This window comes from Euphorbia lathyris, chromosome 4 (assembly GCF_963576675.1).
Source record: "Euphorbia lathyris chromosome 4, ddEupLath1.1, whole genome shotgun sequence".
In the NCBI taxonomy this organism is placed as follows: domain Eukaryota; kingdom Viridiplantae; phylum Streptophyta; class Magnoliopsida; order Malpighiales; family Euphorbiaceae; genus Euphorbia; species Euphorbia lathyris.
In genome coordinates this window covers 65,403,664-65,475,752 of record NC_088913.1, presented here as the reverse complement: position 1 = coordinate 65,475,752, position 72,089 = coordinate 65,403,664, and the positions used below count along the sequence as shown (strand labels likewise).

General features: G+C 33.7%; 2 protein-coding genes and 1 non-coding gene across 10 annotated transcripts; all 3 read left to right on the top strand.

Moving 5' to 3' along the window:
- The first annotated feature begins 27,802 nt into the window (after nucleotides 1–27,802).
- LOC136225956 (metal tolerance protein 11) lies at nucleotides 27,803–33,028 on the top strand. 5 transcript variants are annotated; one of them, XM_066014168.1, is made up of 7 exons: nucleotides 27,803–28,174; nucleotides 29,098–29,127; nucleotides 29,262–29,368; nucleotides 29,452–29,697; nucleotides 31,425–31,505; nucleotides 31,649–31,882; nucleotides 32,524–33,028. In XM_066014168.1, exons 1-7 carry the CDS (start codon nucleotides 28,012–28,014, stop codon nucleotides 32,869–32,871), a joined length of 1,209 nt encoding a protein of 402 aa, XP_065870240.1. In that variant the 5' UTR covers nucleotides 27,803–28,011; the 3' UTR covers nucleotides 32,872–33,028. The 5 variants fall into 5 exon arrangements, with proteins under 5 accessions (XP_065870240.1, XP_065870241.1, XP_065870244.1 ...); XM_066014169.1 differs by lacking the exon at nucleotides 29,098–29,127 and having other exon boundaries at nucleotides 27,806–28,174; XM_066014172.1 differs by lacking the exons at nucleotides 27,803–28,174; nucleotides 29,098–29,127 and adding an exon at nucleotides 28,554–28,775.
- An 8,821-nt stretch (nucleotides 33,029–41,849) lies between these two features.
- On the top strand, nucleotides 41,850–50,885 carry LOC136228054 (sulfate transporter 4.1, chloroplastic-like). Of its 4 annotated transcripts, none has more exons than XM_066016883.1 (17): nucleotides 41,907–42,309; nucleotides 43,274–43,322; nucleotides 43,592–43,793; nucleotides 44,077–44,245; nucleotides 45,113–45,178; nucleotides 45,261–45,368; nucleotides 46,062–46,169; nucleotides 46,271–46,336; nucleotides 46,649–46,709; nucleotides 46,853–46,980; nucleotides 47,250–47,291; nucleotides 48,061–48,177; nucleotides 48,502–48,553; nucleotides 48,754–48,892; nucleotides 49,022–49,110; nucleotides 50,104–50,180; nucleotides 50,261–50,885. In XM_066016883.1, the coding sequence occupies exons 1-17, from the start codon at nucleotides 41,983–41,985 to the stop codon at nucleotides 50,576–50,578; spliced, it is 2,118 nt and encodes a 705-aa protein (XP_065872955.1). In that variant the 5' UTR covers nucleotides 41,907–41,982; the 3' UTR covers nucleotides 50,579–50,885. The 4 variants fall into 4 exon arrangements, with proteins under 4 accessions (XP_065872954.1, XP_065872952.1, XP_065872955.1 ...); XM_066016881.1 differs by having other exon boundaries at nucleotides 42,219–42,309; nucleotides 43,588–43,793; XM_066016882.1 differs by lacking the exon at nucleotides 49,022–49,110 and having other exon boundaries at nucleotides 41,850–42,309; nucleotides 50,261–50,398.
- Nucleotides 50,886–51,736: 851 nt separating this feature from the next.
- Nucleotides 51,737–51,889, top strand: LOC136228235 (U12 minor spliceosomal RNA). The gene has a single exon (XR_010688564.1). It is a non-coding gene; the product is annotated as a U12 minor spliceosomal RNA (small nuclear RNA).
- The last annotated feature ends 20,200 nt before the right edge of the window (nucleotides 51,890–72,089 follow it).

Here is a 72,089-nt window from a genome sequence, read left to right as displayed (position 1 = left end):
TGAAGAGATGAAGAGGTTGGGGTATAATTGACATTTAGTTAATTTTAAACAGATGGAATTTAACAGTGTAAATTAAGATTTGTTAGTATGGGTAAAATTGAACCAATAGATTAACTATGAGTCCTTAATTGTACCATTTTAGACTTTAGGGGTATTATTGCTCTTGGCTGTCTACCTTAAGGGCATTTTTGAACCTTATCTCTACATAAAAAGACAAGCATGTTTTAATTGTTTACCTTAAAAGTAATTAAGTAATGATACAGTGGTTCAAAAAAAAGTAATGATATAGTGGTGAAGATTCTGACTTTAGTGGTAGTGCCTCTTGGAGTGTGGTGAAGTTTTTTCTTTATCATTTAATATAAATATAATTGTTTAAAAGTTTTAAAAAATTAAAATGATTATATATATGATAAAATATTTAACTTATATAATACAATAAGTTTATTTGGTGCGACGGTTATTGTTAGTTGTTTGTTATTAATTGGATAATATGAGCAAGTTTTAAATTAATCAATAAATAAATTATCAAAATAAGAAATGCAATACATGATAATCGATATAAATAACTACACACATACATAAAAAAAAATTATTGTCATGTTTTTTTACTCAATTAATTTTACTGAAGTAATTCATGTTAATTACAATTAAAATTAATGTATTAAGAAGGGTATTAGTATTTTAATACAATATGAAGAGTTCTAAGAAGCAGCATGAAGAGGGGAGAAAAACAGAAGAATGCCCAATAGAGAATAAAATGAGTTAAACAATGTTGAGTAAAAGGGAAATTTGGAGTTCTTTCATCTATGCTGCTGTTCAACGGATATGAGTCTTGTCATTTGACAAGTTTGGTTTTGTCTTGTCCTTTGACAAGTTTCTTCATTTCTTTCCAATTCTTGTATCAAAAGTTCTTTTTCGATCTATGACATCATCAAATAATCACTATGGAGAATACATTCTAACTAAGATGATAGCTTTTCAAGGAAATCTTAGTCCTCAGCTAGCCGAGGCCATGACTATCAAAGAAGCTTTAAGTTGGATTAAGATGCATCGCCCCAGTGAGAAAATTCAAATTCAGTCGGATTGTCTCGTCACAGTCAAGGCAATTCAAATGGGTTTAGAAAGTCATTCATATTTAGTTGACATTATTTCTTATTATATTCATTTATTACGAGATTTAGAGTTGTACCCTATCTCCTTTATTAAGCGTTCAGCGAATTCGGATGTCCATACTCTAGCAAAAGCGGTCAATTATGTGTCTGTTCGGGGTGAGTGGGCATGTCTACCACTATTTCTTAGTAATATTCTTTCATCTGATTTAAGTTAATAAAAGTTGGTATTATTAAAAAAATACATAAAAATTAGGGTAAATTCCAAAAAAAAAACCCTGTGGTTTCATCGATTTTCGAAAAAACCCTTGTGGTTTGTTTTTACAAAAAAAAAAGGACCGTGTTATACGTCGTTACCCGAAAAGCGGAAAATGGCTTAACAGTGTTAAATTTGATGACGTGGCAAGGGTAAAATGGTCCGAATTAAAATAAAAAAATAAAAAAAACAAAAAATAAAAAGAAAATTAAAATAAAAAAATAAAACTCCTCAAATGGGCCACCATCTTCTTCTTCCTCTGCTTTCTTCTTTCTTCTTATTCTGAGAATTAATCTCCCTTTCATCTTCACATGCCATAGCTTCCCATTAATCGGACTTCTCAAAACTGCCTTTTCTGCGTGCTTCCCCTTCAAATGTTGCAGGTAAAACGACACTAGAACTGACTGAAAAACAAAGAAAAACGACAATACTTGATTCATCACCAGAATGAGATTAAGGAGAAGAAATATTGTCCATAATGAAATTTCTAAGCGATTTAGTGTTGAATTCGTAGCTAGCAATTTTTCTTTGAAGTCGCCACATTTCTCCGTCGGAATTGAAGATTCCGATGCCGAGAAAGTCCTGAAGAATTGGAACGGAGCGATCTCCTTTCGGATAATTCTCGAAATTGTTCTTGAGAATATGTTCAACGATTTCAGGGCTAGCTGTGATGATTCCGTGGACGTTGCCTGGACGGTTGAAGAAGGCGGTGTTGGATGGACAATCTTGGAGCACTTCTGTAGTCCAGTCGAGAAAGCGGTGCCGGTTTTTCAAGAATTCAGGCAAAGCTCCTACGATAGTCCATGAGTTTGAAGCCTTTTTTGGAAGATTTTGTTTGGAAATTGGAGTAGAGGAAGTAGAGATAGAGGCAAAGAGAAAGAGGGAAAAGGAAAAGTAAAGCTAAGGATTCCATTGTTAATTAGAGAAGCAGAGATATGAGAGATATGAGTTACAGGTTTTGCCTGAAATTGGGGAATGTGGCGAAGAAGAAGAAGGAGGAGGTTGGGGATTTTTTTTAGGGTAAATTCCAAAAAAATTTTGATTTTCCAATTTTACCCCTCTGCCACCTCATCAAATTAACGGTGTTAAGCCATTTTCCGCTTTTCGGGTAACGGCATATAACACGGTCCTTTTTTTGGTAAAAACAAACCACAAGAGTTTTTTCGAAAATCGATGAAACCACGAGGGTTTTTTTTAGAATTTACCCTAAAAATTAAAAACAATAATTTTGAAGGATTTCTAATCAATTAATCATACAGGTTCAAATACATGTTATCGGGCTACATCTTGAAGCGCAGATTAACGTTAAGTAGGCAACAGAAGGACTCTAACCACAAACTTGTATTCCTGGTCACGTTGTTTCCACATCAAAGTTATTCGGGAGAAAGAACGATTAATCCACAGTCTAAAAACAAAGTTTCCTTGTAGAGAGAAAGAGATTGGGCTCTCGAATACTAGAGATAGGGAGAACAAATTGTTCTTTTAATTATTATGTGTTTGTGTCTAATCTAGACTCCTTTATATAAGCTAATGTTTCCTTATTCGATAAGGACAAGACAATATTAATCCTATCTCAACTAGTATTCTAACTTCATTGTTAGACTAGTATTCTCATTAATAACATAATTAGATAAAATATGAATTCATAATTCACATGAATTCGAATTAGTATTGACGGATAATTCCTACAAATTTATCGAACGGAATAAAACATTTTTCTTTTGGCAACAATATTATAGAATATGAATAAAGTTAAAAAGAAACCATTTTTTTAATGAGAATGATAACTATGTCAAAATTAAAAATTACAAATAACCGTTAACAAAAACTAAAAAAATAAGTTTTTCGTGAAAATCTTTAAAACGCTATTATTTCTATAAAAAACTCAAAAATCATTATTTTATAAATATAATCAAATATTATATTTTTACGGTTTAAATTGCTTTAAAAATATAAAACAAATGTTATTGAACTGAACTAAACTAAATGCTATTGAATTGAAATTACTAATACTAAAATTAAAATTAAGTAACAACCCAACTCCATTTTAGAATGATGGGGAAGCATATTGTAACTGAAAATAGTATATATTAAAATAATTAATCAGTATATTAGTTATCAGACAAGATTTTTGTTAAAATTGAATCTCAATCAATGAGTATGATTGGTCTGATATGAAATGCCATTATAGATACACTAGTTTCGTGTAAGTTAACTTAATTACCTGCCAATATTAATCTTGTGCGTAATGTCACACTTTAATTAATTATAATACGGAACCATCATAATGCCACTACTTTGTGACTTGTAAGGAATTGACATGAAAATATATAAGATTAGTAGATTAGATTAATTCATATACTTTTTTTTTTGAAGAAAATTAATTCATATACTTAATAAAAAAAATATAACAATTATGAGTATAACAAGTTAAATCTAATTAAAGTAAATTAGAAAATTTTATCTCTCCTCATCACCGCTGACTTTCAGTCTTGTTCTCGTTCTTAGTTCGTGGATCATCGTTTCTACTCTTGGTGTGCCTTAATATAGCTGATTCGTGATCGCAATTCGTTCTTCCGATGTAACAAACATAAATGGATTGTGAATTTCAAGAGATAAGTTGTCAACTCGTTTATTTATTCCGATTATTTTTTGATTAATCTCGACATTGTTATCAGTGTTAGGTTTGGTTTAAAGTTTAACAATTAGTTATTTTGATTTAGTAGTTATGAAAAAATATTTAATATATTTGAATTAGTTGAGTTACTAAAATTAATATGTAGTAAATAAGTCAATGGTTACTACAGTTAATAACTAGTAAATAGGTTAGTGGTTACTAAATATTATGTTTGTCGGTTTCTTTATTGACCTATACATAGGCTTGTTGTTTATGGTTTAATTAACATCCAACAACAAAATCAATAATGAAATAAAAATCAAGTGGAAATGTAGATCTTTTAATTTTATTAGTTCCACTATTTATTTTATTTTTTTATTCCTATTTAAAAAAAAATCCAATAATTTGAGCTTTAAGGTTGAATGTTCTGTCTCTTTTATATGTTTGAATGAGTAAAAAAATTTGGATGCATGATATTTGTTAGAAATTTGTTTTATATTTTTCTCTGCGTCGAAATAATTTTTAGGGTCTGATTTCGGTATAAAACAACATTGAAATTGTGTTTAGAGATTATTAATCTGATCCAGCCTTTTATATTATTGTATAGTGTTTGTACGGATAAATTATACCAATAGTATTTGAACTTTACCTATTTTACATTTTGTTACCTAGATTACATTTTGTCCCTAAAATATACCCGAAGTAACGATGACCGGACAATTTAGTAAATTTTACCGGTCAATGCAAGTTTTTCTGAGTAAATTACATCAATGGTACCTAAACTTTTCCTAATTCACACTTTGGTACCTGGATTTTTTTGTCCTAAAAATATAACTCAAGTGAAGGAGACTGGATAATTTAGTACATCTGATCGGTTAGTGACCAATCAACGAGAGTTTGACCATTTTGAATTAAAAATTAGGACCTACAATACACTCAATTAACATAAAATTATAATATTACCCTTTAATATATATAGAGAGCTAAAGAGTAGTAGTGTATATGTTAATTGAGTGTGTGATGAGTCTAAATTTCTAATTTGAAATGGTTAAACTCACGTTGACTGATCAAATATACTAAATTATCGATTCATCTTTACTTGAAATGTATTTTTTGGACAAAATGAAATTTAGGTACCAAAGTGTGAATTAGGGTAAATTTAGGTACCATTAGTGTAATTTACTCATCAAACCCGCATTGACCGGTTATTGACCGGTAAAATGTACTAAATTGTCCGGTCATCGTTAGTTCAGGTATATTTTTAGGACAAAATGTAATCTAAGTACCAAAGTGTGAATTAGGGTAAAGTTCAGGTACTATTGGTGTAATTTACTCGTGTTTGTACTATTCTCACCAGACGGTTTGTGATGCATAAACCATCGCCTCTATTCGTCGTGTGGACAAACAAACAACACAAACGAGGCCGAAGCCCAAAAACCTTAGGCCAGAGCAAATTTCGAGTCGATTCGAAGTCAAGAAGGTGGTATATGGCTCCCATGTGTTGCACTACATGTCTACAGCTGACACGTTAGCAAGTGCTACCTATCAACATGTAACACATGTTGCACGTGCGCCAAATGCATGCGACGCTTTATAGACATCCCTCAACTCTCGTTTTCTTCCAGACTCCTAATTTTTATTTTTTTTTATGTATTTTATTTAATTTTCATGTAAACATAATGTTGCGTCCATGCTCTACGGGGGTGCGAGGCGTGCTCGATGGCACTCTCTGCCTTTTTTTTTCAGACCGGGATGCTCGTCCGTGGTGTAACTTGAGTCACCACTAGTTATTATATAAGCACGACTAGATGCCTTCTCTTTCTATTTTATATTTGGCTCTGTGTTTTAAGGTGCCCGGATAAGGATATTGTACAAGTTGGCTTTTTCAACATCTCTGGTCGACCGTTGGAAAACATGTTACTGAATCAGTGTTGCAGGCTCTATCCTCTAAAGTGATACCTTTTAATTGGAACAACATGCTACTTACAATAATTCCTAAAGTTGTCACTCCGAAACTGATTTGCTTAAAGTCTCACCTTAGTCGATAAGACCACAATAAGAAATTGGGATGGCCGTAAAAGGTTCTGCATTATGCCCAAAAACATTGGCAGCAGAAGTTGTGACTGTAACACGTATAAAGCAAGTATTAAAAATGGTTGTACATAAACTATTAAAAGCAAGAGGTTGTAAAAAACTCATTGGAAGTTTCATCAGCCGTCCTAAAAGATCTATTGGGGCCGAAGGTAGAGGGCAAAGATGTTAGGCCATGGGGCAAGGAATCAGACGAAGCACAAACTGCCTCAGCCTCCTACTCAACATATTTCTTCATGGATAATTGGCGAGCTAGGAATTTTTCCACACATTACTTATGTTAGAACCCATGCACGCATGAGTAAAAAAAAATCAAAACAACTAAAAAATGAAGTGTTCACTTCTAACCTGCCAAATACGAGCATATAAGGGCATCCTCTCTAGATGAACTCTACCATCCTCGTTTACTATAAAAAAAACGGCATATTCTCCGCTACGTGGCTCAGCAGTTGTCCCCGGGTAAAAGTAAGATATACATTGGTCAGACAATCGTACATGTCTTGCTCATCATCGGTAAGGGGAGCCAAGTCACGAAAGCCATCCTTTCTCATAATGGCTGAATTCCAAGAGCATCGAAAAGGAAATCCAAGGGGATAGAGAGAGGTCTTAGAGATTTCACCCCTCTCATTCCTAGGAAGGCATATCCAAAACCAGGGAGGCTTGAAGTTTTTGTTGCTAGAGAGTTTATCATTTACGAAAGGAGGAAACTTAGTAGGAAGCTTGGAAATCCAAAAGGAGTCATCAGTATCCCTCAAGGAGGGAGTCAAGATATGTTGAAATAAAGGGCCCATTAGCACAAATTCCATATCCTCACAAACTTTAACCAAACCCAAAAGGTCTAGCCATTCGTTCGGAGATAGATGAGCTGAATATATTTCAAGCTCCCTCAAGAAATTCAAGATGCTATTAGAGAAGGGGAGATGAACCCCGTTTTCAAGAAAAATCTCATAAAACCCCAAATAGCCCTCAGGCACCTTCATTATCACTTGATCAGGGATTGGAACCCTGACTTCTAGATGGACGAATTCATGGTACTTGTACACCAGCGTAGCCAGTGTAAAATCATCAAAGGTCGAAGGTTGTTCGCAATTCTTCAAATGGGGAATTCTGGGTTTTTTAACCTCTTCAGCCCCCTCATTTCTCTTCCATCGATACTTGCTCTTCTTACTAGCCCGATGCTTTTTTCCCTTACCACTAAATGAACTTGCTCGAACCATTATGCAAAGCGGAGGAGATAGAAAGTGAAAAGAAAAAAAACTTACTTAAACACGGAAAGCATCAGCCTTCTGAGTTAGAAAGGGTGATGTAGAAGCAAAAAGACCAAAACCTAAACTCCAAAAATGGAAGGAAGCTAAAAGCAATAAAAAGAAAGAATGAGGAATAAAGTGAGAGAGGGCAAGAAATACTAATAAAATGTTCGAAGAGGGGGGACATCTGATATCATGCAAAATGACATCACGTGCATGACGTCAATTTCACCCTCCTTAAAGCCAAAAGGCACATGCAAGAGTTGTCAACCTCATATTACAAAGGAACCCTCTAGAATCCTATGAGGCCAAGGATTCCTCCCAAGATTCGTTTTCCTTAAGGGATACATAATCCTAAGCTCATAAGGATTCCTAAGAAGTGACAACCTTAACCTAGAAAGCCCTATCAATAAACAGATATTAACACATGATATAGTACGTTAACAACAACCCTACAACTAGTTCATACCCTTCAATCCGGCCCAAATTATAAACTGACTTATGCATCGGAGCGGGTTCATTAGACTCCGGTCCTGTTTGACCTACTTTACTGTTTTACAGGTTTGCGACATGTAAGTAATATCAGGTAACCAATTATCAATTATAAAAAATTCGTATGTTGATGCGTGTGATGCTTTTTCAGAAATGAGAGTGTTGCAAATGACTTTATCAAATATTTGATGACAGCGTTTGAAATTCTTGAGTTTGTCATGTTAGACAAACGTAATTCTGTCTTAAGAATGTTAGACAAACTATTACGTCTGTCTTAAAAATATTAGATGTGATTAACAAAAAAAAACAAATCGAACACAGAAAAACATATGAATAATAAAACCAGAAATTAAAAGAAAAGAGATAGACAAATCTGAGGCCTGTATTAGCAGTTTCCTTAAGACAGATGTCGTCGCTATTGACGATCGTCTCCCAGGATACAACAGATTACGCAAGCGAACTCAAACCGTGTGTAGCCTAGTTATCAGTGGAGTATGAAAACAAGAACAATATGAACAGACAGAGAGCAGGAAGAATCCCAGAGAATATTTTCTCCAACAGTTTCATCAACTTGTGAATTTTGACAATCCATTCTATATAAATAGAACTCGAAAGGATATGTCATTTCACGAACAAACACGACTGTACATGAACAGACACGACTGTTTACGTACAAACACGACTGTTCACGAAGGACACGATTGTTCATGTAAGGAGGTGTTTGTTGGTATTAAAATTAACAAATAATTTTATTCAAATTTTTCCAACAAACCCCCACATGAATAAAATTAAAAAACGAGACGATTAGGATGTGGTGATAACTTTCTACAGAAGATATCTGCATAGGATAGGTAGCTAATGTGCCTTGAACCTTCCCTTGTGAAAGTATATTTACTTTACTGGCTGACTAGTAGACGCGATGTCTTTGAACTATTCTGCTGTTTGTGTAAACGATGATATATCCCACACAGATACCAACATAACATGGTATGGTTCTCATGGTTATGTTCGTTATGGTCATGAACATCGCCTGGTTCTGCGAGAGTTTAAGAGAACTAGGCCCCACACTAGTTTCCATCGAAGCGACCTCACTTCACTCTAACATAGGTGATTTATTTGCTCAAAATACAAACGCACAATGTATCATTAAAAGCATATAGCTTAACCTTTTCCCGTTGCTGTCACTGTTTATATCTAGGAATTGACGAGGGTTTAACCCCCACAGTGAACGCGCAAGGTTTATGCAATTAGGTTGTCCCTTTGAACCTATATCTTGGGATATCCAATCAACTAGGTAGGGTTTTCCTTCACATAACGCCTCTTCTCTATGGGCTTTAGTCTCATTCCTTTCGATGATTTTTCAATTTGATCTCGGTTTAACCTCTAGGTTAGCGGATCCGTTGTGTTATCATTTGATTCTACAAAATCAACAAGGATGACACTCGTTGAGATCAATTGACTAACGGTGTTATCACACGGAAGCTTTTCTACCTGAAACTAATCATACAGAAGCTTTTTATACCGCATATTCACTGACTGATATGATATTTTTCTTCGATTCCATAATTGTGGCGTACTTATTTTAACGCAATTTGATTTCTACATTTTTAGTGACTTTCATAAATTAAATCTAGACGACTAATGTTCATCTACCAGCGTCTAACTCGGCTAGATAACATCACTACTCAGATTTGTCAATTTATGACATTTCACATTTCTAATGTAAATCCACCGTTACGCGCGAGAATATCAAATATGGAATTTTCGCATATCATCATCATCTTTAAAGAAAACATATTTTTCTTTTATCATCAAGTCTTTAAAATTCATAACAATGAATTTTCTTTGAATTTTAGTGTGGCTTACATGTTGCCACTGGTATAAGTATGCCTAAAGCTTTTGAAGTGACCGTGTTCTTAGAACGGAATCCATCTTCAATTAACGTATGTACCATCATATGCAACAACGACAATTAAGAAAATAAACCAACAATTTATTTCCTGAAATTCCAAACAAATAATGTTAGTATTGGAAAATTATAATCTATTTAAACAAATAGATACATAACAAAAAATTAACAATAAAATATAAACTATATATTTTTTTTTTATGTTGTCCATAATATAATTTCCACTCAAACGTTCGGAATTATATTATATCTGTCGAGACAATTTATCATCAAGGTATTCTTGTTCGTCAAGATAATCCATTGTCAAGGTATTCCTACGAAAGTTACAGATCAAAAAGAAAATTAGAACACCTAATCCATAAATATTCTTTCTTTGCATCTGATCATATAGAAACATATGAAATAGTACTGTTGGATATATATATATATTCCAACTTATAAATGAAAAGGAGCATTATTTAGCCATTTGGATGCACAACACAATGTCTTCTCCTTCTGATCAAATTTAGCAGAACATAAAAATAATGAACAGAAGTATCTTTGCGATAGGATCATCAAGAACAAAAATAATGAATACCATATATTTCATTTCATAAACCATTGGTCAGGCCAAAGCCGTTGATATGCAACATTATACATTTTAACAAAGGATACAATGGTTTTCATTCTCCTTATTTTGTTAATAACTTCAATTAAGCAACAAAACAAATATTAATACTGGGGTCGCTAATAATACTTAGCTTTTGAACATACAATCTACGCGGAAAGAACAAAGATTCGTTTCAATGAATACTACTGTATATGTTTTCTGAAAAAACAACAAACAATTATTACAGGCACAATAATAACATAACATTAGGATTGCCTTACTCTTCTTTCTGTGTATTTTTCGGAAATCACAAAACAAAAATTTATCTGTCTTAAGATTGTTAGACAAACGTAATTCTGTTTTAAGAATGTTAGACAAACTATTACGTCTGTCTTAAAAATATTAGATGTGATTAACAAAAAAAACAAATCGAACACAGAAAAACATATGAATAATAAAACCAGAAATTAAAAGGAAAGAGATAGACAAATCTGAGGCCTGTATTGTTGGAAATTAGGCTAAGGTATAGCAGCGGAAATATAAAAATTTTAACATATTTCCATTAACCCTAGGATCCGTTAATCGTTATTTCATATAAAGAGGGATAAGAAGAATTACCTTTTGATGATCAATTTACCGTTGTTAATGAAGTGCCCACAACTCTTCTCCGAGTTTCCAAGCACGAAATAAAACACGGGAAGATTAATTTAGAATCAACCGTTGAATAGCAACCAAAGTAGATTGCCTCTAATTAATCAACACAAGATCAAGGATAAAAGAAATAGATGAAATCAATTGATCGGAAGGAAGCCGTAGAAAATCTCGTCCTCGAACTGGGGGTGTCAAAATTCTCTCTCCCGGTTGCATTGAGTATTTCGAAAATCACAGTAGGGATTATACTAGTGGATTTCGAAAATCCCATAGGGAATTTATTTATAACCTCTTGTATCTAATCCCTAGTTAGATAGAATTAGGTTACTGAATAGGAATTCAATTCGGAATAGAATTCCTAATTATTATCTCATTATATATCTAATATATTAAAGATAATAATAATAACCTTATTAGATAATAATAGGAGTATTATAATCTAATTAAAACTCCTAACTTATTTATCTCTTAATTAATTTAATTCATAATCCTAATCTAATTAGAATTAATAAAATCAAATTAATTATTCATGTATTTTAACTACATGAATTTCGACCCCCTATGATCCATGGGCCTTATTGGGCTCAATTGGGCTTCCATCAATTAATTAACATCTATCTCTCTTTTAGGTTCAAAGTCTTATGTGTGACCCATTAGATTCTTATTGCTTCTAGCCGTATGCAACGTTATTAAATAATTTTCAAAGAATTATATTTAATCTTTGCATAACGGAATGATGTACAGAGTATGTGATTAGCAAGTCCGTAATCATTCCCCCAGAGCCATAAGAAGACAGGTTGATTCTGTCGTTAACCTTTCCGTATTAGTTACAGTATAATTCGATCATTTATCAACTACATCCTTGAACTGAATCTTATGACTATGGATGATGTTAAGTCACATATAGCGAGACGTTCGTTTTACTTGTACAGGCCGAGTCAACTCAAATAGATAGGTTAAGTGAAATCTGTATTTCAAGTCTTAAGCTATCACCTTGCAAGGATTTAGAGTCGAGTCTTCCACAAGCGATCCTTGGATGTATCTCCCATTTATCGGGAGTGATAAATGCTCAATCCAATATATAACAATCCCGCAATCACTTCCTGTGATACCCAACATCTACTGTTCACACCCCAGAGTCATCTCTGTTAAGGATCGTGTTACACCAGAGTCAAAGCGTCACATTCCGTAATCCAGAATACCAATTAATATTCCTTTGAGTCTGAGGATTAGTTATACTTATTAATACCAATGAGATGAACAGGTGACAATGATGAATCTACCCATCCTGTTATCTCAAATCGGATCCCCAATCCTAATGAACTACTTTTCATCGGATCCATGTAACTGTCCAGATATCTGTATATATGAAGCTTGTGAGATCAGCTTTCTGTCGGACAGAAGACATTGTTACATGCAAGTCTCAACAGTGATATATCAATCCTAAACATATCACTTGACTTGGGGTGGTTTTAAGTTTATTAGTTTATTATAAAGTTTTGTCTCACTTCATGCTTGTATGAACACTTTATAATCACTTTAAAACAAACTTACGGATTTCCTTTTATTAGACTTTATTTAGTGCTTAAAAGGGATTGCCTTTATATAGTTATAAAACATATATCTCATTAAAACAAATGATATAAAGAACAATTCATTTATATTAAGTTTGTATCCTAGAACAATTGACTATAGGACACTAAACCCCAACATGTATTAGCAGTTTCCTTAAGACAAATGTCGTCGCTATTGACGATCGTCTCCCAGGATACAACAGATTACGCAAGCGAACTCAAACCGTGTGTAGCCTAGTTATCACCGGAGTATGAAAACAAGAACAATGTGAACAGACAGAGAGCAGGAAGAATCCCAGGGAATATTTTCTCCAACAGTTTCAGCAACTTGTGAATTTTGACAATCCATTCTATATAAATAGAACTCGAAAGGATATGTCATTTCACGAACAAACACGACTGTACACGAACAGACACGACTGTTTACGTACAAACACGACTGTTCATGAAGGACACGACTGTTCATGTAAGGAGGTGTTTGTTGGTATTAAAATTAACAAATAATTTTATTCAAATTTTTCCAACAAAAAATCTATACTAGATTGTTATCCAAATATTTCAATTGCTTTTCAAATCCTCCTAACTATGCTAATGACCGTTGTATCTGCTGAAAGAATTTTTTCAAAATTAAAATTATTGAAAACAATTTGAGATCATCACCATCATATGAAAGATCAAATGATTTAGCCATTTTATGTATTGAGAGAAATACGTTAGATCATATTGATGTAGATACTATCATTAGTGATTTTATATCTAGAAATGCTCGTAGATAAGGTTTTATACGAGCAATCATGTACTTAAAGCAAAATAAAATGTTTTTTTTATATGAAACTATATGTTTTTTTTTAGATCCATTGTTAAGTACAATAAAAAAAAGTGTCATTTTTAAGCAATTTTTTATTTATATAATCTATTTATTTTATTTTTTACCTGTACTTATTTATTAGAGTCTTTATTTACTACTTCGCTCATAAACTTTCAAAATTTCAGAATCAGGGATAGTAACACATCAAAATAACAAAATTTTAACGTGTTGGACGTTAATTTTTTCCCCTAAGCAAGCTAAAACCAGCCCCCAAGTGTGGAGTTTTGGCTCCACCACTTGTTATGCATGCTATTTGCCTCGTTACGTTTTAGTATTTTTGTTTAGTTTCTTTTCTTGAAAAGTAATAGAAAAACAGAGAGAGTAATTTGAGGTAAATGAAAATGATATATTGTGGTGGAAAGGAATTAAAATTAAATAGTAAATGCTCCTTATATTTCATAATATTTATGAGATTTATTTTTGTTCCATAATACATGACGTTTTAATTTATATATATTAAATAATTTTTTTATCAAATATACCATAATTTAAAGGGAAAATTATAAAACTGGGTCAAATGGGAGGTCCATTTACATATTTAACCTATTTACTCATCCTACTACATATCTAGATTGATTTTATGTGACTTTCCCATAATACCCCTAACCTTCCCACTTCACACCACTCGCGAACGATCGCTCCCCCTATTTCCTTGGTTATGCGAAAAGTTGCTCCTGCATTAATGATTTGAATACTTTTGATCTTCCTTTCTTCCTTTAAATTGAACGAAATCTGCACCATTTCGTCAAAATCACAATGAATTTCTCTTTTTCCTCTCTTCATCTCTTGATTCTGCAGCTTCCTAACCCTAGAAAACGAATCCATGGTTTTTCATCTTCCTGTTCGTTGCTTGGTTTCTTTCTTCTTATTACCATCAAAGAAATGGTTTTTCTACGATGTTTGCTTCGTTCTTCCCATGTTATCATATTGTTATTGTCGTTTTTGGGGGTGAAAGGGGTGAAAAATGTAAATATCTGTTGTTGTTTTTTTTGCATTTTTTCATGAATTCACATCGTTAATCGATGGTTTCGCGAAGCTTTGCGAAGAGAAAGAGCCTGGAAAGTGATGATCTACTTCGTTAATCGATGATTTCGTGAAGATCTACGAAGAGAAAGAGTATGAAACGTATGGATCTACCTCACGAATCGATTAGTTCGCAAAGTCTGCGAATAGATCCTCACGTTTCAGACCTCGCAGACTTCGCGAAAGCATCGATATGCGACGTAGATAGTCACGTTTCAGACCTCGCAGACTTCGCGAAACAATCGATTAGCGAAGTAAAATCACCTCTTTCCCTGCACATTTACATTCGCATGCTTCACTAATCTTCATTTTGCGAAGCCAAAATCGTCTTTTTCCCTGCCTAACACGATTAATTTTTTTTTAAGGTGGTTGAATACGTAACATCCCTTTCTGGAAGGCGACGTACTGGGCTGCAGGGGAGATGATTTTCCTTCCTATATAGGGATTAAGTTCCCTCAAGATTGACACATTCACTCCTAAAATGGTTGGTTAGGAGAGATTGTGTCAATCTTGGGTAGGGATGGCAACGGGTACTATACTCGCGGGTATTCGGCACTACCCGACCCTAATGGGACTACCCGTACCCTGTATAAAAGGGTATGAGACGGGTATAGGATCAAAATCATTACCCGTTAGGGTAATGGGACGGGTATGGGAATACCCTCCAGGGTACCCGGTACCCGTTACCCGTCATAAATCTTTTATATATAAAAAAATATTATTTTTTCTTGTATGTAAAATGTGAGATTTGAACCCCAACCTTTTGTTGTTTAACCATTGAGTGATAGAACTAAGTTACTTTTTTCTTAGGTTTAATTTATTCAATCTTTAGATCTATGATTTATTAAATTTGTACTTTGTTAAATTTGTAATATTTTTTGGTTTATTTATTGATTCTTAACGGGTAAGGGTACCCGCGGGTACCCATGAATTAAATGGGACGGGTATGGGATGCAAAAAGTATACATGTTAGGGTAATGGGACGGGTACGGGTAATTAAAAAATAAAAGGGTAAGGGTTTGGGATTGGCACTTCCCGCGGGTACCCTACCCGTTGCCATCCCTACTTGGGGTGCACCATGGGACACGTCCATTCCATGGTGCCAATCTTCAAAGTGAACCTAACTAATCCGATACCAATTTTAAATCGGATGAGTAATCTTGGTGTGCACCGTGGGACACATCCATCCCAAAAGGTCTGGAAGTCCAGACCTTTTGGGATGAGAAATGGAAGTCCAGACCTTTTGGGATGAATGTGTCTCATGGTGCACACCAAGATTACTCATCCGCTTCAAAATTGGTACCAGATTAGTTAGGTTCACTTTGAAGTGATTTGTTAGGAGTTTATTGTGGCAATCTTGTTGTAAATTTTGACAATGTTATGATTTGAATGGTGTTATTGTGGCAATCTTGTTGTAAATTTTTATAATATTATGATTTTAATGTTAGAATCCGTTGTCGTTTGCCATTTTTTTTATATACCACTTCACGAATTAGCTTCAAAACATATCCAGCATTCGCATATGCGAACTAAATTCATCAAGCAAAACAAACTTCAGCTTCGCAGGCTTCACATATGCGAACTAAATTCATTAAGTAAATCCAAACATTAGCTTCGCATGCTTCGCATATGGTCGAATCTGTGAAGTCATACGGGAGGGAGACAGACGCACTTAAATATTAAGGGTATTATAGAAAAGTCACACAAAATCAGTCTAGATATGTAGTAGAATGAGTAAATGGATTAAATATGTAAATGAGTCTCCAATTTGACCAGTTTTGTAATTTTTCCTAATTTAAATTGTCTTTTTTATTTATTTATTTTAGAAATATATAAAAGCTAATTACAATAGATGCAACGGCCATGTGGAAACATTGTGCCATGCTTTGATGGATTGCCCGAATAGTAGAAAGGTTTGGGAAGGGGTCCTTCCTCACCACATCCTTCCTTCCTTTATGGGGTTCTCTGATATTGACTGGTTCTCTGAAGGCGTTAATGGGAATTTGTTGGCCAGTATGGAGCACGGGGCTATTCTCTTCGCTATTATTTGTCACCAAATGTGGAAATGGAGGAATGAAGAGTTATTTGCTGAGAAGACTGTCTTTATTCCTGACCTCCAGTTTTACTTCTCGAAAAAACTCTCTGTTATTACAAAGAGTTTTGAAGGAGAGCCCCTGGTTCACCCCTCCCCGGTTAAAGAGGTCCAGTTAGTTGGTTGGAGGAAGCCCAGGGAAGGGGTTGTTAAGTTGAATACGGATGGCTCCTGGCTTAGTAATGGCAGAATTGCTGCTGGTGGAGTTCTTCGGGATGCTGGTGGCGCCTGGCTGGCTGGGTTTACCCATAACTTAGGTACGGGCTCCTCCTTTACTGCAGAGCTCTGGGGGATCTTGTCTAGCATTAAACTCGCCATTCGCATGGGTGTTAAAAGACTTTCGGTGGAGTCTGACAATTTGGAGGCTATCAACAGGATTTCGGATAGACAGGCTGTTTGTCTTAAGAGTCAGAATCTCATTAAAGCCATCTTGAGGCTTCGTCCTGCCTTCGATTCTCTTACCTTCTCCCATATTTATAGGGAGCAAAACCGCGTGGCGGATCGCTTGGCAGCTGCTGGGCATGGGGGGATGTTAGGTGTTTCTACCCTTTCCGTTCCTCCTTCTTTTCTGTTACCTTCTCTTCTTGAGGATAGGATTGGGGTCAGTCTTCCTAGACTGATCCCGGGTTAGGTTTTTGTTTGTTTGTTTTTTTTCTTCCCTTCTTACCAAAAAAAAAAATAGATACCATTAATAATGTGGATTACTAAACCTAGCCACCATTTCCCACCCATAGCCCCATGAAAAGACGAAATTGCCCTTTCAACAAATTCACTCATCTTCTCAAATTTTCAAATCCTCTCAAAAACACAAAACTCTCCAAAATCTAATCCGTACTATTTTGGTAAAGAAAAAACATGGAAAATGACTAATGATACATAATTTTGTTCAAAAATATGTTTTATTTACGATTGTTATAAGTAAAATCGAATGATTTTTTAAAAATCAAATTTTCGGTGTCGGGTATGTGAAGAATATGCCTCCACCACAGGTGGGGCGTATGAACATCACGCCCCACCATAGGTGGAGGCATATGAACAATATGCCTCCACCTATGGTGGGGCGTGATGTTCATACGCCCCACCTGTGGTGGAGGTATATTCTTCACATGCCTACGTGAGAATTTTTTTTTCTAATTTTACATTTTAATTATTATTATTCTAAACAATTATAAATACTATAATTATTCTAACAAATTGTAAATATTATTTTGAGATTAATATTTATAAATTTGGTGAATTTTTTAATTTTTTTACTCTAATTCGTACAAAAGACAGTATATTTTTAATATTTTTTCTTATTTCTTTCACATCCCAACATATGTTTGTGATTTGTTACTGATAAAATAACGCATGTGTGAAGTGTAGATGACAAGATTCATGACCGAGAAAATAGTTTGATGAATTATTTCTCAAATTGACCAAATTTATCAACGTTAGGGGTAAAATTGCTCTTGGCTTCCAACATTAGGGATACTTTTTTTTTCTAACTAGTTTTTGGCCCGTGCGATGTACGGATTCATCTTAATATATAAATCTATATATAATATAAAACAGTAACGATGGAACTGAGGTGTCACTTCCTCCTTTTTTACTGATAAAAAATATAATATAATATATAATATATTAGTTTTTATTTTATTATTATATTTATCTATAAAAATATTATTTAAAGTAAATGTGAAAATCAAATAATAATATTTAATTTATATAACACATTTATGTCATTAATTGTAATTATTAGATTGTATTTTTATTAATATTTATATATTTATATATAATAAAATTAAAATTAATATATTAAATTTTTTATCACTAAAAAATGAGGAAGTGACACCTCAGTTCCATCGTTACTGTTTTATATTATATATAGATAGATGTGTAGAGAATTAGAGAGATTTTAGGGATTAATTTAAATTCTGTAGAACTCTTAGATATAGTACGGATACAATAATCTTTTTATAGATAAATATATATAATAAAATTAAAATTAATATATTAAATTTTTTATCACTAAAAAAGGAGGAAGTGACACATCAGTTCCATCGTGACTGTTTTATATTATATATAGATATATTAAATTTTTTATCACTAAAAAAGGAGGAAGTGACACCTCAGTTCCATCGTTACTGTTTTATATTATATATAGATAGATGTGTAGAGAATTAGAGAGATTTTAGGGATTAATTTAAATTCTGTAGAACTCTTAGATATAGTACGGATACAATAATCTTTTATAGATAAATATATATAATAAAATTAAAATTAACATATTAAATTTTTTATCACTAAAAAAGGAGGAAGTGACACATCAGTTCCATCGTGACTGTTTTATATTATATATAGATGTGTAGAGAATTAGAGAGATTTTAGGGACTAATTTAAATTCTGTAGAACTCTTAGATATAGTACGGATACAATAATCTTTTTATAGATAAATATATATAATAAAATTAAAATTAATATATTAAATTTTTTATCACTAAAAAGGAGGAAGTAACACATCAGTTCCATCGTTAGTGTTTTATATTATATATAGATATAGATGTGTAGAGAATTAAAGAGATTTTAGGGATTAATTTAAATTCTGTAGAACTCTTAGATATAGTACGGATACAATAATCTTTTTATAGATAAATATATATAATAAAATTAAAATTAATATATTAAATTTTTTATCACTAAAAAATGAGGAAGTGACACCTCAGTTCCATCGTTACTGTTTTATATTATATATAGATGTGTAGATAATTAGAGAGATTTTAGGGATTAATTTAAATTCTGTAGAACTCTTAGATATAGTACAGATAAAATAATCTTTTTATAGATAAATATATATAATAAAATTAAAATTAATATATTAAATTTTTTATCACTAAAAAAGGAGGAAGTGACACCTCAGTTCCATCGTTACTGTTTTATATTATATATAGATGTGTAGAAAATTAGAGAGATTTTAGGGATTAATTTAAATTCTGTAGAACTCTTAGATATAGTACAGATACAATAATCTTTTTATAGATAAATATATATAATAAAATTAAAATTAATATATTAAATTTTTTATCACTAAAAAAGGAGGAAGTGACACCTCAGTTCCATCGTTACTGTTTTATATTATATATAGATGTGTAGAGAATTAGAGAGATTTTAGGGATTAATTTTAATTCTGTAGTACTCTTAGATATAGTACGGATACAATAATCTTTTTATAGATAAATATATATAATAAAATTAAAATTAATATATTAAATTTTGTATCACTAAAAAAGGAGGAAGTGACACCTCAGTTCCATCGTTACTGTTTTATATTATATATAGATGTGTAGAGAATTAGAGAGATTTTAGGGATTAATTTAAATTCTGTAGAACTCTTAGATATAGTACGGATACAATAATCTTTTTATAGATAAATATATATAATAAAATTAAAATTAATATATTAAATTTTTTATCACTAAAAAAGGAGGAAGTGACACCTCAGTTCCATCGTTACTGTTTTATATTATATATAGATGTAGATTACTAAACCTAGCCACCATTTCCCACCCATAGCCCCATGAAAAGACGAAATTGCCCTTTCAACAAATTCACTCATCTTCTCAAATTTTCAAATCCTCTCAAAAACACAAAAAACACAAAACTCTCCAAAATGTAATCCGGACTATTTTGGTAAAGAAAAAACATGGGAAATGACTAATGATATATAATTTTGTTCAAAAATATGTTTTATTTACGATTGTTATAAGTAAAATCGAATGATTTTTTAAAAATCAAATTTTCGGTGTCGGGCATGTGAAGAATATGCCTCCACCACAGGTGGGGCGTATGAACATCACGCCCCACCATAGGTGGAGGCATATGAACAATATGCCTCCACCTATGGTGGGGCGTGATGTTCATACCCCCACCTGTGGTGGAGGCATATTCTTCACATGCCTACATGAGAATTTTTTTTTCTAATTTTACATTTTAATTATTATTATTCTAAACAATTATAAATACTATAATTATTCTAACAAATTGTAAATATTATTTTGAGATTAATATTTATAAATTTGGTGAATTTTTTAATTTTTTTACTCTAATTCGTACAAAAGACAGTATATTTTTAATATTTTTTCTTATTTCTTTCACAACATATGTTTGTGATTTGTTACTGATAAAATAACGCATGTGTGAAGTGTAGATGACAAGATTCATGACCGAGAAAATAGTTTGATGAATTATTTCTCAAATTGACCAAATTTATCAACGTTAGGGGTAAAATTGCTCTTGGCTTCCAACATTAGGGATACTTTTTTTTTCTAACTAGTTTTTGGCCCGTGCGATGCACAGATTCATCTTAATATATAAGTCTATATATAATATAAAACAGTAACGATGGAACTGAGGTGTCACTTCCTTCTTTTTTACTGATAAAAAATATAATATAATATATAATATATTAGTTTTTATTTTATTATTATATTTATCTATAAAAATATTATTTAAAGTAAATGTGAAAATCAAATAATAATATTTAATTTATATAACACATTTATGTCATTAATTGTAATTATTAGATTGTATTTTTATTAATATTTATATATTTATATATAATAAAATTAAAATTAATATATTAAATTTTTTATCACTAAAAAACGAGGAAGTGACACCTCAGTTCCATCGTTACTGTTTTATATTATATATAGATAGATGTGTAGAGAATTATAGAGATTTTAGGGATTAATTTAAATTCTGTAGAATTCTTAGATATAGTACGGATACAATAATCTTTTTATAGATAAATATATATAATAAAATTAAAATTAATATATTAAATTTTTTATCACTAAAAAAGGAGGAAGTGACACATCAGTTCCATCGTGACTGTTTTATATTATATATAGATATATTAAATTTTTTATCACTAAAAAAGGAGGAAGTGACACCTCAGTTCCATCGTTACTGTTTTATATTATATATAGATAGATGTGTAGAGAATTAGAGAGATTTTAGGGATTAATTTAAATTCTGTAGAACTCTTAGATATAGTACGGATACAATAATCTTTTATAGATAAATATATATAATAAAATTAAAATTAATATATTAAATTTTTTATCACTAAAAAAGGAGGAAGTGACACATCAGTTCCATCGTGACTGTTTTATATTATATATAGATGTGTAGAGAATTAGAGAGATTTTAGAGATTAATTTAAATTCTGTAGAACTCTTAGATATAGTACGGATACAATAATCTTTTTATAGATAAATATATATAATAAAATTAAAATTAATATATTAAATTTTTTATCACTAAAAAGGAGGAAGTGACACATCAGTTCCATCGTTAATATATATGTGTAGAGAATTAGAGAGATTTTAGGGATTAATTTAAATTCTGTAGAACTCTTAGATATAGTACAGATACAATAATCTTTTTATAGATAAATATATATAATAAAATAAAAAATTAATATATTAAATTTTTTATCACTAAAAAAGGAGGAAGTGACACCCCAGTTCCATCGTTACTGTTTTATATTATATATAGATGTGTAGAGAATTAGAGAGATTTTAGGGATTAATTTAAATTCTGTAGAACTCTTAGATATAGTACGGATACAATAATCTTTTTATAGATAAATATATATAATAAAATTAAAATTAATATATTAAATTTTTTATCACTAAAAAATGAGGAAGTGACACCTCAGTTCCATCGTTACTGTTTTATATTATATATAGATGTGTAGATAATTAGAGAGATTTTAGGGATTAATTTAAATTCTGTAGAACTCTTAGATATAGTACAGATAAAATAATCTTTTTATAGATAAATATATATAATAAAATTAAAATTAATATATTAAATTTTTTATCACTAAAAAAGGAGGAAGTGAAACCTCAGTTCCATCGTTACTGTTTTATATTATATATAGATGTGTAGAAAATTAGAGAGATTTTAGGGATTAATTTAAATTCTGTAGAACTCTTAGATATAGTACAGATACAATAATCTTTTTATAGATAAATATATATAATAAAATTAAAATTAATATATTAAATTTTTTATCACTAAAAAAGGAGGAAGTGACACCTCAGTTCCATCGTTACTGTTTTATATTATATATAGATGTGTAGAGAATTAGAGAGATTTTAGGGATTAATTTTAATTCTGTAGTACTCTTAGATATAGTACGGATACAATAATCTTTTTATAGATAAATATATATAATAAAATTAAAATTAATATATTAAATTTTGTATCACTAAAAAAGGAGGAAGTGACACCTCAGTTCCATCGTTACTGTTTTATATTATATATAGATGTGTAGAGAATTAGAGAGATTTTAGGGATTAATTTAAATTCTGTAGAACTCTTAGATATAGTACGGATACAATAATCTTTTTATAGATAAATATATATAATAAAATTAAAATTAATATATTAAATTTTTTATCACTAAAAAAGGAGGAAGTGACACCTCAGTTCCATCGTTACTGTTTTATATTATATATAGATGTAGATTACTAAACCTAGCCACCATTTCCCACCCATAGCCCCATGAAAAGACGAAATTGCCCTTTCAACAAATTCACTCATCTTCTCAAATTTTCAAATCCTCTCAAAAACACAAAAAACACAAAACTCTCCAAAATGTAATCCGGACTATTTTGGTAAAGAAAAAACATGGGAAATGACTAATGATATATAATTTTGTTCAAAAATATGTTTTATTTACGATTGTTATAAGTAAAATCGAATGATTTTTTAAAAATCAAATTTTCGGTGTCGGGCATGTGAAGAATATGCCTCCACCACAGGTGGGGCGTATGAACATCACGCCCCACCATAGGTGGAGGCATATGAACAATATGCCTCCACCTATGGTGGGGCGTGATGTTCATACCCCCACCTGTGGTGGAGGCATATTCTTCACATGCCTACATGAGAATTTTTTTTTCTAATTTTACATTTTAATTATTATTATTCTAAACAATTATAAATACTATAATTATTCTAACAAATTGTAAATATTATTTTGAGATTAATATTTATAAATTTGGTGAATTTTTTAATTTTTTTACTCTAATTCGTACAAAAGACAGTATATTTTTAATATTTTTTCTTATTTCTTTCACAACATATGTTTGTGATTTGTTACTGATAAAATAACGCATGTGTGAAGTGTAGATGACAAGATTCATGACCGAGAAAATAGTTTGATGAATTATTTCTCAAATTGACCAAATTTATCAACGTTAGGGGTAAAATTGCTCTTGGCTTCCAACATTAGGGATACTTTTTTTTTCTAACTAGTTTTTGGCCCGTGCGATGCACAGATTCATCTTAATATATAAGTCTATATATAATATAAAACAGTAACGATGGAACTGAGGTGTCACTTCCTTCTTTTTTACTGATAAAAAATATAATATAATATATAATATATTAGTTTTTATTTTATTATTATATTTATCTATAAAAATATTATTTAAAGTAAATGTGAAAATCAAATAATAATATTTAATTTATATAACACATTTATGTCATTAATTGTAATTATTAGATTGTATTTTTATTAATATTTATATATTTATATATAATAAAATTAAAATTAATATATTAAATTTTTTATCACTAAAAAACGAGGAAGTGACACCTCAGTTCCATCGTTACTGTTTTATATTATATATAGATAGATGTGTAGAGAATTATAGAGATTTTAGGGATTAATTTAAATTCTGTAGAATTCTTAGATATAGTACGGATACAATAATCTTTTTATAGATAAATATATATAATAAAATTAAAATTAATATATTAAATTTTTTATCACTAAAAAAGGAGGAAGTGACACATCAGTTCCATCGTGACTGTTTTATATTATATATAGATATATTAAATTTTTTATCACTAAAAAAGGAGGAAGTGACACCTCAGTTCCATCGTTACTGTTTTATATTATATATAGATAGATGTGTAGAGAATTAGAGAGATTTTAGGGATTAATTTAAATTCTGTAGAACTCTTAGATATAGTACGGATACAATAATCTTTTATAGATAAATATATATAATAAAATTAAAATTAATATATTAAATTTTTTATCACTAAAAAAGGAGGAAGTGACACATCAGTTCCATCGTGACTGTTTTATATTATATATAGATGTGTAGAGAATTAGAGAGATTTTAGAGATTAATTTAAATTCTGTAGAACTCTTAGATATAGTACGGATACAATAATCTTTTTATAGATAAATATATATAATAAAATTAAAATTAATATATTAAATTTTTTATCACTAAAAAGGAGGAAGTGACACATCAGTTCCATCGTTAATATATATGTGTAGAGAATTAGAGAGATTTTAGGGATTAATTTAAATTCTGTAGAACTCTTAGATATAGTACAGATACAATAATCTTTTTATAGATAAATATATATAATAAAATAAAAAATTAATATATTAAATTTTTTATCACTAAAAAAGGAGGAAGTGACACCCCAGTTCCATCGTTACTGTTTTATATTATATATAGATGTGTAGAGAATTAGAGAGATTTTAGGGATTAATTTAAATTCTGTAGAACTCTTAGATATAGTACGGATACAATAATCTTTTTATAGATAAATATATATAATAAAATTAAAATTAATATATTAAATTTTTTATCACTAAAAAATGAGGAAGTGACACCTCAGTTCCATCGTTACTGTTTTATATTATATATAGATGTGTAGATAATTAGAGAGATTTTAGGGATTAATTTAAATTCTGTAGAACTCTTAGATATAGTACAGATAAAATAATCTTTTTATAAATAAATATATATAATAAAATTAAAATTAATATATTAAATTTTTTATCACTAAAAAAGGAGGAAGTGACACCTCAGTTCTATCGTTACTGTTTTATATTATATATAGATGTGTAGAAAATTAGAGAGATTTTAGGGATGAATTTAAATTCTGTAGAACTCTTAGATATAGTACAGATACAATAATCTTTTTATAGATAAATATATATAATAAAATTAAAATTAATATATTAAATTTTTTATCACTAAAAAAGGAGGAAGTGACACCTCAGTTCCATCGTTACTGTTTTATATTATATATAGATGTGTAGAGAATTAGAGAGATTTTAGGGATTAATTTTAATTCTGTTGTACTCTTAGATATAGTACGGATACAATATTCTTTTTATAGATAAATATATATAATAAAATTAAAATTAATATATTAAATTTTGTATCACTAAAAAAGGAGGAAGTGACACCTCAGTTCCATCGTTACTGTTTTATATTATATATAGATGTGTAGAGAATTAGAGAGATTTTATGGATTAATTTAAATTCTGTAGAACTCTTAGATATAGTACGGATACAATAATCTTTTTATAGATAAATATATATAATAAAATTAAAATTAATATATTAAATTTTTTATCACTAAAAAAGGAGGAAGTGACACCTCAGTTCCATCGTTACTGTTTTATATTATATATAGATAGATGTGTAGAGAATTAGAGAGATTTTATGGATTAATTTTAATTCTGTAGTACTCTTAGATATAGTACGGATAAAATAATCTTTTTATAGATAAATATATATAATAAAATTAAAATTAATATATTAAATTTTTTATCACTAAAAAAGGAGGAAGTGACACCTCAGTTCCATCGTTACTGTTTTATATTATATATAGATTTTACATTTTAATTATTATTATTCTAAACAATTATAAATACTATAATTATTCTAACAAATTGTAAATATTATTTGGAGATTAATATTTATAAATTCGATGAATTTTTTAAATTTTTTACTTTAATTCGTACAAAAGACAGTATATTTTTAATTTTTTTTTCTTTTATTTTTTCACATCCCAACATATGTTTGTGATTTGTTATTGATAAAATAACGCATGTGTGAAGTGTAGATGACAAGATTCATGACGGAGAAAATAGTTTGATAAAGTACTGGTAAAATTGCTCTTGGCTTCCAACATTAGAGATAAAATTGTACCATTTTAGACGTTAGGGGTAAAATTGCTCCTGACCAAAAACGTTAAGAGTATTTTTGCACCTTAACCCTAAAAACAATAAGTTCTAAAGAATTCTAAATATTAAAAAATTACAACAAGTCAATTCGTCCGGTTCCATGGAATAATAATAATTAAAATATAAAATTGGAAAAATAAATTCACACGTGAGCATGTGAACAGTCTTTCTTAAATCTATCACACATCGATTCATTGAGGAATGGAACCGGACGAATTGGCTTGTTGTAATTTGTTAATATTTAGAACTTATTGTTTTTAACACATTTTAACACATGTTTGATACTTGATGTATATTATTTAATTATAATGTTAATAATTATAATATTTAAATTTTTTTAGAATAATTATAATATTTATAATTGTTTAGAATAATAATAATTAAAATGTAAAATTGGAAAAAAAATTCACACGTGGGAATGTGAACATCACGCCTCACATTATTATATTATTAATAATTATAATGTTAATAATTATAATATTTAGAATTTTTTAGAATAATTATAATTTTTTAGAATAATAATAATTAAAATTTAAAATTGAAAAAAAAATGCTACGTGGTGGGGCATGTGAACATCACGCCTCACCAGGCGTGATGTTCACATGCCCCATCACGTGGTGAGGCATGTGGCTGTCACGCCTCACCACATGGTGAGGCATGTGACTATCACGCCTCACCACGTGGTGAGGCATGTGATAGCCACACGTCCGTATTTCGTAGAGAGAAAAAAAAAATTCCAAAAACCAAAACTAATAAGAATAGTTTGATCATTTTATGGAGCTAGAGGTGGGAAATTAGGGCTGGGTTTAACAACACCCAGGGCTATAGTTTTTGAAAAGAGCTTATTTAAAGAGATGCATAAAAATCGAAACAAGAAGGTCCCACTCATTGGCACCAATATACTTATCTCCCCCGACCTAAATGCCAAACTCACAGAATCAGCATCACTAAGTTGGCCTTGTTGTGATTATGTGAGTCTCCCTGATTCACTTATCATGCGTTTAGTGCAATTACACGTGGAAAGCTCCACACGATATCCCAACTCCCGCACCATGCCAGTCACGTGTCAACAAAGCATCCAATCAAACACCAACACCTGGAATTTAAGAATTTCTCGTGATTTTCCGCTCCCCGAATATCTGTGTTTGTTGCGGCTTTCCAACCTTCCCTTCTTATCTAGTTCAAAAATCGGCTTTCTTATGCCAAGCAGCAACCGCGACTACGACGTGCCATCATTTTAGCCTCCGTTCCATATCCCTAAAATACCCTTATCTTATTATTAAATCTCCGAAATCTGCCCCTCTAGAAAAATAAAATAAAAAGAAACTTTAATTATTGTATATAAAGTAGGAATACCATTTTCCCACTACCAGTACAACAGTTTTCAAGAGTTTCACTCATTGAATCTAGGAATTGAATGCTTCATTGAGTCTACAATGGTGGAGCCCGTAAATGCGAACAATGAGGAACTTTCACTGTTGCCTCTCAACAGCAATGTCGACCGCTCATGGCGGTTAAACTTCGAGGGATATCAGTTATCGACGGAGCGTAAAGGGAAAACGCCGCCCAGTGGAATCCCTGATTGCCTCGGGGGTTTGGGTAAGTAAATCAAATTCCCCCATTTTTTCAAAAACTTCACGGGTATTATGGCTTTGATTTGGTTATGAAACGGAAGTATTCTTGATTTTGCTTTTAGTTTACTCTCTGGACTATATTTTATTACTTTTTTTGTGTTTGTTTTTGCTTGTTTGTAAGATTATTAATTGTTAATAGAATTTTTATTTACCAATTAGGTGTTGATTGTTTCTTATTCTGTATAGCATCGGAATAGAGTGACGTTTATGGGTTTTAGTAGCTTTGGCCATATATGGGGATTAGTTGGCTAATTTTCCTGCCTATACATTAAAAATGTTACCATAAAACGGCAATTCTTTGTCCTTTCTCCTCCACCCAATTTCTTGGATTGAGTTCATTAAATTAAGAGGTTTAATTAAGAGATCTATTTTTTTAGAAAAGTGTGGTCTCTTTTTGCTGTTTCTAGATTCTGGGAAGTTATTATTGCTTTAGGCTAAGCTTGTTAATTTTCATTACCTTTGGAAGTATGAATATAGGGCCCTATGGAGCTTAGGTGTTAGAAGAACTGCGTAAAACAGCAATTCTTTGTTCTTTCTCCTCCACCTAAGTTCTTGGATTGGACAAGGTTTAATTAAGAGATCTTTTTTTTTTTTTTTTTTTTGATAAAAGTGTGGTCTCTTTTTTGTTGTTTCTCGATTCTGGGAAGTTATTATTGCTTTAGGCTAAGCTTGTTAATTTTCATTACCTTTGGAAGTATGAATATAGGGCCCTATGGAGCTTAGGTCTTAGAAGAACTGCTTGTTGTTCATTTGCTTCTTCTATTTATATCTGCTTGGTATATTTGAATCAGATGCTGGGTCATATATGGTCTTATTATGAAGTGTATTCTGGTCTGCAAATACTATGGAGAAAATCTCATGAAATAAATTTTTAACTGCTGTTTGTAGTTGGTCCTTCCGTTTCCATGTATATAAGAGGTACAAGGTGAATAAGATACAATTCTATAAATGCATCAGAACGACGTGATTATTGAAGGGGAAAAGGTTTGCTTGGAATTGAAGTTCAAAAAATGCTCGAGTTGCATCTCATTTGTATTATTTGATGGCTCTAGGTCCAGATGATGTAGCTGAGTACTATCAGCAGCAAGTTGAAATGCTTGAAGGCTTCAATGAAATGGATGCCTTAGCAGAGCGCGGTTTTGTTCCTGGACTGACAAAGGTTTCCACCTTTTTTTTCCCCTTAAATGCAGTTTATGCCATTCCAGTTCGCTAAAGCTGAAACTTGTTGAGTTGTGATTGCAGGAAGAGAGGGAAAATTTGGCTAGAAGCGAAACTTTTGCTATTAGAATATCAAATATTGCCAATATGGTTCTTTTTGTTGCTAAGGTTTATGCATCTGTTAGAAGTCATTCTTTAGCCATTATTGCGTCTACGTTGGACTCTCTTCTTGATCTTCTATCTGGTTTTATCCTGTGGTTTACTGCATTCACTATGAAGACATCAAACCCGTATCAATACCCCATTGGAAAAAAGCGGATGCAGCCATTGGTTAGTCCTCTCTCAACTAGTATACAATTATTGGTCTCTTTATTTGTTTGGCATACTTCTATATATACATAACTAGCTAGTGATATTACTCCTAATATCAAGGAGATATCTTTATCCTACAAGCAGTCCATACATCTTTAACATACAACAACCTAGCATACTCATTTGAGGTTGATGGTTGTTTTGCAACATGGTTATCTTTATCAGCTAAAGCGGAGGTTGAGGTTGATGGTTGTTTTGCATCATAAGTCGCAGAGAGTTGCTGAAACCGAGCATACTCATTTGCAGAAATAGTGATAGAGGCCGGGGTTGGTACGATGCCACCTTGAGTTGCCATATTTGCAGATTTCGTGGGACCATTCTGTCCCACAGTGATAACAAGTACGAGGGGAGCTATGGTTGCCACTTGGAAGAGTATTGTCTCTGTCTCCACCTCTACCACCTTGACTGACATTGCTTACTAATGCTATTGTATCAAGGATAATGCCATCCTTACAGACGTTTAGTAGACACAATGGGTAACATAGTGTTCTCTTCTTCGTACCATATGAAGATGAGATATATCCCTTTTGTTAGCATACATAAACTCCAGATATTCCTTTAACTCCTTGACAGTCTCACAGTGAGTCGAGACGAGAATGTTTTGAATTTGATTAACGGTTTCTTACTGACATCAACATTTGTTTTAGGTGGGGGATTACCAGTTTAATGTCCTTCTAAGTCACCACTCACTAAGTATAGTTTTGACTCCCAAATAATTTTCTATTCGTAATTTTAGAGGAGCTTAATGTGAGTTTGGTGACAATTTTTTTTTTCACTCCCCACTGGCATTAAACTAATTCAGGATGGAATAAGGTATATATATATATATATATATATATTTTTTTTTTCTTTACTCTTTTTTTATTATTGAAAAAAATAAAGTAAAAGTAGTAACTCAAATCAAAATCAGTTCACTCAAATCCCACAACTTCAATACAGCAAAAAGAACAAAAATAGAAGGATGACTTCCCTGACACTCGAGAAGTAAAACGGAGTTGAGGAGGAGGCGCCACGCGCCGACGCGTTAGGACGGATGGAAAGTGCAATGGAGGTGCGTGACAAAGGCGAGCACACAAGGTGTCTGGAATTGATATTCCGACGCTGAAGAAGTAAACGGAGCTGAGGAGGCGCCACGGGCTGGTGCGTGATGACGGATGGAAAGTGCAACGGAGGCACGTGTGGCCCACATGCTGGTCAGATGGTGACCGGATTTTCCTGAGACGCTGATCGGAGGCGGAGTAGAGGAATGGGAGGGGTGATGAGATAAATTGACGTATTGGTATTTCTGCAAAGTCTGTAGTACATGCACATACATTTATATACACAACTAGCTAGTGATATTACCCCTAGTGTCAAGAAGACATTTTTAACCTACAAGCAATCAAGACATCTTTAACATACAACAGCCTAAGCAGCCCTTGAGCAGCCTTGTGCATGCTCTACATTAATTACACAAGGTATACAAACTGTGACCTATAATATAGAATTTCAGAATTTTAGTACTCAATCCTCAACAAAATGAGTAACATTGTAATTCACTATAAAACATCATTTTAGAGTATTCTTTGATGCCTGCTAAAGCTAAAAAATATGCAGATTAGTGATTTTATGAGAACTTTTCTGAAATGTCATATAATGTTCGGATCCTTTGTAATTGACTATAAAATCCTTTGATTCTTGTGCAGGGAATTCTTGTTTTTGCTTCCGTTATGGCAACTCTGGGGCTGCAGATAATCTTGGAATCGATGCGCACATTGATTTCTGATGTAAGTGAAATCCCTAATCAAATTCATAGTCCATGGAAGTCCATTTTCCTCTACTGAATGTAAAAATTTCCTTAATGGTAAGATGAAAATCCCAAACGTACTTGAAAGGATATTCATTTCATTTTCTGCAATGCTTTTTGTAGGATAATGAATTTCGATTGAGCAAAGAGCAGGAGCATTGGGTTATAGGCATTATGGTTTCAGTCACAGTAGTAAAACTTTTCTTGACGATTTATTGCCGCACTTTTACTAACGAGATTGTTAAAGCTTATGCCCAGGATCATTTTTTTGATGTTATCACAAATGTAATTGGCCTTATTGCTGCACTTCTTGCTAATTACATAAAAGGTTGGCTGGACCCTGTTGGTGCTATAATTGTAAGTAGGACTTCCCTTTCTCTCCTTTTCTCTGTTATCATAATAATCAGATTCAGTTGTTTCTCTGCAATCCGAATACTTTTAGATGCAATTTACCTATTCAATTTATTTCCATGAGATCTGAGATGTTTTGTGCTTTGTATCTTTAGCAAAAGAAGAAAATGTGACTGCAGTGTTAGTTTCTTTGATGCGGCATGTTGATATGCTGATATGGCACATTGACTAGTTTTGGGGTGGCAATTTTTGACGCGAAAACATTAATAGAGAGGCACCCAACTAACACGACACAATTGACACGAAAATTATTTTTCTAGGATTTATGTGATATATAACATATGGAAGAGATAACATGATTTTGACACGAAATTGTCACCTCTGATGATGTGTCAACTGCCAATTTCCACGTAGCGAACTCGAAAGACAATTTTTTTGTGCATCTTTGTTTGCTTACAGTGTACACTACATGTTCCTTTTGCAATGGAAAATATCACATTCCTCTGACTTATAAAAGCACGAAGCAACAAACATTTCTTTTGTACTTCTTCCTTAAACTTAGAAGGCACTATTTAGCAATTAAATTAGCATAAGAAGTTATTTTTTTTTAACTTACAGAACATTGATTATCCTTGATATTCCTGCAGCTGGCCTTGTACACCATTCGTACATGGTCAATGACAGTGCTTGAAAATGTGAATTCACTTGTCGGAAAATCGGCTACTCCAGATTATCTGAAAAAACTCACATACCTGTGTTGGAACCATCACAAGGCCATTAGACACATCGATACAGTCCGGGCTTACACGTTTGGGTCTCACTACTTTGTTGAGGTTGACATAGTTCTACCTGCTAGCATGCCCTTGCAAGAGGCTCATGACATTGGGGAATCCTTACAGGAGAAGCTTGAACTTCTGCCAGAGATCGAACGTGCCTTTGTTCATCTTGATTACGAGTACACACACAAGCCTGAGCATGCCCAGACACACCTCTAGTAAGATTCTGAGCAGATGATTATCGATTATTAACTGTGATTATTGTCTTTGAATTTGGAGCTGAAGTAGGAATTATTGGATATTTAGATTAGGGGAAGATTAAGAATGGAACTCTGTTTTTTAGAGTCACTAATGAGTATAGTATCTCTTCTGGCTTTTTTCTTTTGTGATGCAGATATGTAATGTTATATATTTGTTTTAATATGAGGGCGAGCCTTGGCGCAACGGTAAAACGTTGTTGCCGTGTGACCTGAGGTCACGGGTTCGAGTCTTAGGAGCGGCCTCTTGCCAATTAAATTGTCAAGGGAAGGCTTGCCCCCAATACACCCTTGTGGTGGGACCCCTCCCCGGACCCTCGCTCAGCGGGGACGCGTAATGCGACCGGGCCGCCCTTTTTTTATGAAAGAAAATTGCCCAAAGCTTCTCTTTCGATGTTCATTTTGTTATTATATATGGGAAACTTGTGGCAAAGAAATATGCATTTTGTAATCCATAAATCACAATAGTATTTGCATTTTGCAATCCAGAATTACAATAATAAAATAAAAAAGAAGGATAGTATTTAATTTGGTTAATACTTTGATCTTTTTGCAAATGTAGTTGTCACGTTATTAAAGTAGGAACTAAAGTTATTAAAGTAGGAACTAAAGGGGAATTAATTAGATTGTTATTTGCTAGTTTGGTAATTGCTTAGCAATTGTTATTTGCTTCGGAAGTTTTTAGAAGTTTGTTACCACAGTTGTACTATTTAACATGTATTTCCTATATTGGGGTCATCCCTTCAAGAATATTAATGAAAAGTTATTTCTATCTTTCTTTCTGTATCTCTGTAACCTTTTTTCCATGTTCTTCTCTTTCCCTAAATTCTATTTTTCTACCTTAATTCCTACTACTAGGATACCAAATCATGACATTGGTATAGAGATCTCTTTCCTGGGCCTATAGAAAAACTTGAACTACAAATCCAATACTTGAATGATGAACTCAGTAAGTAAGTTGAAGCTACAACTAGTCAATTTGAGTTAATGCAAACTCAAATTCAAAGGATCTATCATGAACAGAATCAACAATACTCTCTTTTACAAGGATATTCAATTTAGAAAGGTTGCAAAACGACCATCGTTTACTTGAGGAACTTATTCAAAAATCATTCTTTCCTTTAGCTCAGATTCAAGAAGCTTAATCATCCAATCTATCTAGAGGCATTATGAGCAAGCCTAGAACAAAGAAGTGAAAACCTTGTAGACCAATTAATTGTTTGATGAAATGCCTGAGAGGAAGATAGGCAGCCTAGACAAGCACATCCAACTGTTGGATGAAATGCCTGAAAGGAAGGTAGTGGTGGAAGATTTCTATGTGCAAGGAATCATTGAAGATGTGGGGAAACAACTTTGCCTAAAGATGCATATAAATGCTGTGATTAACCTTCAAACGAAGAAGGTAAACCCTAACACCCGATTCTTATTTCATTAACATTACTAATTCTTATTTCATTAACAACTTGAAAATCATTTTGAATCAAGGTCATATCAACCCATAGGTCTCTATAAGCAAGCTAAGTTTCAAGACATCCATCTTATGGATGTGATTGAGGCTCCTAAGCTCAATCCTACATTTAGATCTCCCTTGGCTCTAGGGATGGTAATGAGACGAGGATTTGAACCTACGGGACAGAGAAGCACCAAACTATTTGGGGTGGGGTAGGGGATGAGGGACATTTTGCCTCCGAAACCTGAACTCTGATTGAGGGGGTGGGGTTTCTATCCCCGAACTGCAAGGATCTCTGAATTTACATAATTAAATTATATGAATATTCAAGTATTCTAAATAAAATAATAAACCCTTTGCAAATTCATTCACTTACCTTCAATTTTCGAATTTTATATAATACTTCATCCAAATTCTCACACAATATTCACTCTCTTCTCATTAAAGTAACTTGTTTGGGACCCTGATGCTCGGAGTGAAGTTAGAGATTCTCCAAATTCGAAGTTAGGTGATGCATAGCTCGTGTATCCATAACCTACTGATGTTTGTTCGAAGGACAAGCAAAATTGTTTGAGGGCTTGGGACTGTTTCTTTGCCCACGAGGAAATATTTGAGATGAACACTTGTTGGTGTAATGACCACAACCTTTGACACTCTCTATTTACAACCCATGCCACTCAACATTTACAATCATGTCATTCCATATTTACACCCATGCCACCCCTTTACCTTTATCCCAATTTACCCTTATCTTTAATTTTTAATTAGTTATGTAATTTGCCCTTCTATGTAATTTGGCAATTAGGTTTTTGAGATGTTATAAATACATCTCTTTCTATTGTAATCTTTAACTTTCTATCAATCAAAATTATATCTTCTTCTTTGTGAAGTTTGTTAAGGTTTAAAACCTTCAACAATGGGGAATCTTTGATTTCCTACGGATTTAGTCTGTAAAACTCGGGATTCACTTCTTCTAGTTTAGCTAGAGAAGAACATCTTTGTTAGTTTACGATTAAAACTAACTCGTCCCGAATTAATCTGTATCAAAAGATCATTAGAAGCATTCTGCAAGCCCCCATTCCAATCTTGCGAAAAACGCTGTTGAGGTTGGTAATTATTTATCCGACCACCTCGATTCATATGACCTCTTCCTCTACCACAATTAGTTTAAGCTCCCCCAGCCATATAATGTGCAGACAAGGGCACAATTTCATTGCTCGTATCCCGAGCTAGCTGAACTTCTGTATTCAATAACATACCATACATATTATCAAAGGTAACATGAATCATCTGAGCCTTTAAAGCTCTACAAAACGGTATGTAAGAAGAGCCTAAACCAGCCATAATACAATCAAGAAAATCATCATGTTGCATAGGATGTCCAAGGACAGCTAATTGATCAAGCAAAACTTTTTCTTTCTACATATACATCGTGATAGAATCCGAATCACGTTTCAGAGTTAATAGCTATTGATAAGTATTTCGTACCTAGGGGCGTGAACTTTAAGCAAATGTAGAGTGAAGTTTTTGCCAAGCTTCTCTTGCTGCTTGAGAACCGATTAATAGAGGAAGCACGCTATCCGTACGAAAACAATCATGATAAATTATGCGAATCTTCTTGCTCATAATCAGGATATTCTGCACTGGTGGGGGCTGGTGTGATGCATAAATCAATTAGCACGCAACACCAGTTCCACCTTAGCTCTCCAAATCAAGAAATTTGTTGATGTTAATTTTCCCGACATAATGTTCGTTATAAAGCATGAGTTATTTGAAGAGAATGGGTTATTGTTCAATCAAAAAATAGCAGTCCAGCTGAAGGAGAACTGTGATCCCGCTCCATAAGAAATGAATGAAGACAATGTAGAGGAGGAGATGGAGGCGATAGTCGAGAACATGGTGGAACCACTAGTTGCCGAGCCAAAAGGAAAGAAAGAGAAAGATTTTGGTTTTTAAACCTAGGTAGCTTTAATACCATATAAGATTAGGAGCAATACTTTGTGTTGTTTTTTATTAGGGCTGTAAACGAGCCGAGCCGAGCCGAGCTTTGGCCTGTTCAAGCTCGGCTCGCTATAAAATTAACGAGCTCGATCCCGAGCCGAGCTTGCTATAAAATTAACGAGCCGAGCTCGAGCCGAGCTTTGGCTTGCTCAACGAGCTTGAGCCGAGCTTCGAGCTTGTTTCGAGCCCAAAATCCTCTTTTGGACTTGGTTCATTAAGAAAATTATCTAACCATGAATTCTTTGTGAGTAAATTGTTTATTATATTTGTGAAGTTTGCTCGCAAATAACTCTTTAATTGTGTACATAAACAAACTCACAAGCAAAGTTCGTGAATAAATAAACAAGATGCTCACAAATAGTTCGTCTATTACTCATTTATTATGTTTGTGAACGAACTCATCTAATAGCAAATGAAATAATATTAAGTTTAGACATTTGTGAACTAACACAAAACTATATAGTTTTCTACAAAACTAAAATTTGTTCATAAATGTTCTAATCGAGCCTGCTCGCGAGCTTTCGAGCCGAGCTTTGACATGCTCAAGCTTGGCTCGTTTACGAACCGAGCCAGTAAATCGTGTTCACGAGCGGCTCATTTACAAATCGAGCCGAGTTGAACCGAGCTTTATCGATCCGATCACCGAACCGCTCATGAGCGGCTCTGTTCATTTACAGCCCTATTTTTTATTAATCAACTGATAGTACATATATATAGATAAACAGTAGCTAGGTTGCTTCCTAAACATATTTGCATATAAGCTCCTAAGTTTCTCACTCAAACATGAACTCATAAACACCAATTTGTGCACTATATTTGTTAAGCACAAACTATACCTAAAATAACATGCATAATTATGTCAATTTCGTAAGAAAAATATGTTAATTATATTCTTTTGGAAGGATTTTACGTTGGTATTTGTTATTATTGTGCAAGGTGTTAAATTATTTGGAAAAATCCAAATAGGAGCTAAAATGGAGTAAAAACAAGTAAGAAATCAAGTTTCCAGTGAAAGACGAGTACGATATTCAGAAGCCGCGTTAGAGATTCAACAAACAAAATAAGGAAGGCAGGACAACTCTCTGTCACGACCGAGATTATGTAAATCTCGATCGCAACACGCGTCTGGTAACACCAGAAACGCGCGAATCACCCACTCCTCCTTACTCCCTAAAGCCGCGACAGAGATTTCAGGAATCTTTACATGAACAGCCACTGCATTCAGCATATTTTACATGTTTCAATTTCTAAGTGACGCATCCTTTCATCCGGATAGAGGCGACTCTTCACCAACGGATATATCCCTTCAACACACCTCTTGGATAATTATAAATAGATAAAGAATTCAGAATTCAATGTTGTTGAGTGTTGTTCAATAGTTGATTAATTGTTGTTCAATTATTGTTCAAACACAAATAGTTATAGATACAATATGTATAGATTTTATTGTTTACGTTAGAGTTTACTTAAGTCGAGTTTATGCTCTATAGTGACTGAATATGTGCTATTTCGAGGATTCAGCGAGGGGAACCAATGTAGGAGGTGCCCCAGTGTCACACCCGACCCTAAATGACCTCAATCGGTATCGGGCGTGAAATAGAAAGATTATAATCAACACTTAGGAGTCTCCAACCTCGACTAATTGGTCAGTAACCTTCTCTATATCCTGTACTTTATCACCTAAAAACATTAAAACATTTAAAAAGGTGAGACAAAAATCTCAGTAAGAAACTATCAGCTATAAAAACCAACTTACTGATCATAGCTACATATATACCTTTAAAAAGGGATTTAATTAAAACCTTATAAAATATATTCAAAACCAAAGTTCATAATATAGTCAAAGTAGTAAACCAAAAACCAAAAATATAAAATCTTGTATCGATTCTTGAGTTCAAAACCTTATAAAATATTATAATCAAATAAGCGTTTTATTAAACCAAATCGTAATCAATTAAACGTAAAATCTTATATCAAAATCAATCATAACGTAAAACATAATCCAAATGAACTTAAAACATTGTATCCATCCTCGAGTTTCTCCCCTTAAGTATCAATCCATAACCACATATATAATCGAGACGTCTCTTAACATTGCCTATCCCATATGGTCTTACCCAACACTTCTTTGCCATACCCAATAGGTCTTCAAACTGTGTACACAGGCCATGTCCCTCACTGAACATGGTCTTCAAATATGGAACCACCGATCCGGATAGCTCTCGATGGATATAAAATCATAAAATCATAACGTGCTCAAATATCCTTTCACAATCAAATGCCAAACTAGTTCTTAACCAAAATCATTTGGCTTCAATTAGCCATTTTGTATCATAAAAATCATATGTGGACTTCAATCCAAAATAATAATAATAATAATAATAATCGCAACAGATTTCTTAATCCAAAAACAATTCGTAAGAAATCATCAACTTCATTTTGTTCAAATATAGATATATATTGAAACCAAAAACATATACGTATATATGTAAATCAATCAAATCAAGCCTTAAATCAATATAATCATATAAAATATGAAATCCATATAGAAGCATAATCAATAGTTTCATTTGAACCGTAATTTCACAATAAAAAGCAAAATCAGGAAAACCCCAATTTTACAAAATTCCTGCATAACCCTAAAATATCAATTTCTGAAACTTCCTTGATTATATATATATGTATACATAAAATTCAAAATATAGTTGATAGTTACTTACTTGGCTATTAATTGAAAACCACAAACTCGTTCAATTCGCCTCTAAATCATGTCTAAGCTGTTTCCTTTTAAACACTGCTGAAACTCAAAAACTCTTCGACTAGGACTTAGATTTATGTATAAGGATGCTATAGTTTCAATTTCAAGTGATTCGGACGATCGAATCTCCATAAATCAAAGAAACGGTTTAGAGAAAATTGATGATGAAAATGAAAATGAAAAAGAAAAAGAAAAGGAAATGAATGTTGATGACGAGATGGAGTATATTTTATTATACTTTGGAACTTTTAGAAAAACTTGGCAAATATCACGTTTGATCCTCCATCTTTATATAAGCTTTTAAAAATTATTCTAAACTTTTCATTTCCACATAAAATCCTCAAATTAACTCCAAACTTTTTCTATAACACCAAATAAAAATCATACACCTAATAATTATCATATATACTAATATCAAAATATAAATTCTAGAAATTTAGTCACGGACGTGACACCCAGGGTCTGATGAACCTACGAAGTTGAGTAATTCTATTGACAACCTGGAACTCAATTAGTTAAAATGCCATCCAAGCTTCTTCTTCTCTGTTAACTTGTGACGTTTCAATTCAAACTAATAAAATATCTTTTCAATACAATTTCATCTTTACTGTTGTTTATTTTAAGTCAGATCTATAAGTGATATTCTTAAGTAATTTAATTGGTGTTTTCGTGCAAAAATATTTATTTACAAATCTAGTATTTTCCATGCAAACTTTGTTGAACATTTAAGCAAATTCGGATTTATATTTGATTATTGCGATAAGACCGAATAATCGGGTTTAGATTCAGAATTTGATTAAGGTTTTCAGTCTTAAGCCGAATAGGAAATATTGATTACAGTTCAATTCCTACAAATTGAATTAACTGATAATATGTTACACATTTCTAAACAAATCAAAGTTATAAGTTGCGTTTTCGCTTAGTATAAATAAGCATTGGAAATTAACTTTAATCTAAATATAATTTCTATAAATTGTAATTTTAACTATAACCAAAACTAGAATTAGAAACTTTTTTAAACCATTAACGATTTTCTATAAACCCCGAGAAAACGAATTTAATCAAAACAATAATTTTTAATTAAATTATCAGGTATTTTCTGTGGGATCGATATCTTTTTATTACTACAAACGTAACCGTGCGCTTGCAGAATTCGCCCAATAATATTACCCGATAATTGATATAACACAAATACGACAATTACCAAAATTAATATCCTACAACAACCCTTTTTTCTTCCGTTTACTCATCGACTTCGAAAAATATTTTGAATCAAATTTCGAGACTAGTCGGTTTGGATCCCGAGCTAGTCTGTTGATTCCGCCTGAATAAACAAAACAATTATGCACTTGCTAAGAAAACGCATATTATTAAACTAAATTATAAATTTTCCATAAAAAGAAGACTAATAATTTATAATTAAGTTCTTCAAAAAAAAAAAAACAAATAATTTATAATTAAAAAAATAAATAAATGACCAAATCATTGAAACGTTTCATTTTAATATAAATAAATTGACCATTCCAAATTACTTGAATGGCTTAACAACTAACATGAAACCTTTATCCTAAATAAGACCGGAGGAAAGAAGATTAAAAAGGAAATGTACTGTATATTGCTTAAATAAAAACAAGGGAAATGTATAAGCTCAATAATGCGGACTAAATACAATATTTTAAATATTGCTGCATCTGGCCATTAACATGGGCTAGGTACAATTGTTTATCATTAATTGTTTTTTTAGTAAATGACAGGTGGGATTATTTACCTTTTTAATTATAAAACTGAAAATTAATTTCCATAAAATAGTGTTTTCTAGAAAATTAAATTTTAAATATTATAAATACTAATATTAAATAATTTATTATTGATAGATGATCTGTAAATTCTACTGTAAACCCTCATCGAGGTCTGTGGTTTGTCCTGATCTTGAAAGTGGGTAGACCTATCCTTACTTAAACTTTTTCTTACCAAAATTGTTTTTTTTATTTAATTAAAATTTTAAGTGATATTATCAAATAAAAAAACTAGTGTTCATATTACATGTCTTTTTAGAGAGTTGTATAAAAATTAAGGATATTAGAAAAAAGACGTTGTTACCCTTATTTATTGATTCCAATATTTATTTATTCTATAATAAGTTCATAATTCTAATTAATTTCCATAAAATTCGCGTTTGATAGCAGGACTTAACGTGTACTGATCATATAAAATGACATGTAATATGAAATAAAAAAAAATCTCTAGAAAGACATGTAATATGAAACGGACATAATAATAAATACTGAATATATTAATTTTAAATTCTAAAATTAATTTTGTGACTTGATATTAATATCATGAAATATTTTATAATAAAATGGTATTTATTATTTTAATTTATCTTTTTACTTTTGATAAAATTAATAAATCATATTTTTAACTGTTTTTATTAACGGTTTGAATTTTAAAATACTAGTTTGCAAATTTTTAAATCATATTATTTATTTTTTAAAATAATTCAAACCACAATATTTATTTTTATACTTTCCATATAAAAATATATATATATAACTCATGAAAAAAATCAAAATTCTCAATAATTTTTTTTATTTTTAATAAAAAACTACTCTATATATATCATAACAAAAAAGCTAAAAGCTAAACAATAAGATATTGTTGGCACTTGCTAGCTAATGTATATCGAATTGGTTAACTCTGCACGTAATTCCTCTTTCAACTGCCCGCCAAAATTTACCGATAATGATTAAAATATCTATCCTGTAGCAATAACGACATTTGAACAGTTAGACCACGCTCCAAAAGAATTTTCTTCAACCGTGCGCCACAGATCTGGCTTACTTCTGTGCGCCTTCCGGGTGCGCATGGATATATCCTACGCCTCTTCTAGCTCTTGGGACATCACCGCCCTATCTCCTTCAACTTCTACCTCCTCCATGCCGACCTCCGCCACCCGTCCACCTAAGATAATTCCTCTTCAGCATCCCAATGCTAGCTCCTCTTCTTCCTCCGCCTCTTCTCTTCCTGCTTCATTCTCTCGTTGGATTATGAAAAAGAAACGCATGTCCTGCTTTGAATGGATCGATACTCTGTTGCCTTGTTGCCGTTGGATTAGAACTTATAATTGGCGCGAGTATTTCCAGATCGATCTTATGGCCGGTGTTACAATCGGTGTTATGCTTGTGCCGCAGGTGATTCTGAATTTTTTGCTTCTTTACTGCTTTCACACGTCTGCTGTTTATCTCCATGGATATTGAGTTATGGTTCTGTTTATCTCTTTTCCATTTGAAGTTTTGGTTGGTGAAATATGAACAAGTCAAGAAAATGAGAATCTGCATGTGTTTGCATACACACGTGTAGTTCAAATTAGTGGTGTTAGATTCTTTTCCTATTTTTGCTAAGCTTTATTTCTGTTTGTTTCCTGAGAAAATTGTTTATAAGTTATTATGGATGCATAATTTCTATAACTTGGAAAAAATTATGGATATGTTCTCTACATAGTTCTGATAGTTAATTTGTTGGCATAACGTGCGTTGACAAATTACAATCCCTGCTTTTTTTTTTTCACTTTTTCATTGTTTTATCAAGCACTCAATAGCAATTGGTAGGTCAGGTGTCTTTTCTGAATTGGGGAAGATACTAACCTGGATTGTGCTTTCAACTGTGATAATTGGATTTTTGTTTGATTTCAAGTTAAATTTTATCGCTCCATGGTCGAGTATTGGGTTCTTAGTGGTGGTTTAGCCAATCAGAGATTAAAGACCAGATTTAAAATTTTCATGACTTGTTTGTATTTGGTGGGTAATTGGGGATAAATGTTGCTTCTAATTTAAGTGAGTGCCGGATTTAACCTTTCCATAACCTGGTTGTGTCATTCAGTTATTGAGTTTCTCATAATTATAAGTTAGGTATGTCGCCTATAAATTGGGGTATTCGGAAGTAGAATATGAATTATAAGCCAGATGATGCGATTTTACTTTTTTTTTTTTTTATTTTCTATAAGTTAAGTATGCCTTTTCTAATGTAGTGTTGAAATATTTTACATGGTCTAATATCATCTTATTATTTTGGTTGCTGTTGTTATCAGTCGATGTTTAATATAACTTTCTATCCATAAAAGTGTAGATGAATTGACTGGTTGCTGTGATTGAACAGGCAATGTCTTATGCAAAATTAGCTGGGCTTCAACCAATTTATGGACTTTGTAAGTTTGACTTTAGATATTGTTGATTTTACTTTGCTAAAAAATTTTGGGATAAATAATTTTGCAGTTATAATGATCAAGATTTGAGTTTGTTATTCTTAGATTTGATGGTACTATTAGTTACTTGCTGGTATATTATAATCTAATTAATCACTTTATTGCATTTTGCTCCATTATCACTGCTGCATTAGTTCTTTGTTGGTTGCCACTCTTCGCCTCACACATGTTAATTTGACTCTTGATTTTAATGTACTGGTTTTGCAAGGAAGATTGCGGTTTTGTGCCAGTATTTGTTTATGCCATATTTGGGTCTTCTAGGCAATTGGCAACTGGTCCTGTGGCATTGGTATCTCTCCTAGTCTCTAATGTTTTAGGTGGAATTGTTGATTCGTCTGATGAGTTATATACAGAACTTGCAATACTATTGGCATTCATGGTTGGAGTTCTGGAATGCATCATGGGGCTTTTGAGGTACTTATACACAATGTTCTCATCATAGTAGTCGCCTCATTTAATCCTTCATTCTGATGACTTTTATGTCTGCATGTCTGTTTGCATTCAATTTATCCATCTCGTGCACTACGATTTCAAATCAAGCTTTCGTTTTTGTCATCTTCGAAAAGTAATTTTGATACCTGTTGAAGTCTTTAATAGGTAGAGATTTTTTGGCACACAAATCCACTCTGAAGTTGTTATTTGATTTTTATATGAAATCTGAAATTGGAGACTCTTGAACTTGTATTTTCCTTTCTAGGCTTGGATGGCTTATACGCTTCATCAGTCATTCTGTCATTTCTGGCTTCACATCTGCATCTGCCATTGTGATTGCATTATCTCAAGTCAAGTATTTCTTGGGATATGATGTTGTTCGAAGTAGCAAGATCGTTCCGTTGATTAGGAGCATAATATCTGGAGTAGATGGGGTAAGATTATTCAAGTTGCAGGTGCTTCTGTAGCTTTATAATATATTGTAGTCACACGGATACATGTTGTCATGTTTTTTTTTTTCTTTTTTACTGACTTTGTTTCTTACATGATACTTAGTAGGACTCTTTTTCTAGGATGCTTGGTAGGGTGAAATCTTCTTCATTAACTTCTTGTCTGCTTGTCTTTGTTTGAAGAATTCTCATGGCACCCTCTCTTTCTTATGTGCTCATTGTTTGATTTGCAGTTTTTGAATAGCTTGATGAATAATGTAAATTGGGTGAAACTATTACATTTCTTTTGAAAGATTACATAACTCTGGCAAACTACACTGCATGTACAACCCCAATTTTCTTAAGCTGTAACATGTATTTACTTCATTTGTTATCTGAGTCCATTGAGCAGACAAAAATTGAAGAGAGAAACCTGACATATTTGATATGGTGTGCAATACTATAAGAAGTGTTGCGCCTATTTGGGGTACTCAAGAACATACCTGTGGTTGTGTAAATCTAAGCTTCTGTATCCTGTTCTGAATCTCATAATGTTGATGACAGTTGTTTTCAAATGAAATGGTGATCATATGATTTCATCTGGTATCGTACCTTTTTGGTCACTGCTCGTCTTTGATGCCACCTGTTACAAAAGCAGTTATATATACAATTTTAAATTTTCTAAGATGACCATAATTTTGGTTGATGTTCTTAGATTTATTTTTCCTTCATATTATGGGTACGTTTTTGTGATATGTGAAATGCAAACTTCCCTCAATGCTGTAGCTGCTAATCTTCCAGTCTAATGTGCAGGCCTGATGCTATAACTCATCACTTCCCTTTTTAACCACAGGTGGTATTTTCGTTTTGTAGTTCTCATGGCCTCCTTTCGTGATGGGATCTAGCATTCTTGCCATAATTCTGGTCATGAAGCATCTAGTATGAAATTTCTATTATTTTTTTGGATATAAATGTCTTTACCTATATATATGATTATGATTTTGATATATACCATGTGAAGGGAAAAAGGAGGAAGGAATTCAGATTCCTTCGAGCAGCAGGACCCCTCACAGCAGTTGTTTTAGGTACAACTTTTGTGAAAATATTTCGTCCATCCTCTATTTCATTGGTAAGATAACATAAACGTTAAACCTCCTCAGGTCATTTCTTATTTGAGTTTCAATTCTGAAAATTCTGTTAAATATTTATGAAAACAAAAGTTCATGTTTGAACTTTGATTGTTGAGATGGTAATCTGAAGTCCAAGGGACATTTCACTCATCTGTCTGCTTGCATAAGACAACCTGATGTCCAGGGTCCTTTTAGTTCTAGCTTCCAATTTTTACTCCAAAAAGACAACTCTGTGCATAATTTTCCAACTGATCTAAGCATTGATATCTGAGGATTAGCTGGATGGAACACTCTATGTTCCTAGCTATAACTTCATAATTTACCTATGAGCTTTTGTGATCAATAAAGTTCTTTTGGATTTTGTTTTGTTGCATACTTCTCCAAAACCTAACTGTGTGAGTAATTTCCAGTAGCCTATTCAAAGTTGTAACTTTTAATATTTGCTTATCTAGTTAGGACTTGTTTTCTTTGTTTGCTACAGTCTGCAATAGTATATGTAGATTTTCATTGTTTGCCTTCCTAGTGTTTTGAATTTCCACTGTATGTTGAATAATAATAAAGATAATAAGAAACCGGCTAGTGCTAATATTTCTAGCAAACGTCAGAGTTTTTCCTCTTTTAATTATCGGCATGATTTCCTTCCCAAATTAATCAAAGCTGGAGATGATTGTAATATTTGGTATTTGGTTTAGGTAGGAGAGATACCCCAAGGACTCCCAAGGTTCTCCATTCCCAAAGAATTTGGATATGCAAAATCCTTAATCCCAACAGCATTTCTTATTACTGGTGTAGCCATACTGGTAAGGAATTATAAATTGTCAATCTCTGTCTACTTTGTTTTAACTATGGTGTAATTTTGAGTTTATTTTCTCAATCTACTGACTTAAATTTTGAAATTTAGGAATCTGTGGGTATTGCAAAAGCTTTGGCAGCAAAGAATGGATACGAACTGGATTCAAGTCAAGAGGTATATATATGGAAGAGAAGATTGCTGCCAATAATAAATGTAGCATGTTAGCTGCTTAGTATCAATAAAGTAATATAGTTTTGTCAGCTATCAAAAGTTGATTATTTTTTCCTGCATATTAGTAGTTAGGTTATTGATGACAGGCACTATGATGATTTGGAGGAAAGCTAAATATATATACCTCTGTAATTGTGACACTTCAGAGCAACATTGGCACCATTCTGGCATGAATGTTACTGCTGCATTTTTCATTATATATCATAACAGTAACACAAAATTGAGTTATAACTTTTTGGTTCTTTTTTTCAACAGTTGTTCGGTCTTGGTTTAGCAAATATCCTTGGCTCATTCTTTTCAGCGTACCCTGCAACAGGTGAGACTTTTGCTGGGGTACAACAAGCTGCAAAATTAACTTTAGATGTGACCATGAGGAACAAATGTCTTTTTTATTTCGAGAACTTTTTGTTTATTATATGCAACTAAATAGAAGGTTACTTTTCCAAACTCGCCATGCAGGTTCCTTTTCTAGGTCAGCTGTAAATAATGACAGTGGAGCTAAAACTGGCTTGTCTGGAATAGTAACTGGCATCATCATGGGCTGTGCTCTTTTATTCTTGACTCCATTATTTGAGTACATTCCCCAGGTATATTTCAATAGCTACAACTGTTTGAATTTGAATTTCTTTGAAAGAAATTTTTTTTTTCCTTTTGTACTGAGTCATATATATCAGGCTCTAATATGAGAAGTTCATCCAAGGACGTAATTAATGTTCTGTAACATATCATATAATTAATGTCACACAAAGGGGGAACATTAGATTCTTCCCCCTCTCATTTTACTATTCTTTATAATTAACCAATGAATTCTTGTCTTGTTTATTTTTTTCCTTCTGGTGGTTTTTGTTCTTTACAGTGTTCTCTAGCTGCAATCGTAATTTCTGCTGTAATGAGCCTGGTGAGTATCATGAAATCACAATTTCAGGAGCTTGTAATTGTTTTTATCTACTTTTGATAATAGAAAAGGCTGTTTCTTTTTCCCTTAAGTTATCTGGCACCATTAGTCTGCATTATCCTTACATCCTTGCTATTACGTTTCTCATTCGATCCTTTACCATGGTTGCTATTTTATTTACATTTTCTGGTGCACCCTGTCAATTGATGATTTTTACTGTAGTTTCTGTCTGTTGGAACTTGGTGAGGTTTTAAAACAAATGTAAAGTTGAAAATTTGGGAACTTTTGTTTCACTTTGAACTTGGTAGTTTCTGGACATTGTGTTCTGAAGATAATATATTTTTCCATGCAAAACATGTCAAAACTTTTACTAAAACTAGCCTTTTATTTTTGTTCGCAATGTAAGTGCATTGAGTTCTCTTTATACAGTGCATACTCTGTAGGTATTTATAAGAATTTTGATGCTCTGTGCTTATATATTCCAGTCTATTAAATTATTTTCTCAAAATTTCCAATGATTAGAATTAGTAATTATTGATATAGTCATACCAAGTTAAGACTTTGCCTAACCATTATCTATTGGTATCATCATGTACGGGTAATAAATTTGTTTTCTGAAGAAAATGAAAAGATAGAAGAACACGATTGCAATCACTTTTCATTTCATAATTGGTCTTTGTTTGTGTAAATGGGAATTCATGCCTGAAACTGCATGATATTGATTTCAGATTTCAATTTATTATTTTCTATAAGCTGGATGGTACTATGTCAGGTGGATTATCATGAGGCTATCTTTTTATGGCGTGTAGATAAGAAAGATTTTCTTCTTTGGACCATTACTAGTACTACAACTTTGTTTTTGGGCATTGAGATTGGTGTCCTTGTCGGGGTAAGTAATTTTTAGAATTCAGATATAACAATGCAATTATTTTTAAGTTTTATGTGTTTCTTTTTGTGTAACTTTGAAATCACGAGAGAAAATGTGTATAAGCTGTTGATAGTTATTATTCTTAAGATGCCGAATCCTGAACATTTTGTTAATGCCCAAGATTTTTCATGAGTGTCATTTTAGGATCCAAAAGCGGAATAGGACATAGACGTAATCAACTTAGAGAAACAGCTTGATAACACATTAAATTGAGTGCATGATGAATGCCCATAAAACTGGATGAAAGTTGTGTTTTTAAACCTTGAATTTATTTTGGAATTGTAGGTTGGTGCATCACTTGCTTTTGTTATCCATGAATCGGCAAATCCACACATTGGTAAGTGACGCTTGTTTCATGATGATGCTTGTGTGACTTACTAGGGATATATCATTTTCTGCATTCTGGAAAAGGATATGTTCTTTTATTTTCTTCAATTGCTTTGTTATTGCTACCATGTTCTCATTGTTTTGGCCATGATAGAAATGGTAATTTTCTTCTTTGAAGTTTATTACTATCTTGTTTCTTTGCATTTGCAGCTGTCTTGGGTCGACTTCCTGGTACCACTGTTTATAGGAACACCCTACAATATCCAGAAGCATATACTTATAGTGGAATTGTGATTGTTCGCATTGATGCACCTATCTATTTTGCCAATATAAGTTACATAAAGGACAGGTAGAAACAAATTTCCTGAACCTGAACTAATTTTATCCAAAGAAACAAATTTCTATGACATCTTTCAATCTTCCTCCTATTATTTAGTTAAATTATTTCATTTAAGTCATCAATATTCACCATTGTCAGACTAAGGGAATATGAACTTGACGTTGACAAATCAACCAGACGAGGACCAGAAGTATTAAGAATTTACTTTGTGATTTTAGAGATGGCACGTAAGTCTTGTTTATCCTTTTTCTATTACTAGCTCCAAGAAAAACCAATGAGATGCATTGCGTTTTAACCTAACAGCATGCGAAAAATAATAATATGTTATTCAAGAATGTGTTTAAGAAACATGGGCCTGAATTCTACCCTTTTTTTATTTTATTTTTTTGTGTAAAATTTGGGTAGATCAGTGTCTAGAGTTGGATAATTACATCTTACTAGGCATGAAATATTTCCTTGAAGAGTCAAGATACCACTCAACACAAAAGCTTAAGCTACTACATGCATGCATAGTTTCACTATTCCTAATCCTAACACACCTGCATGCAAATTGTTCCATCCCCTAAACTTGAAAAGTTTCATCTCAACAACTTGAGGCTTTTTCATATTACTGGTACGGTATTCAAGTTCTCTTTGTTGGAAAATCTGTTGAAGTTTCTCCAAATTCTCCAACTATATAGTTATCGATCAGAGAAGCATCCTTGCTCTTGAAACAGATAGAATACGAAATCATCTATTAATAACTCAGGCTTCATATTCTCTACAGATATATGGCATGTATTACTGAACTTTTCAACTTTTCTGTTATTTCTCTTTGTTTGGTTATATTATGTTAGTAGGTATCTCAGAAGTGTGTGTATATTTAGCTAGTTGTTGCCTTGTTGGCATGTATTGTTTACATTTTCAAAGCTTCATTTGATGATACTTTTTATAGTTCTGCTCTAGATAATAAGTAGTACTTCATTTTGCCATTGGTGACATATGAATGCTATTCAGCCAGTAATCATCTCAGAATTTTCTTTATTGTCGACATTTCTTATTGATGTCTCATTACTTATTATGATATTGTCATATGATTTCCTGGGTCATCAGTTTAAAAGGCACTTCAGATTATCAGATCCATTTTTGTATTATATTCTCTAATTTAAGCCTTGAACTTGGTATAAGCAAATTTAATAGTGAACCAGATACTTAGGTTTTGATTGCTTTTTGTTCTGCAGCTGTTACATATATAGATTCCAGTGCTGTTCAAGCTTTGAAAGACTTGTATCATGAGTACAAATCAAGGGATATTCAGGTAAATTTTTCACCATGGGCTGCTGCTTTCATTTAAGAAAATGTACAGACATTTACGCACATCGTTGTTTCATGTTACAGATTGCTATTTCCAATCCGCATTGCGAGGTTCTGCTGACGTTAGCAAAAGCTGGTCTTGTAGAGCTTATTGGTAAAGAATGGTATTTTGTGAGAGTGCATGATGCTGTTCAAGTTTGTCTTCAGCATGTTCAGAGCTTAGACCATGCTCCGAAGGATCCGAACCCATTAGCTGAGGACAAGTCAAATTTCTTGAGAAGGTTATTGAAACAAAGAGAGGAGGATTCAGGTGTTGCTGATATGGAGTCGGGTAATAAAAACTTGTCAATTAACAAGAAAGAGCACTCTGAATCAGAGCCATTGTTATCTAGAAAGTCATGAAATTTGCTTGATCTGCTCAGCAAGTAGCCTATGCCAACTTTTTATTGAAGGCATTTGATTTGATTCTTCTAGCTGGGGCAAGGTTTGATTGTTCTACTGTAAGTAGGCAGATTGTAACATTCTAAAATCATTAGCTATCATTTCAATATTACATATGTATAAATAGTCATTAGTAGTCGGCAGCTTTCCTTTCCTTAACTTTCCGTTTATGTTATCAGAGCATGGTATCTAAAGATCATTGTTCTGATAAAAAAAAAAAGCATTGATGTACTATACAGTTCATAAATAACAGAATATTATTTTCAGATGTTGCTTCGTCTGGAGAATGATTTCTTTTCAAGGATTGGTAATAACATTTTGATCTTACTATAACCATTGGGACAAAATTTTAAAAAATTGTGATTGTGTATTGCCTTCAATAGATTTGGACCTTTTGCTATGTATGCATATATGGTTTTTTTTTTTTTTTTTTTTTTTTTTTTTTTTTTGTGCGCGTGTAAATTTTAGTATTTTCAAGGGATTTTATGAAGCGACTAATGTTTATTAGTATTTACTTGAAAAATAACAATATTTAGTTACAACAAAAGAAAGTTGAACCGATATTTAATGTATAAAAGCATGAAATTATATGATATTTTTTTTTTTGCATTTTCTTATATTTAATAATTAATATTAATAGGACGAGCCGGCTCAGCTTATCTTATTTTTATACATCCTAAACATATTCTGAGCCTATCTTATTTTTATACATCCTAAACATATTTTATAAATAGGCAGGATTTTTAGCGAGTCTAGACCGGATTGAGTTTGATATGAATTTTTTTTGCTCAAATTTGGCTGGATGGGTAACCGGCCTGCGAACAAACTTAGATTGACAAGGGTTTTTAAGTCACTAAGCTAGGGATTTCGAATTCGAATCTTAGGGCATGTAATAAATTTTAATTGGGAGAAGGATCACCTACAAAGTGTCTGAACAACCTTGAACCGTCGATTAACACATTACCTTGAGATAGTTCAATCTCAGAATTTAATTGGTCCAAATTGTTGGCTGCGTCATATGAGATTTCCTCAAAGAAAATTTAGTCCCACATCGGAAGCATGAGACAAGCCAATCCATTCTAGGTGCTATAAATAAAGCTTCAACACCAACTGAAAAACTTGCCTTAAACTAATGAGTAAGGAAAACAAAGCGAGCGGTGGGAGCTGCTCGCCGCGCTAACACATTATGTGCGCATGAATTTCTGGAGGGGTTATAGGCTGGCCGAGTGCTGACGCTGCTTACTTTGCAGAACTCACTCGTGCGGGCCTCCCATAACCCACCCCCTATACAGTACATCAAGCTTTTTTTGTGGTTACAACAATATTATTCATTTATTAGTTTTTGGAAATCAATTAAACTAATTTGTTTTTTAAATACTCTTCACATCTACCTTTTTTCAGTTACTCCCAAAAATCCGAAATGAAACTGTGAATAATAAAACGAAAAAAAATCTGAGGGAAAGATGAAGAAACAGCACAAATTGACGGAGAGGACGGAAGAAGGACGGACGGAAAGAATGGATAATACTGCCGCTTGAGGAGAAGACTGCTGCCAGATGGAGTACAGATTTGTTTTCATTTTCTTATTTTTTGTATTGTTTGGTTTAAATTGTTTATTTGTGACTTTTATTCAAGCTCTCAATGATAGAATTTTCAGTTTATTTGGGATAATTGTAAAAAAATTGACTCTAATATTTTTAGAAAAATACAGATTTGATCCTAACCTATAAACATGATACAAATTCACCTCTAATGTTTCCAATAACTATCAACTACTCATTGTAACAATCAATTACTCAGGATATTTTAAATATAAATCATATCTAAAATATTTAATGTGTTATTAATATAGCCAAAAAGTTTGATTGTTCCTGAACTTATATATAATATTTTATTTGTCACATCCGTGTCTAATTTTTTTATATGAAAATCAATTTCAATAAAGAGTATTTTAAGTATATAAATATTTTTGGTAGATAATTTTAAGTATATAATTAAGATCAAAAGAAAATGTGCATATCAATTTAAATTATTATTATTATTATTATTATTATTATTATGTTTGGATAACATTTTGAAAACATCATTTAATTCGATTAGATCCGAGATAACATTTTAAAACTAATCTTTTTATATTTTTATAAAAATCGAGATTGATTATACATAGTGAATTTTTGTGATTGAAGTAATAAAAAACAAATAAGGATAAAAATGTGATAAAAAGGACTTAATTACACGAATTAGATAATTTGGGGTTAAATTGAGACGTTTGAATAAATTAAAGGGAGAATTGTAACATAGTGAATTTTTGTGATTGAAGTAATAAAAAACAAATAAGGATAAAAATGTGATAAAAAGGACTTAATTACACGAATTAGATAATTTGGGGCTAAATTGAGACGTTTGAATAAATTAAAGGGAGAATTGTAACACTGAAGGATCTAAATAATTTCATGGCTGCCAAATCTCTTCATTTTACTTGGCTTCTTAACTATTAAGGTTTCACCCATAGGTATAGGTTCTTCTTTCCTTAAATTGTCAATGTGTATATCAGCCAAGCAACATGGCACTAGGAGGGCTACTATTATTTTAAAATAATATGCTATTCTCTTTTATGTTATAATAGTCAAGCTTATTATAATTATTTTGATTAGAACTACACGGTTTTGATTCTCAATTAGGAAACACCGGAATACATAGGAAGCTTGATCATATTATCAGGTCCAAGCCAAATAGGTAGATTAAATTAAATAGTTAAATTAAATATTTATTTAGAGTTTATTAGACTATTACGTTCGCTAATAATTGAATTTCAAATAGAATTGTTTGTTCATGTAGTGTAAGAATTTAATGATAAAAATAGGTTTGATATTATTGCTGAATCAACTTGATTTTGCGAATAGATTGGTGACTATGGGTCAAAGAAAAAGAAATTAGTTATAGATCGTAATGTCTGGGGTACAATCTTACCGTATTAAGTGTCGTGTTCAAAGAAATTAGAGTTGTCCTTTAGACTCATAGGTGTTCGTTATTTGTCTCACCGTCTTATCCGATGACGTTTAGGGCTGGGTTTAGCCTTCTAAATTTTGCTTGAAGTGTCCTCATAAAGTCCCTAAATATATAGAAACGCCATAAAAGTGTAAAAAGTAGAAAATTAATTTGTTTTAAAGATTTAGGCCTTTTGGTAATAGAGCTTTTTGGGACAAAATTAAAGGTTTGAACCACTTTAGAGGTTTTGACTAGTCAAAACTCTAATAGCGGTGTTTGCTAGAGAAAAGTTTGAAAGAACTTATCGAGTCCAAAGCTAATTTTGAAAAAACTCATTTTAGGACCTTTTTTTTTGTAGGAACGGGAAAGAAAACAAAAAAACCAAAAAAACCAAAGAAATTAACCTGGGATTAGCCTAGGGAAGCTAACCCCCATTACATTTTCCAAAAGAAGAGACGATAAATAATCAGGAGGAGAAGATAAGGTAGTGACGCCCAAGATCCGCTCATGCCCATCAGCCGCCAAACGATCCGCAACCCGGTTTTGCTCTCTGAAGAAATGGCTGAAACTGATGAAGTCAAAGGAAGAACAAAGCCTTCTAATACCTTTGATTAAATTACGACTATTTAAACAAATAGCATTCTTATCAGAGAACATTTTGATGGCCTCGAAGTTGTTAGATTCTACAAGCAATTTATTCAACCCCAGACTCTTGGCCAATCTTAGGCCAGAAAAAATCCTCCAAAGTTCAGCCGAAAAGGAAGTACCCATGCCTAGATTATGAACAAACCTAGACAGCCAAGCACCCCCATCATCCCTTAGAACCCCTCCTGCAGAGATTTAGCCGGTATTAAGGCAAGAACCATCCGTATTTAATTTAACCACCTCTTCCCTAGGCCTACACCATCCAAGGAGGTAACGATTTTTCTTTTGGGTAGAACTAGCAAGGGCATCTCCTTTGAAACTATCCATAATATTATATAATTTTCCCGAGAAGAACTCTTTCAAATTAGGAAGAATAACAGTTTTTCTTTCAAAAATCTCCACGTTCCTCCAATACCAAATCTGGTGACAGACAATAGCAAAGAAAATATCACCATGCTCAAGGCCAGCCAACAACTTCCCACTAACTCCATCTGCAAACCAGTCAAAATCAGAATGGGCCAAGAAAGTCGAAAGCAAGTGGTGAGGAAGAACTTTCGTCCACACCTCCTTACTCCTAGCGGACGTTTGGTTCAAACTTCGGAATCAGAATTGGAATCAGAATGTTACGGAATCAGAATCGGAATGATTATTTATTTATTTTGTTTGGTTTAATTCGGAATCGGAATCCGATTACTTTTAAGAGTGTTTGGTTCAAATTTCGGAACTGGAATCAAAATCAAAATCGATAATGAACAAAATTAAAATTTCTTAAATTTTAATAAATAAATAAAATATGAAAACTAACTGAAAAAAAATTAATTATAAAAATATTTATAAATTGAATTAATATAAATAAATATACTATATTATATTATAGTTATAAAATTTATTATTCTAACAATATACTATTTGTAGAGCAATCCACTATAATATACTAGATTATATTTTATGAATCTACGATCCAAGATTATATTATTATACTATATTTTTAGAATTATTATTCTAACAATATACTAGATTATATTATATAAATGAATACAATATATTATAATATACGGTAGAACATATGTGTGGGTGGTTAACTTTTTAATTTTTTTTTATATATAGGCAGTTAAAGGCATAAAACGTGAGGTTTTTTTTTTGAGAAAATAAAAACGTGGGTTTTATTTTATTTTTATTTTTTTTCAATTAAATTTAATAAGGGAATGAGAATCATATTTGATTGAAGGGGAAGAGAGAGGGAATGGTTGATTCCCATAGTGGGGTGAATATGATTCTATTCCTACATCAAATTTTATAAAACCAAACATCAACAATAGTAATTAAATATCATGATTCTCATTCTCTACTCTAAATAGGACTAACCAAACACCCCCCTAGTATAATCCCTAAGAGCATGGCACATTGTTTCCACATGCTTGTTTCCACATGCCCTCTGCATCTGCTACAAGCACCAGAATCCACCAGATGCCGTCTGTTTCTTTCTGAATTAGTTAGTAACCTATTCTTGGCCCCAAGCCAGAGAAAGCTCCTGATACGGTAGGGAATTTTTAAAGCCCAAACACGCTTCCAGACTTCAGAGTTGGAACCCGCCCCATTCTGATTGAAGGCCTCAAAAGCAGATTTACAGGTATAAGCCCCGTTATTAGTCAACGCCCAACATTGCCTATCCTTATCATCCTCCATATTACTTATCTTAACTCCTCTGATCTTCAGGAGTGTATCCAGATTGAAAAAGAAGTCAAATTTAGACGAAATCCAATCCCCCTCAGAATCCACCACATCCGCAATCCTCCAATTACGGACATTGTTAGGCGGCAGGGAAATACACTCCTCTAAAAGGGATTTACCACCAATCTAGGGGTCATTCCAGAAACTGATAGACTTGCCGTTTCCCACCTCCCAGCCAATCCCAGAGCAAAACTCTGAAAAAACAAAACTAAGGCCTTTCTAAAGAAAAGAACAGTTAACAACTCACTCTTTGGGCCCCCCAAAAATTCTATCTTTTCTATATTTCCCACAGAGAAAACGGACCCAAAGAGAAGAGGAGAGTTGCCATATTCTCCACAGCAGCTTCATTAATAACACTTTGTTATTATCCTTGGCTTGTCTTATCCCCAGGCCCCCCATATTCTTAGGTAGACAAACCTCCTTCCAAGGAACCAGGTGGATATTCTTCCCCTCCGTTGAATCCCCCCAAAGGAAGCGCCGATTGATTTTATCAAGATCATTCAGAACTGGCTCCGGTAATCTACACGCTTGCATAATATGATTACGCACCGCACAATTGACCGACTGAATCAAAGTAAGACAGTCAGCGAGTGAAAGAGTGTTGGCTTTCCAAATGGCACATTTCCACTAGTTTTGTCAATAGTCTCTTTAAAGGAGGCTTTAGAAACTCTGTCATTGTGGAGAGGAACTCCCAGATACTTACCCAAAGAATTAGTCAAAGGAATACCAGAAATTTCACTTAGCCTTTTGCATACACTTTTACTCATATTTTTAGAACACAACATCCTGGATTTTTGGATGTTGAGCTTTTGGCCAGAAGCAGCGCAGAAACAATTAAAGATGTCCATAACCACACCAATTTGCTCCTCATTCCCTTCCACAAAGATCATAACATCATCCGCGAAAAACAAATGGGTAAACGAAGGACAGAATCCGTTGATGGAAACAGGGTGGAAGACACCATTACCAACAGCCTCTTGGATAAGGTGAGACAACCTTTCCATAGCAATAAAAAATAAGAAAGGGCTCATAGGATCACCTTGACGGATGCCCCGGGAAGGAGTAAACTCCTCAGACATATCTCCATTGATCAGAACCTGAAAAACAGAAGAGAAAATGCAGACCTCGATTAAACTCCTTCAATTATCTGGGATACTAGCTCTCTTAAGACTATCCAGTAGAAAATTCCAGTTTAAGCGGTCGTAAGCCTTCTCTAGATCCAACCTAAGAGCCACAATACCTTTCCTTCCCTTCTTAATTTTCATGGAGTGAACCATCTCTTGGGCTATAACGACATTATCCATCATCTGTCTGCTAGGAACAAAGCTGCCTTGATTCTGGCTGATAATATCAAGAAGAATACACCGGAGCCTATTCGCCACAATTTTAGTAACAGCTTTGTACAACACATTACACAGACTAATCGGCCTCATTTGTAAGAAGGAGGAAGGTTTCTCAATTTTCGGTATCAAGACAAAAAGCGTTTTATTCACCAGCTTAATATCTTCAGTACCATTAAACATTCCTTTAATAAAACTATAAATACCCTCCTTCACAGTATCCCAATGTTTGTGGTAGAAACAGGCAGGAATACCATCAATCCCAAGAGCTTTGGTGGCACCAATACTAGAGAATGCCAGATCAATCTCTTTCTGGTCAATAGGATGGAAAGCATCCCGAACCTTAACCTCATCCAAACTAGGAAACGAAGTCCTAGAAAAAGCTTTATCCAGATCCACCCTCTCCTCTTTGAATAGATCTTTGTAAAAATTAAGGGCCAAACAACGAATGTCCTCATCCTCATAGACCCAATCTCCATTTGAATCCTTAATAGCATCAATCCGATTCCTCTGCCTTCTAATAATAGTCGAAAGGTGGAAAAACCTGGTATTGCGATCTCCATCTTTAATCCAAGCTTTCCTTGATTTCTAAAACCAAAGGAACTCTTCCTGCCTCAACACAGCTTCTAATTCTTTCTGGAGAGATCTAAGAAGACAATTCAAATTATGATCAAAACGAAACTCCAAATTACGTTGAATGCCTTCGATTCTATTTAGAAGTTTATTCTTCCTTCTGATAATATGGCCAAAGACATTTCTATTCCATCCCACCACATTCCTTCTAAACCCTTCTGCAGCAAGGAGAACATTGGAGTGGGGCTGCCAATTATCCTGAACAAAGTTTTTAAACTCAGGGTGAGATTCCCAGGCCACCTGGTACCTAAAAGGTCTATCCCCTTTAGACCGATGGTTTTTAACCAACTTAACTAAAATAGGATAGTGATCAGAGTGGCGGAAAGGAAGATTTAACACTTTCACTTTGGGGAATCTACTAATAGCCGCAATATTCGAATAAACTTTGTCCAAACGAACAAACACATTATTGCGCTTCCAAGTAAATTTATGACCAGCGGCTCCCAGATCCGAAAGCCCACATAAATCCATATTTTGTTTATGGTTAAGGCACCTGTTAACATAGTGGTTCCCACCCCCTCTTTGATCGCTCATAAGACCAATATCGTTAAAATCCCCAGCCACAAACCAAGCATCCAAAATACTTGTACTCATAGTATACATCACCTCCCACAACCTTTTACGATTGGCCATGATAGGATCAACATAAACAAAGGTGGGAAGACACACTTTACTATGAATAAATTGTTTATCCATGCTGACAATGTCAATCTGAACACGATCTGGCTTCCAAAAGACCCAAATCCACCCCATCCCGCCCAGTAGCCTCCGATCTGACACAATTCCAATTACTAAACTTTCTAACCACCTCATCTGCTTTACTACCACTGATCTTAGTTTCTAGCAAAGCAAAACAAGAAGGGTTAAATTGTTTAATTAAATCTTTAACATGGATACGGGTAGCCTGACTAGCCACACCTCTAACATTCCATACAAAAAAGTCCATCAAAAGGCAGACTACTGACCACATGCCCAACACCATAAACCAGGTACTTATTCGAGGCTCCTGAGAGCCTTGAAGAGATACCAGCAGGTCCCCTTTTATCCCAAATATCCAAAGATTTATGGTTATTTTTCTGATTACCCTTATGTTTTTTCATACTCGTTTTATTGACCCCCATAACCTTTCCATATGAAATATCAACATGGGTTTTCGGGATACTAACCTCATTGAGCTTCTTATTCCCAACTGTGGTATGATTCTGGGAGCTCCCCAAGGCAACAACTCTGGACTCAAACAGAGGGTTAACAGTCTCTACTTTATTGGCCTCCGGCTCAGCAGATTCTAACCCCGGCATACTTAGCTCCATATGCTCGTTTGAGTGATCAGATTCCTGAGCATCCTCATTAGACAAGACCCCAAATATAGATCCAGAACCGAGGACCGTATCATTGCCAGAACCATCTTTTTTATTGGGGGGCCTTTCCTTGATCCAAGGGGAAATCTGGAGAGAATTCATCTCATTGCTATTGTCAGGAGGGCGACTATGAACAACAGTTGCTCGAGTCCTACGTCTAACCGACCTCTTAGCTAGCATCTAGGGGCCAAAGTTCCTCCCTTCACCTTGAGTCCCCTCTTCTCTTTCTTTATCAGCTACCATCACCTCTTCGACCAGCTTCTCTTTCTTTGGACACCCTTCAAAAGTATGGCCAAACATTCCACACTCGAAGCAAATATTATGAATGACTTCATATTCAATATAGTAAACCGAATTCTGAACACAAAATTTAGACAATAGAGGCTTAGCTAGATCGATATCAATACAGACCCTGGCAAATTTACCTCTCACTACCCCAATAGTTGTTTTATCCACATGGTGAACTTTCCCAATAAGACCACCAACTTTATTAAGAAAGCTTTCATTATAGTATTCAATAGGTAAACCCAGGAATCTTACCCAAGTGAGAATCCTATTAACTGAACAGTCATGAGGATTAAAATTAGGGACCCATGACCTTAATGCCAGAACATGATTAGAAATGATATAAGGGCCACCATTAATGACAACATTAAAGTCCTCCACCCTAGTAAATTTGATCACATAATAGTCATTCTCTAAGTCAGTAATGGTTGTTGAAACACCTTTCCATATAATTTTGATTTGACAAAATTGTTTAAGTATAATTGAAATACATATTCTAAACACACTAAGTTTAAATGCTTTGATTTATTCTACTAATGTGTTTGTTCAATGTTGAGTTAAAATTGTTTATAAGACACAAGAATTAAATGGCCCAAGCCCAATACGGAAGTCAAAGCCCAAGTCAAACAACTCAGTACAACTCGGCCCGCGTTTGTTAAAACGCTGTCGCTTTGGACAAAACGCAACTCAGCAAGAGAAGGATCTAGAAGACCTTCGCGAACAACTTCAAGATGAAGCTGCTGAGTAGTCTCGACAAAGCGTACAAGACAACAGCTGGCTGATGAAAACTTCCAGACAAAGTATTTCTACTTTGGGTAAAGTTCAGACGACACAGTATGCTGTCTAGTTGACTTTACCATAAAAGGAGAGACAGTCTGCTGAGCTGACCGAGGACAGAAGATACACAAATCTGATTGGCCGAGAGCTCTGAGCAAGTCAGGATGACAACGACAGGAAGCCGTTTTCCCTCCAACGGTTATTTCGAAATTCGAAATGACCGATGTCCAGACGTCTCTATAAATAGTGCCATCAGAAGCTTCATTCAACACAGAACTTGATCAAGCCATTACGCTGACCAAATTTCTACACAAGTTCTGCAAGCAAGAAGCAAAGCAAATCTTACACTACAATTCATACATTTGTGTAAAAGTCTAGAGTGATTGTTTCAATCGTCTAAAGTGTCTTAGCAAATCTTTGTATAGGACAAAACACTTATCATTTCTAGAGATAGAAAGGAGAGGCTGAGTACTCGGTTATAGTACTCAGTGTGAGATTAGGATTGAGTAGAGGTATAGAGGAAGGTACTCTTGTTATACTCAGTTGCTAAGATTGTAAAAGGTTTGAGGCTCTACCTTTAAAGAGCTCAGTAGAGGATTCGAAATCTCGGAACGTGTTCCGGGGACAAGACGTAGGCTTAGAAGAAGCCGAACTTGGATAAATCTGCTGAGTGAAGTATTTCTTACCTTTAACTCTTTATATATATTGCTTGCTTAAAATAACCAAAAACTGACCAAGTAAAGAGGTCAAGTAGAGTTGTCCGCGTTGAACATCTGAGCTCAGGAATAGACTCTAAGTGCTATCTCCTGACTCAAGCTAAGAAACTGACCTAGTCACCAGTTGACTAAGCCAGTATCTTGCTGTTTACTCAGCGCCGCTGTTAAAACCTTTTTCCTTAGAAAAAGAAGTCTGCCCTAATTGCAAAAAAGCTTAAATAGTTCCTAACCCTCCCTTGGAACTATACTTGCAACCTTACAAGGGACCAACAAGTGGTATCAGAGCTTAAAAGCTCACTGTAAAAGGTCTAACAACCTTGAGCTGATCCCTACCATGGGCGAAAACAGCACTCGGTTTCTCCCTGGAAACCAAACAACTCAGATACTGCCTGAGGGGCTGTCCATTACTAGGCCTCCCCTATTCTTCGGGTCAAACTATACCTTCTGGAAGAATAGGATGAAAAATTTCAAACAGGCTACAAACATGAGTGCCTGGCTATCTATAGTCCAAGGCCCATTTGTACCTGTCGAAGTTGTGGCTGGCCAAACAGTTGTAAAAGCTGAGGCCAAATGGACAGAGGATGATCTTAAGAAGCTTCAAAATCACGCTTCGGCTATCAATATGCTTCATTGTGCGCTCGATGCTGCAGAATATAATAAAATTTCAGGTTGTGAGTCGGCACAAGAGATCTGGAAAAAGCTGGAAGTCACCTACGAGGGAACCAATAAAGTAAAGGAGTCCAAGGTGAATCAGCAGATGAGACTGTACGAGCTGTTCGAGATGAACAATGATGAGGGCATTCCAGACATGAATGCAAGGTTTACCAACATCATTAATGAGCTCAAGAGACTTGGGAAAATCTTCACTGAGGAAGAACAAGTCAAAAAGATACTCAGGAGTCTTCCTAAAGATTGGCAAGCAAAGAAGACAGAAGTTGAGGAAGCTCAGGATTTAACCACCTACAAATATGACGAACTCATCGGTTCATTGCTGACCCATGAGATATCTATGAAAAACTTTGAGGTGAAGGAAAAATCTGAAGACAAGAAGCAGAAATCCCTTGTCATGAAAGCTGACTCCACTGACGGGAGCTCAACTGATGATGAGGAGATGGCTATGTTCACAAGGAAGATGAAAAGGCTATTCAGGAAAAATGACAAATACTCTAAGAAGCCTTACAGAAAGTTTGATAAGTATAAAGCTGACTCAAGCGACAGCAAATACAAAAAGGACAGCTCAAAGCCTATTACATGCTTTGAGTGCCATCAAACTGGCCATATTAAGTCAAGCTACCCCACACTGAGGAAAGACAAGAAGAGCGGGAAGAAGGCAATGGTGGCTACTTGGAGCGACAGTGATGAGTCTTCATCTACAGAAACTGAGGCCACCGAGTCAGCAAAAATATGCTTCATGGCTGACGAACTCGCTGAGCCATGCATCTCTGAGCATGCTGACCTATCCGTCGCATCAGATGACGAGGAGCAATCAAATGAGGTAATTTCTCTTCCCCAGCTCAGAAACGATATGGTTAATGCCCTGAGTGATCTCTACACACTTGTCAAGAAGTGTAATAAGAAAGTTAGAGCACTCAGCAGGCGCTGTGACGAAGTGGAAGAGGTCAAACTGAGTGACCTCAGATTCCTTCTTCAGGACAATTCAACTCTGCATGATAACATGAAGATCATACATGAGTTTGTCTCTGAAGTCCATTCAGTTTCAAAGAAACTGAGAAAGGACGTCACAACTATCCAGAACTAACTAAAGGTTCCAAATAAAAGAAACAGTCCTCTGAGAACTCAGTACCAAGGTACTCAGCAGAGATGGAATCCCCAGCGAAAAGTCCAGTGTGAGTTTTGTGGGAAGTTAGGACACACAACTAAGGTGTGCTGGCACGCTCAGCACTGGGGTGCTGACAAGTCAGTGAAACATCCTAAACAGAAGGTCAGCTGTGACTTCTGTGGAAAGAATGGCCATACTGACCATGTATATCGCCATAAAATAAAATATGATGCTTTACCTGTTGCACCTAACAAGCAAGGACCCAAAAAGAATTGGGTACCTAAAAGTAACTAGTTACAATGCAGGTAAGCCTGAGATGTGCCGAGAAGTCAAAGATGTGGTATATTGACAGCGCATGCTCAAGGTATATGACGGGTGATGAAACTCAGTTCATCATGTTTGAACGTAAACGAGGAGGAAGTGTAAGTTTTGGAGACAACAAGAAGGGTAAGATAGTAGGGTCAGGAACCATCGGAGGTAATCCTACTATTGAATCTGTCTCCCTAGTCAGCGGACTCAAATATAACTTACTCAGCGTAGCTCAGCTATGTGACAATGGGAGAAAAGTTATATTTGATGCTACTGGATGTAAAATATACGAGGGTAATACAAATGAGTTAATTTTAACTGCCCCTCGCATAGATAATGTCTTTATGCTAGACTTAGAGAAAAAGTTTTCAAAAACTGTGTGCTTAGTATCAAAGGAAGAGAATTCTTGGCTATGGCACAGGAGACTTGGTCATGTAAGCATGGACCTCCTGGCCAAATTAGCAAGAAAGCAATTGGTTGAGGGACTGCCCGAACTTAAATTTGAAAAAGATCAATTATGCCACGCTTGCCAAGCTGGAAAACAAACCAAATAATCTTTTCACAGCAAAAATATTGTCTCAACTAAGCGTCCGTTAGAGTTACTACACTTGGATCTCTTTGGTCCAGTCCAGCCGCTGTGTCATACCCGACCTAAAATAAGATCAGATAAGACGGTGAGACATTACTACTGACTTATTATATAAACCAATAGCAGTATCTCTCAAATAAGGAGAAAAATCAAATCAAAAACGAAATTCTAGTTTAAAGCTAAAATGAACAACATATTCCGTTTCCAGCTTAACTTTTTCATACGGAGTCCGATTAAGGCGATTCAAAAACCCCTGGAAACATAAGACAAAAATAAAGAACTTTCATTTAGGACTCCAAGACAGATTCGGCCTATATCTGGTCGAAAAATGCATCACAAGATTCAGGTATGAATCTGATTTTTCCGCATCACCTATATAGACAATTCTTTATTATATCTAACTCAAAGTTATGACTTAATCATAACCGATATCACACTATTCCACAAGTTCTCAACTTTCAGCTAATTATATATATATATACCGGTAGATAATACAAACCAAACAAAAGGACACTGCCAAAAACAAGTTCTTCAAGTGTCCGTATACTATCCACATATATGTACATGAACAAAATGGATGCAATACCCTAGAGACGACTTGCACCTCGTAGCTGTAACCGAACCTCGCCCTAGGATCGAGTACCCCTCTCGGTACCTTGCATTTCCTCGCCTAAAACAAAACAATAAAAACATTTGGAAAACATGAGATAAAAATCTCAATAAGAAACTATCAGCTATAAAAATCAACTTTACTTAATATAACTACATATATATACGTTTATAAAGGATTTAATCAAAACCTTGTAAAATATACTCAAAACTAAAGTTCATAATAGGATCAAGGTATTAAACCAAAAACCCAAAATATATAATCTTGTATCCATTCTTGAGTTCATCCCCTTATATTTCAAATCACAATTCACAACATATACGAGACGTCTCTTAACATTGCCTATCCCATATGGTCTTACCCAACACTTCTCTGCCATACCCAATAGGTCTTCAGACTGTGTACACATGCCATATTTCTCACTAAATATGATCTTTGAAAATTAAATCCACCATACCGGACTACTCTCAATGGATACCAAACATTTAATTCTATATATATATATATATATATAGATTGAAACCAAAAACCTATATGTATATATGTATATACTTCATTTGATCATAATCAAGTTCACAAGTGTTCAATTCTCCAAAATATCAATCCTTACTCAAATAAAATTTCCAAAATTAATCAACCAATGAAACCTCAAATCAATATAACCCAGTAAAATCTGTAATTCACATTTAAACATAGTCAATAGTTCATTTGAACTATAATTTCACAAAAGCAAGATTGTGAAAAACCTCAATTTTACAAAATTTCGGCATAACCCTAAAATATCAATTTCTAGAAATTCTTTGATTATATATATATATCTATATACATAAAACTCAAAATATAGTTGATAGTTACTTACCTTAGCTATGAATTGAAGAAAATACACCCGTTCAATTCTTCGCTAAATCAGTCTAAGACGTTTCCCCTCCAAACGCTTCCGAAATTCAGAAACTCTTCGGTTAGGATTTAGATCTATGCCTAAGGATGCTATAGTTTAAGTTTCAAGTGATTTGGACGGTCGAATCTCCGTAAATCAAAGAAACGGTGGAGAAACGGTCGAAGAACGGTTAATTTGCAGAAGAAGCAGAAAGAATAAGAAAAAGAAAAAGAAAAGAGATGAAGGTGATCGTACCTCCTGGAAACTTTAGGATTTATATCGGTAAATATCCATTTTGATCCTCCATCTTTATATAATCTTTTAATAATTACCCTAAACTTTTAATTTACACCTAAACCCATCGAATTAACTCCAAATTTTTCCTATAACACCAAATAAAAATCACATACCCAATAATTCTAATATATATTAATATCTAGGTATAAATTCTCGAAATTTAGACTCGGACGTGACAATTCTCCCCACCTTAAGAAATTTCGTCCACGAAATTGTACTTACCCGTCTAGGTGAATAAATGGGGATATTGTTGTCTCATATCCTCCTCTCTTTCCCAGGTTGCTTCCTCACGAGAGTGTCTGTGCCACATGACTTTAACAAGTGGTATGGTTTTGTTCCTGAGGACTTTCTGTTCTCTAGCTAGGATAGCTACTGGTTCCTCTTTATAGGACAAGTCTTCAGACAATTCAATTGGCTGCTCTTGAATGATGTGATTCAGATCACTCCTATACCTCCGTAGCATTGAAACATGGAATACATTATGTATATTGGAGAGATTCTGAGGTAATTGTAATCGATATGCAACTGGCCCAACTCGTTCCACAACTTCATATGGACCAATGAATCTAGGACTCAACTTCCCTTTCTTGCCAAATCGAAGTAAACCCTTCCACGGTGATACTTTCAGAAATACTCTATCTCCCACATCATATTCAATTGGTCTCCGTTTCAGATCTGCATAACTCTTTTGTCTATCTTGTGCTTCTTTTAACCTTTGTTGTATGATTTGCACCTTTTCTGTTGTCAACTGCACTATCTCAGGCCCTAATAACTGTCTCTCGCCTACTTCAGACCAACATAATGGAGTTCTACATCTTCTTCCATATAAGGTTTCATAAGGTGCCATATCAATACTAGATTGATAACTGTTATTATATGCAAACTCCATTAAAGGCAAATGTACATCCCAACTACTGTGAAAATTCAAAATGCTAGCTCTCAGCATATCTTCCAAAGTTTGAATGGTACGTTCACTTTGACCGTCAGTCTGTGGATGGAAAGCTGTACTGAAATTCAATCTCGTGCCTAATGCATCTTGAAAACTAGGCCAAAACCTTGATGTAAAGCGAGGATCCCTGTCAGAAACAATAGAAACCGGTACACCATGAAGTCTAACAATCTCCTTGATATACAACTGTGCCAGCTTCTCTAACGAAAAAGTCACTTTCACCGGAAGAAAGTGGGATGATTTTGTTAATCTATCCACAATTACCCATATAGAATCATTACCATGTTGTGTACGAGGTAATCCACTGACAAAATCCATTGTAATATGTTCCCACTTCCATTCAGGAATAGGAAGTGGTTGTAAAGTACCAGCAGGTCGTTGATGTTCTGCTTTGACTTGTTGGCAACTTAAACATCTATCCACATATTCAGCTATCTCCCTTTTCATTCCTTTCCACCAGAAATGCTCTCGAAGATTTCTGTACATTTTAGTACTCCCAGGGTGCATTGCATATGACGAATCATGAGCTTCTTCTAATATCTCCTTCTTGATATCATTAACATTTGGAACACACATTCTGTCTCCAAACATTAACATGCCATCTCCTGTTACCTTATATTCAATCTTCTTCCCCTCGCTAACGTCTTTTCTGATTTGTTCTAAAAATTCATCTTGATTTTGAGCTTCTTTAATTCTATCTCGAAGAATCGGTCTCACCTTCAGCATTGCACATAATACTGCCTCATCTCCACAAACCAGTTCAACATTCAAAGCTCTCATATCAAGCAATAAAGACATTCTCACTGATTGTATATAACTCAAACTTCCAACGTTCTTGCGACTCAAGGCATCAGCTACAACATTAGCTTTACCAGGATGATATTCAATAGTCAGGTCATAGTCTTTCAATAACTCAATCCATCTCCTTTGCCTCAAATTCAATTCCTTCTGTGTCATTATATATTTCAGACTTTTATGATCAGTGAATATTAGACACTTTTCACCATAAAGATAATGTCTCCAAATCTTTAAAGCAAACACCACGATAGCTAATTCAAGATCATGTGTCGGGTAATTCAATTCGTGTGGCCTTAATTGTCGTGACGCATAAGCAATAACTTTATCATTCTGCATCAATACAATTCCGAGACCTTGCCCTGATGCATCACTGTACACTGTATAACCTTCACCCACTATAGGTAGTGCTAACACAGGAGCACTGATAAGTCTGGACTTTAATATATCAAAACTTTCTTGACATTCAAGTGTCCATTCAAATTTAACACCCTTCCGCAGTAATCGTGTCATCGGACAAGCTATAAGCGAGAATCCTTTCACAAATCTTCTGTAATAACCCGCTAATCCTAGGAAACTACGTACTTCATGTACATTCGACGGTGCTTCCCAATTAGCTACAGCTTCAACTTTCTTAGGATCAACTAAAATTCCCCTAGTTGAGACCACATGACCTAAAAACATCATTTCATCAAGCCAAAATTCACATTTGCTAAATTTTGCATACAATTGTTTCTCCCTGAGAATCTGCAAAACTGTTCTCAAATGCTTACTGTGATTTTCCCTATCCTTAGAATACATAAGGATATCGTCGATAAACACAATTACAAATGTATCTAAGTAAGGTTTAAAAATCCTATTCATAAGGTCCATAAAAGCAGCAGGTGCATTAGTTAATCCAAATGGCATAACCAAGAATTCATAATGCCCGTATCGAGTTCTAAAAGCTGCTTTCTGAACATCCTCTTCCCTGACCTTCAATTGATGATACCCAGTTCTCAAGTCAATTTTCGAAAACATGGTTGCTCCTTGCAATTGATCAAACAAATCGTCAATTCTAGGTAATGGATACTTGTTACGAATAGTAACCTTGTTCAGTTGACGATAATCAATGCATAACCGCATTGTACCATCCTTCTTTTTTACAAACAAAACTGGAGCTCCCCATGGTGATACACTAGGTCGAATATATCCCTTATCTAATAACTCCTGCAACTGCACTTTCAATTCCTTCATTTCTGCCGGTGCCATTCTATATGGTGCAAGTGATATAGGAGCAGTACCAGGCTGCAAATCAATTGCAAACTCTACTTCTCTTACTGGTGGTAACCCTGGTATTTCATCCGAAAAGACATCTGGATACTCATTCACAATTGGCACATCTTCTAATTTGGGAGATTCTTTATTACTATCTACCACATATGCCAAGAAAGCGTCATATCCTTTCCTTAGCATTTTCATAGCTGTCATAACTGTGACTATACTTCTACGTACACCTCTCTCACCATGAAACACATATCCCTCTCCACTAGCTAATACTAGATTAACTTTCTTTTTAGAACAATCTATCATTGCTTGATATTTAGATAATGGATCCATGCCTAAGATGACATCAAATGTTTGCACCAGCAAAGGTATCAAATTCACATCTATAAAAGACTCTCCTAACTTCACCTCACAATTAGGATACACATGTGTACATACTAAAGATTCTCCCATAGGCATGCTAATAGTTAAACGTTCCGGCATAAGTTTTGACTCCCAAATTATATCAGACATAAATAATGGAGACACAAAAGAATGTGTAGCACCAGGATCAATAAGCAGATAAGCATCTTTTCCAAATAAAGAAATCGTACCGGTGATAACTTCTGCAGATGCAATAGCTTCTTGTGGAGTCATAGCAAAAGCTCGAGGTTGAGTTGCAGCTCTATCTGACTGATTACCCTGATTCCTAGCTCCTTGAGAAGTATTACCAGCTCCTCTTCCCATGTTATTACCTCTACCATTACCCTGATTATTTCCTCTCCCAAACAAATTACCTCTACTTCCTCTGTCAGTCTGTAATCCTCTACCCCTTCCAGCTCTATTCAGTTTAGGACAACGAGTACGTACATGTCCTTCCTCACCACACTCATAACAAAAAATTCTTCTCTGAGGTTTAGTTGTCCTCCCTGAAGGACAATCCCTTCTTAAGTGACCACTTCCGCCACACTGAAAACACTGTAATGTTCTCTTTCTGCATTCACCTGAATGAAATTGCCCACACTGACTACACTTTAAAACATTACCACTGCTAGCAATTGAAGGACTGTGTGAAGCTTGGCTAAAAGTATCAGGTGCTCGAAAAGTACTACGATTCACAAATGCTCCCCTTGAAGCCTGACTTTGTATCTGACTACCCCGAAACTGAGATGGTCCTCCTCTAGCAAACTTTGATCTCCCAAATTCCTCTGACTGCTTCTGACTGGTCTCAGATTCTAACTTCCCCTTTAACTTTTCTTTCTGTAATGCTTTCTCTACCCAGCCACGATAATGTACACCCTCGAATAAACTCAGCTCATTCTGATAAAATGCACTCAATCCATCCTTAAATCTCTCACATTTCACTTCCTCAGTAGGAAACCACTGACTAGCATAACGATATAAATCATCAAACTTGTCCACATACTCTTTCACAGCCATAGTCCCCTGTTTCAAATTAAAGAACTCATTTCTCTTCGCTTTCTGGAATGTTTCAGTCAGATATTCTCTCATAAACTCACGTTTGAAAACTCCCCAATTCCAACCTTCAGGATACAAACCCCTGACTCGAGTTAACCATGCATCTGCTGGTCCATGTAATAAACCAAACACAACCTTGACTTTATCCTCATCACGTAACTGCATAGTACTAAAGGCTTTTTCTGTAGCCTTTAACCAATTGTCAGCTTCCTCGGAGTCAATTGTACCTTTGAAATCAAATGCCCCACAATTTTTAGCATCCTCAATCAGCTCACTGGGCCTTCTATGTGCTTCCCGTGTTTCCATCATGGTAACAAAAGCTTCAACTAAAGCTCGGGGTTCAAGTTGTACTACTTGTGGCATTGCAGCTTGTGGAGCCACATACGGTGCAGGTTGTTCAGCTGGAAGATTAACAGGTCGACGTGGAGGCAATGGTTGTTGTTGTCTTTGGGGTTGGTTAATGGGTGGAACTCTAGCATCAGAGGCTTCACTATCCCCTATGCCCTCAAGATCCCATCCTAACTCTCTTCTTTCCTTGTGAGACATTACTACTGACTTATTATATAAACCAATAGCAGTATCTCTCAAATAAGGAGAAAAATCAAATCAAAAACGAAATTCTAGTTTAAAGCTAAAATGAACAACATATTCCGTTTCCAGCTTAACTTTTTCATACGGAGTCCGATTAAGGCGATTCAAAAACCCCTGGAAACATAAGACAAAAATAAAGAACTTTCATTTAGGACTCCAAGACAGATTCGACCTATATCTGGTTGAAAAATGCATCACAAGATTCAGGTATGAATCTGATTTTTCCGCATCACCTATATAGACAATTCTTTATTATATCTAACTCAAAGTTATGACTTAATCATAACCGATATCACAATATTCCACAAGTTCTCAACTTTCAGCTAATTATATATATATATACCGGTAGATAATACAAACCAAACAAAAGGACACTGCCAAAAACAAGTTCTTCAAGTGTCCGTATACTATCCACATATATGTACATGAACAAAATGGATGCAATACCCTAGAGACGACTTGCACCTCGTAGCTGTAACCGAACCTCGCCCTAGGATCGAGTACCCCTCTCGGTACCTTGCATTTCCTCGCCTAAAACAAAACAATAAAAACATTTGGAAAACATGAGATAAAAATCTCAATAAGAAACTATCAGCTATAAAAATCAACTTTACTTAATATAACTACATATATATACGTTTATAAAGGATTTAATCAAAACCTTGTAAAATATACTCAAAACTAAAGTTCATAATAGGATCAAGGTATTAAACCAAAAACCCAAAATATATAATCTTGTATCCATTCTTGAGTTCATCCCCTTATATTTCAAATCACAATTCACAACATATACGAGACGTCTCTTAACATTGCCTATCCCATATGGTCTTACCCAACACTTCTCTGCCATACCCAATAGGTCTTCAGACTGTGTACACATGCCATATTTCTCACTAAATATGGTCTTTGAAAATTAAATCCACCATACCGGACTACTCTCAATGGATACCAAACATTTAATTCCATATATATATATATATATATAGATTGAAACCAAAAACCTATATGTATATATGTATATACTTCATTTGATCATAATCAAGTTCACAAGTGTTCAATTCTCCAAAATATCAATCCTTACTCAAATAAAATTTCCAAAATTAATCAACCAATGAAACCTCAAATCAATATAACCCAGTAAAATCTGTAATTCACATTTAAACATAGTCAATAGTTCATTTGAACTATAATTTCACAAAAGCAAGATTGTGAAAAACCTCAATTTTACAAAATTTCGGCATAACCCTAAAATATCAATTTCTAGAAATTCTTTGATTATATATATATATCTATATACATAAAACTCAAAATATAGTTGATAGTTACTTACCTTAGCTATGAATTGAAGAAAATACACACGTTCAATTCTTCGCTAAATCAGTCTAAGACGTTTCCCCTCCAAACGCTTCCGAAATTCAGAAACTCTTCGGTTAGGATTTAGATCTATGCCTAAGGATGCTATAGTTTAAGTTTCAAGT

Bases quoted from the DNA above. Each gene is read 5' to 3' on its own strand.
- LOC136225956 (XM_066014168.1), top strand. From the start codon at position 28,012: ATGGTGGAGCCCGTAAATGCGAACAATGAGGAACTTTCACTGTTGCCT. The intron at 29,128-29,261 runs GTACAAGGTGAA...TGATGGCTCTAG, and splicing joins CGTTTCCATGTATATAAGAG to GTCCAGATGATGTAGCTGAG. The intron at 31,506-31,648 runs GTAAGTGAAATC...TGCTTTTTGTAG, and splicing joins TGCGCACATTGATTTCTGAT to GATAATGAATTTCGATTGAG.
- LOC136228054 (XM_066016883.1), top strand. From the start codon at position 41,983: ATGGATATATCCTACGCCTCTTCTAGCTCTTGGGACATCACCGCCCTA. The intron at 42,310-43,273 runs GTGATTCTGAAT...GTGATTGAACAG, and splicing joins GTGTTATGCTTGTGCCGCAG to GCAATGTCTTATGCAAAATT. The intron at 48,893-49,021 runs GTAGAAACAAAT...CACCATTGTCAG, and splicing joins ATAAGTTACATAAAGGACAG to ACTAAGGGAATATGAACTTG.